Raw genomic sequence first — 72,089 nt, forward strand, 5'->3', positions numbered from 1 at the left:
GGTGGACACCAGATGATGGGAGGTGCCGGCATTTTTTACCTTACTTCAGTGAAGGCGCTGGCTCTGCGTGTCCGCTAAGGAATCTCTTCCGCGTGAAGACCACAATTTGATTCTTGGTCTCCGGCTCCCTTTGTGGGTTGCGGCGGAGCGAAGTGAGCTTAGAGATGGCATGTTCTTTATTGTTTGGGAGGCGTCTTTTTGGTGAATGCACTGGTAGCGGAGTCACCCAACTGCCCGGTCCGTCTTTGGAGAGCTCCTTGACTGTTAACCTCGGGAATCCTCTATCTTCCCTCGATGGTGTTTGCTTGTCATTGTCCCTTGTTGTCTGGCACGCTGTACGCCCTAGGTCATCGGAACGTTTCTCTTGCACGAGAACGTCTCCACGTACTTTGACGATACTCCTTTGTGTCTCTTTGTTAACTGCCGTCAGGAGGTTGTTTCCTCCCTGGACATGATGAAGAACAGTCTCTTTTGTCCATGTAAATCCCTTTGTGAAATGTCTCTGCGACTGTCTCTTTTTTGACGTGTGAGAGGACAGTCTTTTTACCACTGTGGCTTCACTTGCAGGGCGCAATCTTTTGCGGCTATGCCAGCCGTGGCAGTTGGCCGCTTTGCCACTTGATATTCTGTGGAGAGGAATGGCTGTACGTCTCAACCGTCTCATTGCTCTCAGGAGGACTGTCTGATTGTTTATTGTCTTTTGGACGATCCCTTTGTCGGTCACCTTTGGGGGGTTACTTTCTTCCTTCGGTGGAATCGACTCATCATCCTTAGCTGTCTGGACTGCTGAGCATCCTAGGCCATTGTCACATCCCCCTGATGTGATGATGTTTTTGTTGATCTCAGGGGTATGACCTTTTCTCTTCTCTTCACTTGGCCCTCCTGTCACTTGGAGATGGCCAAGACATGGTTCAGAGAGGGATGTGTGTCCACATTCTGTTATCACCGTTCTGCGGGCGTCAACATAGTCTTGTCCGTGCCCTTTGTCAGAGCACACGTTGCCCACTATCACCCATCCTAAGTCAAGTCTTTGGGCGTATGGTGCGTTGTGGGGTCTGTTACGCTGTTTACAGACTTTGTGCACCCTCAAGATGTCCCTACCGAGCAGCAGCAAGATCTTGGTGCCTTGTTCTACCGGCGGGATGTAGTTGTCTATTCCCCTGAGGTGCGGGTGATGACGTTCCACGTCTAGTGTGGGAATCTCATCCCTGTTTGCAGCCATGTAGTTGCACTCGGTGAGGGTGGGGAGAGCAATCTTCACTCTGTTATCCATTGAACGTATGACATAGCCGCTTGCTCTTCTCCCTGTTGTCTCAGTTGACCCTGCACAGGTTCTGAGGGTGTAGGGTGAGGCATTGTCTTGTGAGTTGAATAAGTTGAAGAATTCCATCTTCGCCAATGATCTGTTACTTTGATCGTCGAGGATTGCATACATCCGAATAGCCCTCTCAGGTTGTCCCGGGGGGTGCACTGTGACAAGGCATATTTTGGAGCAGGATATTTTGTCACTTCCTTTTCCGCAAACCTCGGTGCACTGAGACGTGACAGATGTTGGCTCTCCTTCCTCCCCACCATACTCCGCTATGGAGGATGGGTTGTTGAGTTGGTGGAGTGTCAGCGCCTCTGGATGTAGCGATGTTACGTGCTTGTCACTTTTGCACACTACACATTTGATGTCTTCTTTACAGTCTCGGGCTAGGTGAGTCCTGGAACCACAGTACCTGAAGAAAACTCCGAATTCTCCGAGCAACTTCTTGCATTCCTCTAGGGACTTCATCCTGAACCCAAAGCATCTGTTAAGTGGGTGTGGCTTCTTGTGCATGGGAAATTCCCTGTTTGGGTCCCTTGGTTCCTCGTCTCTGGCGACCGACTGGTCGGGAGTAGTTTGGGTCATGGAAGACACGTCCGTCCTGTGGACCGAGATGGGTGTTTGAGTGTTACCGTATGTAAGGTTAAAACTGTCTCCTGTCAGCTCTGTTCCACTCAGGGATTGATAAGGTTAAACAACAGTAGATGCTGGCCTTGCTATTTCTCAGAGGCTATTGTAAATAGCTTTGAAAGCAGCTGTTTTGAGCTTGTCATATGCTGTTAAAGCAAGACTACCAGAAGACAGGACTTGTATATCTCTTGCTCAGCAGTTAAATGTTTTAAAATTTACAGAAAAGGCATTATGTAAAGGTTACATGTAAATTTAGATGTGTGATCCATATTTGTAACAGATGACAACGGTTTTTTTGTCCCTGCCTTATGTATAAAAAACTGCTTTGTGAACCATTAAAGACAGTTGTAAGAAGTCAACCATAGTCTCCTCAGAATTCCTACAGCTCCGGGCCCGTCTGCTATACTATTTGAGACAAACACATATCCGTGCCGTATGAAGCTCCCGGGAGAAATTGTGTGTGTGTGTATTTAGCTTGCCGTAACGGATGGCCTGATCTGTAGAGATCTAACCGTTTTGGTGACAGAAGTGGAATTTTGCACAGGAAAAGGGGCGAGTAAAGATTATTTTTATTTGTTTCTCACCTTTTCCTCTGCGAAACTAAGTAACCTAAATGTATAAGGGCAAAAGAACAAAGGGTGAGAGTCCCTATTGTTTAATCGAGGGTAAGTCCCTGATTTATGTAACAAAGGGTGAGAGTCCCTATTGTTTTATCGAGGGTAAGTCCCTGATTTATGTAACAAAGGGTGAGAGTCCCTATTCTTTAATCGAGGGTGAGTCCCTGATTTATGTAACAAAGTGTGAGAGTCCCTATTGTTTAATAGAGGGGTTGAGTCCCTGATTTATATAACAAAGTGTTGAAGTCCCTATTGTTATATAACAAAGAGTTGTTTAAGAAAAACGAACGGTATATGGTCTCAAATATGATGGTAATTTAGGATAAGCTAATAATTATTTAGGTTAAGATGATATTAAGAATGATGAGACTAACCTTATTGCATGTTGTTAAGATAAAATTCCTTTATAAGTTGTTTATGGGATTATAAGTATATGAAGAAATGTACTGTAGTATGAGTTAAAATGACCCTTATGGATGGAAAATGTTGCTATCTGAATTTTTTACCATTTAAAAAAAATGTAGTTCTATCTCCTGCCCATATGATATCAGGACAATTACCTCCATATGTTGCCCCATTTACCCCAGTGTCTTCATTCCCAAACCCCCTGAGCCCCTTAACCCTTTCTGGGTCACAGGCACTGAGGCAATCTTCAACTAAGAAGTTTTTACGACTTCACTAAGAACCTGACTGAACAGCCTCTAGACCTCTGTCAGGGACTGTTCATGGGATGAATGCAGTGTGGCACGGGGATGAACAGGTCCTTCAATTAACACTCGGGCACAGCAACAAAACTGGGATTTTTCTTTTGACAATCTGTCCCCATCAAGTTAGGTAAGAAGTTGTGTTGAACAAATGGGGAATGTTGGGGAAATAAGATAACTCCAAATTATATTAATAAGGAAAATAAAGGGTTTGTATCCAAATATGTCAAAATCAGCTGTCTTTCTCTCTCACTTGCCTCCATGTATAAGCAGCTGCAAGTAGCCCCCACCCTTTTTCCTCCAGCTATTTTTACACAGGCATAGGAATGTACCAAAATCGTGAATGGCAGCAGGGCTCTTAGGAAACATGCAAACCCAAATTATTTGTGCAACATTTACTGAGTATGAGTATATATTAAGTTGAAATTAATAATATTTTCCCGTCTGAATTGAAAAGTGGAAAACAAGAGTATAACAGGTATAAGGTTTCTTTTTCCCTCAGAATGTTTTATTTTTAAGTATGGATATGGTAAAAAAAAAAAAAAAAAAAGTTGATTGATTGAGTAATCCCTATGTGTGTGCTTGTAAGAATCTGAGTGAATTCTATCCATATGAAAGTGTTATTTGCATTGAATAATAAGAATACCGGTTTATTGTATGTATACAAAATTACTATTCAGGGACTTGCAAATGCTTCTAGAATAAGAATATAAGTAATTGCTCATGTTGAAATCTAATTTTTAAATGTGTACACCCCCACTATAATATAAACTAATTTACACTGGACAGGAGAAAGTTTTGGGTATCTGTGGAGAAAAAGAATAAAGAAAGGATGAATTATTTTTGTAAAAAAAGTCTGGTCACTGGAATAATAAGGATGTTTATCGTACTGGCCAGGCGATTTATTTCCTTAACCAGAATTACAATTCTTTTCCTCTTAATCTCCACAGATAAAATCAGGTGAATATGTTATATAAAATAACAGGCGAAATATATTCTAGACACAAAGCTAACTAGAAGCTCAGTATTTTAAAAGTAGTTAAAAAAAGTTAATTATGATATGAAGAAGAAAAAAAGGATATCTTTATTAATTTAGTCTGCAGGATCAAACTGTTTAGTTTTCCTATTTATTAGAATAGGTGAGAAAATATGTGTCTGTTATTTTTGTAAAAACTGGTTGAATGTGTGAAAGAAGCGTAAAATTCTGTTTGTTTAGTGTCTGCGCTCTGTGCTCTTTTTATGTATAACCAGTATCTAAACTGTCTAAAAGTATATGTTAAGCCTATAATTTTCTGTTTAACAAAGATCCAGTTTTAATTTTAGAATACCAGTAACATTGTCGGGCTGTGTGAAGAGCTGCATATTTCAAGCTGTCCCAAATTGTATTGCAGTAACCAGTAATTAACCATTTTTTCTGTTACAAGGTTTTGGCAGGAAGCCCAGAGAGTTATTTGAGCTTGTTATATGGCTTGAAATGGAAACAGTTGTAAATTGATTAATATAGAGTTCAAATGAACAGAGGACAGTAACCCAGAATGAGCACTCTAAACACCTGGTGGGTAATGAAGTGGTTAAAACTTAAATCTTTAATATCCGTGTAAAATAATGGGTATTAAAACATATATTAAAAGCTCAGATCCTATAGTATGAACACTATGTAATGTTCTGGATCACTGATGAACTGCATAAAATCACTAAACTAGTGTCTTGCAGTGGGAACAGGTGGATAATGTAACCACTAGTCCAATGTAATTAGCACAAAAACTCTAGTGCTGAGCCATGTACTGCTGCGACACACTTTATTCGAGCAAATACCCAGTATGTACCTGGCAGATACCTGGAATGCGCCGCTCCTCACCTCAGACAAGCCCCGTTGCGTTTGCCTTCCCAGCCATGGTTCATGCCTGGCTGACGGGCGGCTGATCTGTTAAATGATAATGATTAGGATTTAATAGGCTGCAATGCTTCGCGTGTCTACCAGATGGCATAAATTCATGAATTGTAATGCAGTATATATATATATACTGTGCAGTATTGCAGCCAGCGGGAATAAAATGCTTCAATCCCTGCCTGGAAAATAACGCAATGCACTCGGGGAGAAAACAGTCACAAACCTCAATACACCCGAGTATACCCGAATTCGTGGGACTAGCCGAGCTCGAATAAAGTGTGTCGCCAGTGTATAAGTGTACCGACCCTGAAATAGCAGTAAAGCAACGGACAAGGAAAACGGACCCAAGCCAGGTCTGCCAGTATACTAGAGGGTTCTATATGGAATTATTTTTCTGCAAAGTTGATCAAATATTTTATAATTTTTAACCATCTTTTTCTCTCAAATGTGTCCCACCTTTAAATCTGTGTCTATAAGTTTTTATGCTACAGGTTATTCTTTCAGCAAATCAGATGCTATTTTGTGTTCTAAAAGTTTCTGTCAGAAGACTATAGCAGATTATATTTATATTCAGTAGGGTTCTTTTGAGATTTTTAATGTAAATTTTATACCCAAAGGTTTCAGGTTAGTTTTCCTATACATCAAGCAATTCCATTAAGGTTATGCTTTAAATGCTGTTATCCTTTATGTGATATTGTTCACATGTAATAAAAGTGAACAAAAGGAGGTTGTAATTGCTGTTATTATTGCTGGCTGCCCCTGAAACCGTATGGCAAGGGCTGAGAGTGTCAGCTCTTGGGTATAATATTGTACCTTACTATGTTGCCTGTAAATTTTCCCTTTTATACGCCCATATGGGTATAAGCTAGGATCTGTGAATGTAGGGTTAACTATGTAAGCCCAGTGGGCTAGTTAATGCATTCTCTGTTTATTCCCTTTGCCTCATGGGCCTGCAGCTGCCTGTACAAGCTTATAAGTGGATTGCCTTGTATGGGTGGCCCATTATGAGAAATAGCTGCAGAGCAGAGTCTCCTGGCACATGAGGGAAAAAGGGGAGGGCTGGATATTTTGGCATGTCTTGTCTGCCAGCAAGGTATTCTTAGCTGGTGTCTTAGAGAAGAGAAGGTTTTAGAACCCCACATGATAGGTGCAAATGGTGGAGGGCAAGCTCTTGTGTCTACATGTTGGTTTTATGTGTTCTAAACCTGCAATACATTGTGTTTGTCCTGTGATTTAAACCCAGGTTGGTGAATTACATGTGAAGGAGCATTACAATGCCCCAGCTCAGATAAGGATGGCCTAAAAGTGAACTGACCCTGTTATTTCCTATGTCATATTCCCTTAGCGGAACTGTGAAATTTCTTGTGTGTCAGTTTTAGGGGGATATTTGGGTGGAAATATAATTATTGTGGTTGCAGGAGTTGGGGGCCAAAGTGCTGGTAGTCACTTAATTTTCCCCAGCAAGCAGGCATGATTAGACGGTGCGCAGGGTGAATTACACCAGGGCTTCCCTGTGTCCCCCAGACTCCTGGATTTCGAGACCAAATCTCCCCAAGTTATTTTCCTAATAAGTATAAGGTCCCCCAAAGTATATTCTCTGTTTCTTGTGTTTGTGTGTTTTTGAGGTCTTATCCGAATAAACCGCAGTTTGTTTTTCAGCCTGTTTTGCCTTGTGACTGATCCCTTAAATATAAAGGTGTATTTGGCCTGGCCTTATGTGACAATCAGAAATAATTTTCTCTCATGGGAAGACAATGGTCACCCCAGGTACCTTGTAGATTTAATGTTGCATGATTATGCTCTAAACAGACGATTTTAATCAGCGTCTATTGTGTGAAACTAATGCAATTGTCTGAGTGTCTCATGTCCAGGTGCAGTCCTTCCAATAAGATGAAGATATAGGTGACACAAAAGCGCTTTTCATCTAAAATGGAGAGCCCTATTCCAGATTCTACCCAGTCAGAATATTTTTCCTGAATCCATGTTACATAAGTGCACCCACAGTCGCTTCAAATTAAACCTCAACACAGGAGGGAAGGCCTAAAGACACAGCCGTTCTCAGTTGGTGTTTTGGTTCATAAGAAAACCCGGCACTAACCAAAAAAAAGGAGAAAAGTTCATAGGAAGAAAATTCGGACATCAACATATGAACTTTTAACTTTTTAATAACCTTTCTTTTTACAGGTTTTATTATTTTAATTACAATGTTTATTCTATTAGATTTATATAAGTGGTGTCCACATGAAGACAATAGGGTAGTAACAAGAATATTTTGTTATATAATGGAATCCTGGGAAACGAAGCCCACATCTTATGTGCAATATATCCCAATGTACTATCCATACCCAATACGTTGCACCCCAGGAACATGAGAGTTATATTTAACCCCTTGGAAAAAGACAAGATGCTATAAGATATTTGTAGAACTATATATATAAGAAATTGGTTATGAAGGGAGTAGAAATACAAGTTTACCCTAGGGATATTATTGACTCTGTGATAGAAGGATAGAAGGATAGATAAAGTATTATCCTGCAGCTAGACCAGGTTATGTTATTTGGGAAAGTGGTTCCAGTGTTTGAAGGTAGAGATGAGGGTTGAGATTTGTTGGGACTTGGTGGTTAGATTATTTCGCTGGGAGCGAAGCTAGTGGATATTTTTGTATGTGTGTCTGTCCTACTCATTGCTCTCTGTGTTATGAACAGCAAAACTTTGGTCCAGAAGTGCGTTGCAACCCCCCCACCGATGCTATGTCTCTTTTTGGTGATGAAGATGTCAGCAGTCCCCCAGAAGAAGAGACTGAAAAAAAAATCAACTGAGCCAATACAATGGCCAGAAAGGAATCAAGTTATGCACTATGGGACTATTTTTTTGGTCCGGCAGGACTATGATATGGTTAACTGTTCTTTAAAAAGACTGTCTCTAAAGGATAAGAGGGGGCTGAGAAGATTGGATATGAGGAAGGTGGGGAGGTCACCCAAGGGTGTGTGTCAACCACAAGGAAAGGATCACAAGACAGCCATTTTGACTATGGCAGCCATTTTGTCTGTTCCAATATTCTGAGTAAATGTCGTATGTAAGATGTATGTGTTGGGCAGTCGCTCCTAGGAAATATTAACCCACACCAACCCCCACTTATGCTCAGAAATAGAATTTAAATAATGTTCATCCTACATATGCAAATAATATGAAATTGAAAGGCATTAATTATTAAAAATAGCTCAGTTAAGAGAGTAGCGGGAGGTCTAATACCCTTTTAGGAATGTATGATTTATATGCAAAATTAGATTTTTTAGTAGTTAATATAGATGCCGTTTTTCACGATACTAAAAGACACTATTTTCAAGGCTCAGCAAAAGATAGAAAACAGTAGTTTTGCAAAATTGTATGGCATTGGGTTATCTGATGGCAGCACAAGGAGGGGTTTGTAAATTAGTGGGTAAAGAATGCTGTGCTTATATTGACACCCAATCAAAACACCATGATATAGATACTCTAGCAGAAATTCAATCTAGAATGCGAGAGGAACCAAAAGAGTTCGATTAGATCTTTTGCCTTGGAAATTGGCTAGGTGTATTGGGAATTAAATTCTTTACGGAATTAGGATAATCGCAGGTTTATTACTCTGTGTGTATGAATTAATCTAGATGGCTAAAAGTGTAACCAGCTCTATTTTTGCCAAATAAAGCTGTTTCTACTAGCTCTACAGTTACGTATATGTCTCCCACAAAGAGAGCAAGACATACCAATAGTCTTGGTACTCGTCAACCACCCATATGTTCATCTCTGATTATCAAACGAGATACCTAAAAGAGATAGGTTTCTGCATTCCCATGGTTTCTTGGAGGTTTCTCCCTTGGAGATTTTCCTCTCCTGAGTGGTGTGCAGAAGAATAAATGGGATTGGTCAATTGGTTTGTTCTTTCAGAACAAAAGGAGGGTATTTAAGGTTACAAATGTCTCCTGTCAGCTCTGTTCCCCTCAGGGATTGATAAGGTTAAAGAACAGTAGATGCTGGCCTTGCTATTTCTCAGAGACTATTGTAAATAGCTTTGAAAGCAGCTGTTTTGAACTTGTCATATGCTGTTAAAGCAAGATTACCAGAAGACAGGACTGCCTTATAAGACAACATTGTATATCTCTTGCTCAGCAGTTAAATGTTTTAAGATTTACAGAAAAGGCATTTTGTAAAGGTTACATGTTAATTTAGATGTGTGATCCATATTTGTAACAGATGACAACGGTTTTTTTGTCCCTGCCTTATGTATAAAAAAACTGCTTTGTGAACCAGGAAAAAATATTGAGGTGAGGTCCCCCAATAAACTAGTGCTAAAGAGCATTTATACCCACTCATGAAAATGAATCACTGCAAGCCAGATCACATATTGTCCTTGATACATGCTTGGAGCTATAGGCATTAACCCCAATTCTTGGGTGAAACGCGTTAGAGGCGCAGGGGTATGTCTCCCCTCCTCTTGTTTTTATCCATGCCTGAATAAAGAATTATTTTTTAGCACAGTCCAGCCTCCGCAGCCTTTCCTGCATCGTAGTGCCCGCTGATTCACCTCTCCCCATTGGTATAAGGTGATTTCGTTTTGCTTTGTGAACCATTAAAGCCAGTTGTAAGAAGTCAGCCATAGTCTCCTCTGACTTCTTACAGCTCCGGGCCTGTCTGCTATACTATTTGAGACAAACACATATCCGTGCCGTATGAAGCTCCCGGGAGAAATTGTGCGTGTGTATTTAGCTTGCCCTAACGGATGACCTGATCTGTAGAGATCTAACACCGTATCTCGCCACTGGTCTCTCATTCCTCAGGCTGTTTGCACTGTTTGTGGTTTGCGCACCCAAGATGAAACTGGGATCGTTCCTTGTCCTTGCCGCTTCGCGGATGAAGCTCAAGAAGAATGAGAATGGGGGGAAGGCGACTTGCTTCTCCCTATTGTATTTGGAGCCTTTTGAAATCCATCTTTCTTGGAGGTTGTAGGTTGCTTCTCCAAGATGGGTCTCACTCCACGAGCTGAGTCTAGGCCGTTGAGACCTGTTAAGGAATGGTCTTTTCTTGCAAACTCCAGCTCTTGCAGCAGGTACCCGAGCTCTCGTAACTTCGAGTAGTCTTTAGCTGTGATCCTGGGAAAGCTGTCGACTCATTTGAAGAGCGAATCTTCGACTGCTTCGGGGCTACCGTAGCACTTTTCCAGCCTTTCCCATACTAGGTCAAGACCTACTTGAGGGTGGGTCGCATTTGCTGTCCGAAGTCTCTTCGCGTGCTCTCTGGATTCGTTTCCCAGCCATTTGAATAGCAGGTTGAGCTCTTCCCTGTCAGGAATCGGCGTTCTCCGCACTCCCCACACAGAGCACTCTCTCCCATCAGGGAGTCCCTGGTCACACAAAACAATCCTGCCTTACCAGCCTCCGTGGCTCCCCGCCCCTGCCACCGTCGCGGGATCACTCCCCTCAGCGATTCCTCTACTCAGCGCCGGGCGCGCCCACATTCTTCACTCTATCTCTACAACCGGTACCGGCAAGTATTGTCTACCTTACTACACCTGGCCTGGCAACACTTTATACCACATTCCGGACACGCTCCCTTTGCTGCGGGTGCGTGTATTACCACTTCCCCCTTCAGCTCAGGGGACGGGTCTGGTCTGCGGGCAGCACTGGCGTAACATTATGTCGAGCCCACAAGACGCAGACCAGACCGAACTTCAACAGTTTCTCTCTAATCTGCTTCAGCAAAACCAGGCCATGGCGGATCAAATTGTGGCACTTACACGCCAGGTCACAGTACTCTCAGACCGAGTACCGACCGCGACCTCGCCAGATGTAAGCCCCCACTCCGCAAGTGCAGTTAGCAGCTCCGATGTAAGGATTCCTCCCCCCAAGCCTTATGTAGGTGAACCGCAAGAATGTAGGGGTTTCTTAAACCAGTGTGAGGTGCAGTTTGAAATGGCACCCCATCTCTACAATACCGGTCACAAGAACATAGCCTACATTTATAACCTCCTCACTGGCAGCGCCCTGGCTTGGGCTTCCCCGGTTTGGGAGCGACGTTCTGACCTTACCCAAGATTACCCGGCATTTAAAGCCGAGTTCCAACAAGTATTCGATTCCCCCCCTCGTCGGGAGATGGCATCTGTTTCTCTTCTCCAGATCACTCAGGGACGGCGAATGGTGACACAGTATGCTGTGGAATTCCGGACTCTAGCAGCCGAGACTAACTGGGGACAAGAGGCTCTCGTCTCCGTACTCTGGCAAGGCCTGGCAGATCCCATCAAGGATGAACTCTCTCGCCAATCCAGACCGGATCAATTGGAGGTCCTCATTGATTTGGCCGTCCGAGTGGATCAACGTATCCAGGTACGCCGCTCAGAGCGTCAGCGCACTCACTTCCATAACTTTCAAGTTCCGTTCTCCAGTACTCCCAGCAGCACTCCTGCTCCCCCAAGTGCTACCACACCTCTTCGTCCTGCACTGGAGTCGCCAGAGCCAATGCAATTTGGGGTACAACGCATCCGCACACTGATACGGCAGTTCCGCCACGCCGGGGGATTGTGTTTCTACTGCGGATCCATGGAGCATCTGGTTCGGGAGTGTCCACTGCGTCCGGGAAACGGGAATACCAAGTGAGTACAGAGGGGCTCTCTCTAGGTGTAATGTCTCCACTTCCCCTTCATAAAGGTGAACTCCCTAAGAAACTTACATTTCCAGTCTCCCTTTCAGGCGATAAGTTCCAGACTTCTACCGCCGCTTTCATTGACTCAGGAGCTGGAGGAAACTTCGTGGACCTTGAATTCGCCAGGGTTAAACCGCATACCGCTCATGAGGAAGAAGGTTCCCATCGCACTCGTCGGTATCGATGGACATCCTATTACCCCGGCCCACATCTCCTTAGAGACGGTCCCCTTGCTTCTGTCCTCACATCTGCACAAGGAGATCTTAGTTCTCGATGCCATTCACGCTCCTGGGATACCCATCACCCTTGGTCTTCCTTGGTTACAGCTTAACAATCCTCTCATTGACTGGACTTTTTCTGCTCCCATCTCCTGGAGGCCGAGGTCAGGCGAGACTCATCAACTGCTGGCCAATACCTCTGTTCCCGAAGTTATTCTACCTTCTGTTTACCACCTATTCTGGGACGTTTTCAATAAGGTACAGTTAGACCTTTTGCCGCCACACAGGATTTACGATTGTCCGATCGATCTGGTTCCAGGTTACTCCCTACCCAAGACCAAGACCTACCCCTTGTCGTTACCAGAATCTCAGGCTATGGATGAATATATCCAGGAGAATCTCAAGAAAGGCTTTATTCGTTACTCCAATTCCCCAGCAAGGGCTGGGTTTTTCTTCGTCAAGAAAAAGGACGGGTCGTTGAGGCCTTGCATCGATTACAGGGGTTTGAATCACATAACTATTAAAAATCATTTTCCCCTTCCCCTTATTACCGAACTGTTCGATAAATTACAGGGGGCCAAGATTTTTTCCAAGTTGGATCTACGTGGTGCCTATAACCTGGTGCGCATCAGGAAGGGGGATGAATGGAAAACGGCCTTCAACACGCGTAGTGGACACTACGAGTACCTTGTAATGCCTTGCGGCTAATGTAATGCTCCCGCTGTCTTCCAGGATTTCCTCAACGACGTCTTTCGTAAGGTACTCAATATTTTTGTTATAGTATACTTGGTATGATATCCTGATATTTTCCAAAGATCTCCAGGACCATATACGCCACACCTGCAACGTCCTTTCCCGTCTCCGTGAACACCATTTGTATGCCAAACTGGAGAAGTGCACCTTTCATCAGACCTCTACTCCGTTCCTGGAGTACATCATTTCTGATGAGGGGTTTATGATGGACTCCGGTAAACTTCAAGCAGTCACTGAATGGCCAAGACCCAATTCTCTCAAGGCCATACAATGTTTTTTAGGGTTCGCTAATTACTATCGTAAGTTTATACGGAGTTTCTCTACCATTGTGGCACCCCTCACTGCGCTCACCAAAAAAGGAGCTGTTCCTTCTGCTTGGTCATCCGTGGCCATCTCCGCCTTTGAGACACTCAAGGAAGCTTTTATATCCTCGCCTATTCTCCATCATCCCAACATTGAACTTCCCTTCGTCTTGGAGGTCGACGCTTCTGATTGCGGCGCTGGTGCCGTTCTTTCTCAGAGACCCACGCCTCAAGATAAGTTACATCCCTGTGCATATTTTTCCAAGAAATTCTCATCTGCCGAGAGGAACTATGACGTGGGTAACAGGGAACTTCTGGCCGTGAAGATTTCTCTTCAAGAGTGGAGACACCTGCTGGAGGGGTCGAAGAGCCTTTTACTATTCTCACGGACCACAAGAACCTTCTTTACATAGAAAACGCTCAACGCCTTTAACTTTCCGGCACTAACCAACTCTAGACTCACAGGAGCAGCCACTAAATAGAGACAGCCCTGCCCATCCTGATGTCTGCAGGCCCTCCCCTGTGTCTCAGCTTGCCACACAGAGTCAGGTGCCTACCTCCACCAATCCCGGCAGGGCTTGAAGCTGTGGAAACCCATGATAACTACTGGCGGCCTGCCCTTAGCAGGACTTACACCAACAGGAGAAAGATATATAGCCCCCATTTCTTACCGGGGCTACACTCTCCCTCAGGTGGAATCCAATGGTCCCCACTTGGAACTAACTTTAGCAGCTCCATCCTGCAGGTGAACAATCTGGTAAACAAAACACAGTACATATGATTAGTGTACATAACTCAGACCATCCACGCAGATGGTGTAATTAATGACAATGGTACCTCCCAACGTGGAGAACCTAACTAATAATAGTGCCGCGGGTCGGGCTTTCTAACTTCCCGCCCATTATGGTCTGTTACAGTGACATAGTACGGCTCTGGCTGGTAAACCACATTGTGCATGTATATGCACCTCCCCACACTCCAGGCCCGGACTACCTCACTGATTTTATCCTCGTTCTGGTAGCCTGCTTTACCGAACTTTGTTCGTAAATACTCTTGCACAGCCTCTCTGAGCCAGCTATCCCGGTGCTCTTCTATCTCTCTCATGATGGGTTCAGGCACATATGGGAGCTCATACCCGTGTGACTGTCTATACCTGGCCACTATGGCCCTGTCTGCCCGACTCAACTTGGAAAGCTTCCTATGACCCGCCATGCTTGGCAGTATCCAAAACTCTGGTTCTACTGGCGCAATGTCATCGTACAAAATACTTGGCCCCTTAGGATGGATGATCTTTTGTTCTATCTCTTGAAATCTGTGTTCTAGCTCATCCGCCACCTCCTGGGGTGTATAGGCACCTACCGCTCACCAATGGTCGACTATGTTGCTCCTAATTAACAGGAACCTGGTACGGTCCATACCCTTGTGGTACCCAGTGAACAGGAGTGCCCACCACTTGTCACGGTGCTCGTACTCGGACACTGCACTAGAAGTACCTGTCTCTGACTCAGCTTGGGATGATACACCGGACGTGACCGCCTCTGTAGAGTGTGAGCAACTGCGTCTACCTTTTGCATTAACATAGATGGTAGGATTAATTTTGGGGACCACTTTGCTTACAGGCCCTGCCTCCGCAATAGTGTGGGACCCTCGGGCCCTCCCTCTAAACACAGGACAAAATGACATTGAATTAGGCACACGTATCACATTGGCATATGGTACTTCCAGATCAGACCCCTCGTCACTTAATTCCCAATCCTTCAAATCTTTGGAATACTTGGGGGCCTTACTTAACTTATCCCTGCTAGGTCCCGATGTCATGACTCGTTATGGGGCAGGGGCAGTGGCCAGGGCAATGGCGCTAGGGGTTGGGGCTGGGGCAACAGCAATGTCCGAATCAATGTCCAGCAAGCGGGTAATGCCGCGACCACTGGGCACTTTCTTGCTTGTCCTCTCCGTTGGGCTTCGTGTTCCTCGGGAAGGGCCTTGGTTTCTCAGGATGGCCATTGCAGCTGCCATGGCTGCTCTCCGCGTGGAGAACAATGCTCCCGGGCCTCTTTTCCAGTCGGACCCGGAAGTGACGTCATCATGGCCGCCTGCGGAATCTCCATCCGCTCCGTGGTCATGCACCGGAAGTGCGTCGAAGACGGGAAGGGGCGGTGGTGGATCATCTGGTCCGCGGACGGATAAGTAGGCTGCAAGCCCCTCTTTCTCGCCCTCTGCAGGATCCTTCTTCGCCTGATGGGAGTAAGGGGGTGGGGGAGTCTCCTTACCCTCCGCTGCCGGCTGATGACCTCTGGTTCCTCCGGAGCCGTCTCAGATCCTGTCTCCGCCGCACTGGGAGTCACCACGGCCGTGGGACTTCTACAGGCCGCAGGCCGCACCAGCGCTCGCCAACGGGAGGTGTCCGGACTCGTCTGCTCCATCTCTCCGGTAAGTGGACTGCCATCTTTCTTACAGCTGGGGTGGTTCGCCGGTAGGCGCATCGCCACCGATGAAACGACATCTTCTTCCTCCGAAGACGACTTGGTCGGATCCTCCGCTAGGGAGTCACCTGGGTCTTTTGCGGCCCCGCCAGTGGGTAGTGGTACGAAACGGGCCTGCTCCGGTACCTCCACTGCGGTCGCACTCTTTTCCGCCGGAGTTTCTCTCGGCTCGGTTGTCGGCTGGGCCTTGGTCCCCACCACAGCAGTGGTGCAGGGAACTAGGGCAGCCTCATCTGTTGTCTCCGCCACCTCCGTTAGTGTTCCCGGAGAGGCACCCCGAGGGGTCTTTAGCATGGGCCATGGTTCGTTAGGCCATAGGTAGTACGTGCCACATTGAGGGCATCGTGCTTTGGTGCTTGCGGCCGTTCCGGGTGTCCTGCACAGGCACCCGAGGTACTCTCGGCCATCGATCTCCACCACCAGGAAGCCTCCTTGGAGATGGAAGATTGTTGTGCTTAGTTCTGACATATTGCACGCAGGGGTTGAACAGTTCAATGGTTCAGCTCCTTGCTCTTCGAATGCAAGACAGAAGTGAAGTTCCTCGCTCTGACTTCCTGTCCCTCCCTTTGCTGGGGAGGACGCCTCTGATTGGCTCTCCTTGTGCCCCCTCCCTTTGGTGGAAACAAGAGGGGGGGGCACTCCTTCGCTCAGTGTGACATGGCCTAGTCTGTCGGCCAGCCACAGCACAGGTGGGTGGGCTTTCGGCTTTCGCGCCGCTCCGCTCCTCTTGCAGGGGATCTGGGTTTGGCGCCAAACCCCTGCACATCTCCCGCCACATTTCTCTCACAGTCTCTTTGCACGCTTCACGTGTGCGATCCAGGATTGGCGGGAGTCGCCATTTTAGTTCGGCTGCTAACTGCTGGGCCGTGGATGGCGCTGCTGTCACCATTTTTAACTCTTTCTTGCTCCGCGGAGCACATGTAGTGACGGCCGCCATCTTTGATGAGCCCTCCAAATGTATATGTGCACTATTCTCAGTGTCTAGTGCATAGCTCGTTCCTAGACACTGACTGCTCTCACACTGCTCACTGAACTCTCTCTTCATGCTCTTTCTGACTGATATGATGTGGCATACCCCAGGCTAGGCAGACTCTTTCTCTGTGCACCGCACTCGCTGACGGTTCCTGCAAGTACTCTGTGGTGTGTTTTATGTGGGTGGTGGCTAGTGTACCAAGCATCTCCCTAAATATGGGCGTCTCCTACTTTTGGCCACTCATAGTGCAGGCCCTGGGCCATGGTCCCTGGACAAGTTAACAGGCTAAACCCCCCCGTTGCCTCACACTATCTGCCTCAAGGGACTAGGACAGCTATAGCCTCACACCCATCTTACAACACCCTCTTAGGGCACCCAGGGCATACTGTGCGGGAATCCACGCTCCCCTGACTACCCCTGGTATGCATACATGCCCTACTCTCTCCAGCACTTGCATGGAAGGTGCACTTTACTCTTCCAGCTCTGATTCGCTGAAAGCCTGTCCTGTTCTGGATCTCAGCAGCTCGCCTCCAAATGTAACCCATGTTCCCTCCCCCGGTCGCTGACTGGACCTCTAGGGTGTAGTGAGGGCTGCTACGTGTATGTGGGTGGTGCGTACCTGTGAGGAACAGGAGGGCCTGAGTCTGCTGCGATGGTATAGGAGATAACAGGGACAGGCTTCTGGGGTATATGCCTCCATCTTCTTAGAAACGGTGGTGCCTCCATCTCTGGCGAGCCTTAATGAATAAGGTGAAACCCTCCCAGAGAAGCCCTGTTCCCAGGGCGAGAGATTTCAATCTCACACAGTCTTTGTATAAAATCAGCACTGGTCTTTATTGTCCAACAGCAGATCAGCAGCACACAGCAACAGCACACAGCAACAGCACACAGCACCAGCAGCAGGGTACAGGCTTTTCCTCCTTCTCCTTCCCTCCAGAAGTACACCCTCAGGATGGGCTGTCTGGAGCTCCAATACTCCACACCTTCCACCCCAAGGTATAGGCCTTCAGGGTGAGGCTAACTCTCTCCTCACCCTCTGCAGGGTGAAGGGCATTGGTCCACTGCACTATTGTGCTATCAGCTCTACTCAAGGTGGCTGAGTCTCTTCTCTCCTCTCCGTTGCATGCTCCAAGCTCAGACTCTGCTTCGCTGCACTCACTCCCTTCTCTCCAGCACTAACTAACTAACTTTCCAGCACTAACCAACTCCAGACTCACAGGAGCAGCCCACTAAATAGAGACAGCCCTGCCCATCCTGATGTCAGCAGGCCCTCCCCTGTGTTTCAGCCTGCCACACAGAGTCAGGTGCCTACCTCCACCAATCCCGGCAGGGCTTGAAGCTGGGGAAACCCATGATAACTACTGGCGGCCTGCCCTTTGCAGGACTTACACCAATAGGAGAAAGATATATAGCCCCCATTTCTTACCGGGGCTACATATGTAAACAGTGTTGCACTATATTCTGCTGTTTTCTAAGCACATATTCCCTGGGATATTTTGGCTCTGGATCCTGTTTCTCTGTAACTGACAAGATGATTGGAAATCAGTGACAGCCTTCCCCTGTCCCCAGTAATCCAGTGCAGCCCAGTATTACCCTGCAGTGTTATGGAGCAGAGTATTAGAGGAGGGGTAGGAAGTGTTCCTGTATCTCAGAGGTTTGGGTGGGGAGGGGGCAGCTCATATGTCACTATTCCCCCCTGCTGCTGTGATGGGATGTGCCAGGCACCCGAGGAAGGTTTTGCACAGGAATGTATCACTGTGGCTCCCATCACAATGATACAGGGAGTCACAAAACCCTGTCCCCCTACACAAGGGATGTGGGAGATCCAGACACAGTGAGGGATCTACAAGCTTTACACATGGGGGAGGGGGGTTATTTCCGCTCTTCCTAAATCACCTCTTATTTGAGTCATTCATTCTCACCAGTCTCAGGTAGTTAAGATTAGATTGCAAGCTGTTTGTGCCAGGATTCCTGCAGCTGCAGTATGATTACAGATGTGGTGACGTCCTGTTCTAATGAGGGACGGTTACAATGAGGAATATTTCTGTGTTTCTTGGTCCCGGAGAAATCCATCCCCCACATTACAGAGCATTCTCTCAGGTTTGTGTCTGATGGAAACAATGTTTATTACATTCCCGTTTAATAACAGTGATAGAGAAACTAGAAGCCTTGTGTGTACTGAACCTGCACTTCTTATTTAGGCTTTTCATGTGTTGCTGCTGCCCCCTGCTGCCAAAGTGAGGAGGGACAGGACAGTATTTGTCACAGTCCTGTGAGGACTCTTGTCACTGTGTCTCTCGCACAGTAATACAGGGCGGTGTCTTCAGTCCTCAGGTTATTCATTTGTAGATATAACGTGTTCTTATTATTGTCTCTGGAGATTGTGAATCGCCCTTTAACTGAATCCTCATAGTATGCGGCGCCCCCGCTGCTGCTAATCCTAGACACCCACTGTAACCCTCCCCCGGGACTCTGTCTAACCCAGTGCATGTAATAGCTGCTGAATGTGAATCCGGAGGCTGCACAGGACAGTGTGTGAGAGGCTCCGGGCTTTATCACCACTGGGTCCGACTGGGCAAGTTGAACATCAGACTGAACCCCTGGAAGAGACAAACCCCATGACACATAAGGACACTTCTACACACGTGTGACCTCAGGGACATTAATCATTTAAATGACATGTTATCCTGATCTTGTGTGACATGTCTCCTGGGAAATGTTACCTGTTAAACATGACACTAATAATCCCAGCCTGAGAAAAGTCTCCATAACTGCAGAGTTTGGGGGCAGTGTGGAAGTGTCAGGGGGTGACCGGCTCCTGCAGGGGACAGAGTCACTTCCTCTGCTTTATCTGGGACTCGGGGAAAGAGACATTTTATACATGAGGAAATTTGGTTACGTTATTTGCATATTCCTAATTATACATATATATATATATATATATATATATATATATATATATATATATATATATATATATATATATATATATATATATATATATATATATATATAACCAATGTGCACATCTGTCTTTAATCATAAAAAGCTAATTACAGGGAAATACATTTAACCACATCATTCATGCAGTTACCTAATTCTTTGTAAAGTGACAAACAATTTGATATAATTTTGCTAGTCAGAGTATTGTTCCGTACCTTTCTACAACATTACGTGGAAAAAAGGACATTTATATATTAAAATATGGATCAATTGAGAATTGATTAAAAGCATAATTACAAGTTTGGAAAAATTACAGTGATCCAATAACATCTTCCTGTGATAAATACTGGGACATAAAACAGCACCAGATTTATTCATGGGATAAATGCATATGCGTATTCCCTCACTAGCAGGGAAGTGACCTAATGACAGTGACCTGTTTAATAGATTAAATGGAACGGACTAAAACTTTTTCTAAAATAAATTGGGCAAATTGAAGTGTTTGTTAAATATTTTTTTTACTCTTTTAACATTTCCATTGTATAAACATTTTTTGGAGGATTTGCACATCTTTAGCTAATTGGTGATCAGACTGTTTGTCAGACCTCAGGCACAGGTAACATGTTAGTTTTGTTCTGTGTTCTGTTTGCATAGTAATTATGAAGCTGTCATTAGTTAGAGAAACAGAAGTAACTAATCTGCTGATTCCCGTGTTCCCGACATTAAATCTCACATATTCATGTTCACAGGATACAGAAAACTAAGAGCGTTACTTTATGTGGGATTTGATTTGGGTCAGTTGTAGTCACCCCATAAAACTTAAATAAATGCAAGGAGATCAGACGAGACCCGCGCACCCATGCAGGTAACAAATCGCCCTCCATCTGTATATATTCAAATATAGATTCATTGAGAATTTCATTAAAAGCATAATTACAAGATTGGAAAAATTACAACGATCCAATAACATCTTCCGGTGATAAATACCGGGGCATAAAACAGCACCAAATTTATTCATGGGATAAACGCATATGCTTATTCCCTCACTAGCAGGAAAGTGACCTTATGACCGTGACTAGATTAGACAATAAATCTCACATATTCATGTTCACAGGATACAGATAACTGTAGAGGATCTGAGTTGCTGCTCGGCACATAACCACTTCCCCAGAGATCTCTGCTGGGGGATTTCAGGCTCACAGCTTCTTCCTGTTCTGTTTCCTGTGTGTCCCTGAAAGACGGGACTTCCATGTGTTTTATCTGTGTGTCCTTCACCCGCAGCCCTAAGGGACTTGTATGTGTTAGTCTGTAATAAGCTGACATGTCACTGACACATCTGGAGACATACAGCTAATGTGTCATTTTTTTATGAACCTTTATGAAATTATAATTTTTGCTGCTTTTTTAAATATTGTTCTTTCCCAATATTGGGAAAACAAGCACTAGGATAGATTTTATCAATAATTTTTTTTTATAATTTCTGATTGGTTTTATAACTTCTGTGTTTGGCCAGTACAAGAAGGGGGTCCTGTTCTTCCCATCTTTATTCAATTTTAATTTGTCTGTTTTAAAGAACACCCAAATGACAGTGATTGTGTGAAAGAATAATCTTTCCTTATTGTGGTGCGCAATATCATGTCACTCTATAGCAGAAGTGCGCAAACTGGGGGGGCGCAAGATTTTCTAGGGGGGGGCGGTGGTTGCAGAGGCCCCGCGCTCTGCCCAAAGGCATTTAAATTAAATGCCGGGGGATCACGTGAGGCCTCTGCAACTTCACTTCCCTGGTCTTCGGCGACACCTCGCCACGCAGCGCGCGTCAAATGACACTGTGGGGTCACATCACGTGACGTCATTTGACGCCGGTTTCTAAGAAAGAAGGGGGGCGCGAGCGCTGGGGCTGGCAGGCAGGGGGCGCAGCGCTGAAACTTTGCGCACCCCTCCGCTATAGCATTGAATCATTTCAAATGTAATAAGATTTAAGAAAGAATCATTTTTGTTTTTTTTAAATTCATAGTGGAGGACTCAAATAGTGATACAGTACCTCCTTCAGGACGGTAATAAACCACAGTCAGATGTGCTCAGTGACAGTGGTACACTTGTTCTTCCTCTACGTATAGTGTGTACTATGCTAGGCTCTTTCAGTATGCTCGTATAAGTTTATTCCCTTGTGAGCAGACGTCTCAGTTTATGTTCCCTGAGATGGGAATAGGTGTGTCTTCTTTGAATAGGTAACTGTCTATCCTAGTATAGAAGGACAACACCATGCGTATCAGAATAGGCAATACCTATTTAATAGTGTGAAAGTAGCCTAGAGTTGGAGTGCCAATATATTGTACTCTAGTGGTGGTAGTGTGGGTACTTTGTACATATGGAGGCTATATCTTATCTCCTTGGTTCAAGTGAAGCAGAACGAGATCGGATGACATCTGTGTACTGCATTTAGTAAAATCAGTACAGGCAGTGATGCCGGATGTTTCTAATAGGTTGCCTACAACTCAGTGTGATCAAAACAATGATATGTCGGTTCAGAGGTTCCCTGTAAAGTCAGTCTCAGTGCCCCAGCGTACTGATGTATACCTAGGCTCTGCATTCATTGGCAGAGAGGTAGATGTATACGTTATGCTGTGGCCTCTGCGCATGCTCGTTTAAGCAGCATAGCCTACAATCTGTATGTACACCCTGAACCTCATTGATTAGATACAGACTTATTAGTAGGTTCAGGACATACCGGGCATCTATAAATATACATAGTGTCATAGCAACCATATACATCATTGTCCATTACTTCCGAGTCTGGACACATACATCTTTTTAATTATTCTAGTATTTTTGTTAGTAAAATGTATTTTAACTGTTTGCATGCAGTCGCGTTAGACCTTTATTATACTGTAAGCTTGGGTCTGCAGTGCGCCTTTCAAAGGGATTCTGTGTGTGTGCTGTACCTCTCTGATACAACACATCAACCCTCTATCTGCTCTGCCCACTCCCTGGCAGCACCATTCATACATTTTGGGTTTGAGCGAGGTTTTCGCCACAATTTAGGTATAAATTCATAGTTTTATTTTTCTCGGTGTAGAGAGATTAATAGCAGAATTACACAGAAAGTTAAAGATATACTTTCAAGGGCAATTTACAATACACCCAGACAGTTGGCTATACTCCCAGATTTATGCATGTCATGTTATTAATTGAAAATTAAGGATACTGCGTTAGTGAATACTGAATCACTGTAGAAGTGTAAAAGTACCATATAGTTTATAGTTTATGTTGAAATAATTATTTGTTTTAAGGATGATTTGACATCTTTTATATTCTGTATGACACCATATAAAGTTCTGTTAGGACACAGAATATACGTATATAACAAAAACCACAACTAAGCTGTGTGTTAATACGGTTATAAAACACACAAGAGATATGCCTTGATGTAGAAGGGTGCATGTTAAAAGAAGCTAAATATCAGGTAGAGAAATGCTTAATGCACACAGCCCTTCTGTGGTAAACCTCAAATGATTGTGGTCAGAGGTGATACAATGGTTGCAGTGTGCCTGCAATAGCCCTTAATAAGTAACCAAGTGTTCAATCAGGTGGAAAAATGTCAGTTCTGCACTCAGGGGTATAGCAGCCACATTAACCATTCTGATGCTGTAATTGCGCACTAAGGGGTCCTCCGAGTGTCTGATAGGGTAAGTGACAAGTCAGTGACTGCAGATCACCCACATACCTCCGCGGACCCTTGATGTAGGTGATGTATTGATCGTTTAGAAGGGTTAGCACTTGGTTAGGCTCAGTACTATACCCGTATGGCGCTGTTTTGGTTAATATTGATACACTGCACGGTTGGAAGAAGTCTCTGTGAGGGGCACTGATTGATGCCACTTGTAAGCCCACACGTGTCAGGAGAAATATATTAACTGATCGCGTGAATATTGCGTAATAAATACCAGGGGTGCGCACCCCTGATATATACCAATAGTACAAGGGCAATATTCGTCTCAAGATTACTGAGAACAAACCGACCACAAATCCAGAGGTGTAAGTAGTTAGTTCATCTTATAAGTACAGTGAAGCGCTATGTACATTAATAGCGCTTTATAAATAAACACATACAATACAAAGTACAGCGAAGGTTATACCTGTAGTGCAGCGGCCGTCTCTAAATTGCTGAGAACAGATGCCGCCATAAATGGTGCTAGTAGGAGAACTTTGTGATACAGATAGAAAACTCCGGCGCTCCCTTAAAAACTCTTAGTAGATAATAAATAAATAATAATGAAAAAAAAATATATATATATATAATAATAATAATAATAATAAATAAATAGTACAATAATAAAATACTATCCCTTAATCCGTGACCTCTGGACTGCAGCTCAAAATAAAGGAGGAATCCTTCCTTGGGTGTGTGTTTTATGGATGTAGAGGGGGCAGCAGTCTGTTTTTGCTGGTGTGTATGTCTCCAGTGTGTTTTGTGGGTGTAGAGGAGGGCTGCAGCGTGTGTGTGTGTGTGTGTGTGTGTGTGTGTGTGTGTGTGTGTGTGTGTGTGTGTGTGTGTGTGTGTGTGTGTGTGTGTGTGTGTGTGTGTGTGTGTGTGTGTGTGTATGGGGCTGTTTGTACAGTGGCGATCAGATTTATCAGAAATTGGCTGGATCCGCGACTCTCTGATAATCTTGGTCAGATGCGTTTTTGTTTTTGGTCCGGAGTAAATTGCGTTATTTTAGCGCTCGTGATATTGGCATTTAATTATCGCAGTCTGAAATACTGCAATATCGTCTAAAAACTCAGGGGGGCGATCGCGAGCTGTGGCCTTGGATGTCTAATACTTTAGCAGTTCAATCTACAGTACATCAGTACACAGTCTGCGTGTGCGCGCGCATTAATTGTACATTTGCATATTTATGTATACATTCATTTGCAGTGCTGTACTTTATGTCTCATTTGAAAGTTGTTCAAACGCTTAGGCGTGTACAGTACTGTAACAGTGTCACATTTCGGCATACAGTATACAGTACAGCGCTCTCCCTTCGCTCAGGATAATTTACTGCACTGCAGGGTTTTTCAGCTTCTTATCTTCTCTACATTGCAGTGCATCTCTCCCACACCATTCATTTGAACGTTTGTCTTTCTGGTGTCAATCACATTCCTGCTCATTTTTTATTTTCTCCACAAGCCTGCAAAAACCATCTTTATATTTATTACGATATTCAATCTGTGCTGTACTCTAGCTTTGGACTGTGACACTGTGTGTTTGACTGACATGGTTGACATGTACTGTACTGTATTTGGGAGTGTACTGTAGGGATAAAATTATCACGATGACCTGCCTTCTGAAATTATGTCATTTCTTTCATGAATGTAAAGAAATATTTTTATTTTATCACTTACTGTCAATAAAGGAGATATTGTGTGTTGTTACTTTTATTAATACTGTAAATGTATGTTTTTATTTACTGTACCCGCAGGACATGCACAACTCCAGTCCTCGAGGGCAGCAAACAGACCCGGTTTTCAAAGGTTATCCTGAAAACCGGGCCAGTTTGAAGCCCTCGAGAACTGGAGTTGTGCAGGCCTGTCTGCCTGTCTGATGCAAATGTTTTGAAGCATTAAATTGTTTGTGCACTTAAATTGTTTTTACATTGATCACTATTTGTAAATACTATAAATGTTTTTGTACTTACTCCACCAATAAAAGAAAATGTTGCTTTGTTTTAAATAGTTCCATTGTCTCCTTTGATACTGTAACAACAGTGTTTCTAGAATGTACTGTCCAGGCAGTATAAAACAATACATGCTGTACTGGAATACATGTGGAATAAATGCATACTTTTTATTTTTTCGTGTTTATTATACAGAATATATAAAAAAAGTATTGTATACGGTCTGACAACATCAGCATACTGTTTCAGGTTTTCTATCCTAATCAATAGCAACGGCCACTAAACTGTAGACTCCGGGACGTGGTTTTTTAAATCCGATTCAGCAATGTGCAGGCATTGTTACACAAAGCGATATTATGCCTCCATTTGCCGTTTTCCACAAAGTTGTCCTTTCTGTGGAAAAAAAAGTAAAAGTTTTACTGTAATGGTCCGTCCCACAGTCAGTCCCACCAATAATTTTCTCGGGGGGCGCCTCCTGCTCACATGCGCATGCGCCTACCGTCGATGTGATGACACGCATATGCATTTCAAGAAGGTTCCAATGCGTATGCGCCTAGCGTTCCAACAATGGTAGAAGCCGCTCAGCCAATGATATTGCTTACAGGAGAATCGCTTGACGTTTGAATCGCACTGATATTGATATTTCCAAAATAAAAAAGAATAAAATAAGGCAACATTACTCACCATAGAATTTCCCATTCAGCTGGCGCCGGCGCTGGGCCACTGCCAGTCCAGTATTGTTGATCATACGCGTCTTTGACAGGTGACAGCGGGACTACTACACCTGTAGTCAGCTGATTCGGCTGGAAATCGCTTAGGTACATGCAAGCTTGCTCGAAACTGTATGCGAAATCCAGCTCAGGCTGCAGGTATCCGTGCGTGGACACCGTGGTCGGACCGTTATTGGAAGCCGGTGCTGGTGCTGGCGCATTGCTGCCAGCGACTGTCGTTTCTTACTTGGTTTTAACACGACCTTTCGCCTTTTGCCGTCTGCATCATAGATACGGGAAAAACCCGGTGATACACACCAATACCCTCCAATAAATTGGAGATCAATACGACAAAAACATGGATCGCTACATAACTTTTTCCTTATTGCACGCTTCCACACATGAGGAGCTGGCGAAAATTTAAAAAAGTCAAAGTTTTTGATAAAATACTGATAAATTTGAACAACTGTTGCCATCTTATCATCTGTTGCTTTTATCGCGGCCCATATCAAATAAGCGTATGTTCTGTCAGGGTTTGGGAACACTGGCTGCACTGGAACACTCATGGCGGCGTGTCTGACTCTGGAGAATAACTTAAACTGGTGTTTGTCTTTCTTTAATATGAAAAGCCTAAATTGATACATTATTGTAACCTCTTCCTTCAGTCCCAAGGCCATTTTACAATAGCCCAATGTGGTATCTTTTTCAAACTAAACACCTGCAAGTCGACACATTACTGAAGCCAGAAAAGAAAATAATGTGCGCAACCAGAAATATCTCAATTGTGATAATAGACAGTGTCTTAACAATATACAGTGATATAATTAATAAATTAAATTAAACCCTCATTAGTTTTATGTGCAAGACAATAAAATCCGACACAACCCTACTGTGGAAGTGATAAATGAAACTATACAAATCTGTATGTTTATGGCGTTTGCTGCTGGATGAATGGAGTGGCTCAAACACTCCCAAGAACTGAAAATATAAGAAAACACAAGCGCAAAACGCAATAGTGAAGTAAATCAAACTGTGTTGAATAATTTATAGAAGGGTAATATATCTGCGTACATCAATTGATTAGAACTTAAGCATTTCGTGTACAATACACAAATTACCACACAGCCGTCGGCGGGATAGGCGATGGTGTAGGTGCCCTTGGATGGATGTCTATCACCCTCTCTGTGCATCAGTTGGCTCCGTCGCAGCAGTCAGTGGCATGCAATTCGTCTCACAGCTGCAACTGGGAAAACAGCGGATAGCAGAGATTCCTTAGAGGGGAGCAGTCACACCGTGTGTGTCCCCACACAGTCTCTCAGTCCACAGACGATTCCTCCCTGCACAGATCGAAGTCACCGGTCCCTCGTCTCCACGCCTAGCAGCCCGTCGAACAGCCGTAACGTTGCGTCCCGTGCTCGCGTGTGACGTCACACCCGGTGTAAATCTCCAACGGGCGGGGCGCGAACAGTAAAAGTCTCTTGAATTTGTGCAAACAAATCGGCTCAAAGAGATAGTAATCCTACGCGTTTCGTATCTAGATGATACTTCTTCAGGGATACTTTCTTCGTCTTAACTCTAGCATTAAATACCCGCTATTCTTCCCACATTGGTTGACCAATCAATGCTGGGAGCCAATCAGATGCGCGCATACAATTAACTGAGTACAACAAAGATCTAAACAATTTAAGCTAAAACAACATCTTTAATACATATTAAAATTACAAGCTGCAAAAGAAAAAACATATATTAGTACCAATATAACATATGATATTACATATAAAATAACTATCCTTATAATAGCAAATCACTACGTTTGTTCAATGGATCCACTTATCAACCCTATTCCGACGACTAAAAATATATAAGTAAAAGTTTTGTCATAAAAACGATTTTCTTAAAAAGGATTTAATAAAAAGCCCACACATTCAGCTCTTCATTTAACCCCTTAGGGACCATACAGTTTAATTTATGAATCCAGTAAGACTCCTGCACTGATAGTGCTTTAAATCTGTCTCCTCCCCTTCTATTACAGGGCACATGTTTAATGCCCTTGAACCTAAGACAGGAGGGATCTTTTTGGTGATATTTTGAATAGTGTCTAGATACGCTATGTTTATCATAGCCGTTTTTAATGTTACGGATATGTTCCTGTATACGTACTTTCAACATCCGTTTCGTCCTTCCAATATATTGTAGTCCACAACTACATTCAAGGAGATAAACTATATATATAGAGTTGCAAGTAACAAAGTCATCAATTTTAAATACTTCATTCGAAAACCTTGGAGACAAATGTCTTACGTTCTCCATGCATATGTTTGCAAACTGAACATTTGCTACAGTGAAAGTTGCCAATTGGTCTCGTGTCTAGCCATCCAATACTTGATTTAATACCTTGTTTTAGTCCAACATCACTTGGAGCCAATACGCTCTTTAGGTTACTGGCTTTTCTATATATAAATCTGGGTCTATCGACCAGACTGCCGCCCAGAACCGGGTCACTACATAGGTTGGACCAGTTCCTGGCCACAATCCACTCGATGTCCCCATACACCGAATTATAGTCGGTAATAAATGCCACATCTTTTTTGTTTGATGTATTTTTATTTTTATTTTTATTTGTGTTGGGCTTGACTTTTTGTTTCAACAAATCTTCCCTATCCATCCTTTGTACTCTTTCAAATTCCTTCTCCAGAGAACCTAAGTTGTATCCTCTCTGTACAAAACGGTCCAGAAGCTTTCTTGCCTGTTTTAAAAAGGTTTCATTGCTGCTACAATTTCTCTTTAATCTCATGAGTTGTCCTCCTGGGATATTTCTTATCCATGTATTTTTATGGTTACTTGAGGCCATCAATAAATTGTTCGTGTCGACTGACTTGAAAAATGTTTCAGTCTCAACCTTACCCTCAGTATTAGAGATCAGCTTGAGATTCAAATAATCGATTTCTCTACTGTCTGTATGGTATGTGAACACCAAATTGTGCTCATTCATGTTTATATATGACACAAAGTTTTTGACTGATTCAAGATCCCCATCCCACACGCATACGACGTCGTCTATAAAGCGACGCCATATGACGATGTTAGTGTGGAATGGGTTATTGGCCCAAATATAGTTGTCCTCTCAGTCTCCCACATACAGATTTGCGAAGCTAGGGGCAAATCGTGTACCCATAGCTGTTCCGCAAATCTGCAAGTGGAAGTCATTAAGGAACATGAAATAATTGTGCTTGAGTGTAAACTCAATGCAATCTAAAACAAAATCCCTGTTTAAGGAATGTAAATTTGAGTTGCCCTTCATACAAGCTTCGACTGCCTCCAAACCCTTAGTGTGTGGAATGTGGGTGTATAGTGCCTGTATATCAAAGGTCACCCACCTGTAACTGTCTTTCCATTCAAAGAATCTAAATAGGTTTAGTACTGCCGTTGTATCTTTTATATATGAGGGCAATTGGACTACTGTACATAGGACTGGAGGAAAGAATCTACATATTGCGATACATTGGCTGTCAGAGATTGAATCCCTGACACAATGGGTCTTCCTGGGGGGTCAACAATGGACTTATGGATTTTTGGTAAGTGATAAAATAAAGGTATCCTTGGAAAGGCCGGATAGAGAAATGAAAACTCAGAATTAGTCATGACTGATAAGGCCACATTTTTATCTAAAAGTGTTTTGAGGCGAGCTTGGAACTCCAAGGTGGGGTCTTTAGTTAGTTTTTATAAAATAGGGGGTCCTGCAATAATCTCAGCGCTTCCCTCTCGTAATCACTGCGATTTTGCAGTACAACCCCTCCTCCCTTATCGGCCTGCCTTATAATCAAGTTTTTGTTTTCTCTGAGCATTTTGAGGGCCAAATTTTCTTTACTATTAAGATTCTTTTTGATCTTACCTATATCGAATTCCTGTGTCAATTTAACAAACTCACTATTGACCATTGTAAAGAATGTTTCTATATACGGGCCCTTGGACTGGGCTGGGTAAAACCTCGATTGAGCCTTGAATGAAGTATGTCTAATGATTGGTTCAGTATCCTCACTAAATGGTTGGACTTGCATATTACTATCGGCCTGTATAGTAGGTACAGACTCCATTTCACACTTCAAAAAATGTCTTTTGAGTGTTAGATTATGTGTGAATTTATGCAAGTCCTTGAATAACTGGAAGGAATTAGGACCGCTGGACCGTGAAAAAGTCAGACCTCGACCCAGAACATTTATTTGATCATTTGTTAAAATCATAGTTGAAAGATTAAAAATGCCTTTTTCTATTGGTGTAAATCTTTTTGCTAATTCTCTTTCCTTTTTGACATGGGTCCCCCCTCTGCTTCCCCGTCTGACAGTGACCTTTTTCTCTGTCTCGCGGGGAGGGGATCTTGGGTCTTGACTTCTAAACTCATCTCTACCTCTAATGGTGGAGCCAGCCTTGTCTTGACTAGCTCTAAAAAAGAGGGAGAGGAACGGCCTGGTGATCGTGAATAGACACTACGTTTTTCACCTATAGACGTCACTTGTGGTGAATTAACATAGGAATCTTTCCGTACGGTTGTGTGGTGTTTCTGACTGTTGGGCATTAGATCTAAAATTAGGTTTAAAATTAGGGTTATAATTTTTGCCTCTATAGTTTGGATTACGTACATGACCATCATGCTGATGGTGGGAACATCCACCCCCCACCATTCATGTTCCCACCATCAGCATACGACCGGTCATGGGATCTATGTTTATGTTCCTGGTGATTTCTTGATCTAGATTGGGATGAACCAGATTTGTCTCTTTTATTGGGGATGTAGGCATCACCCACTACTCTCCCCCTATCTTCTTTCCTGGCCCAATCCCTTTGTCTATTATTAACATAATCGCCTTTATCACGCATAAATTTGTCGTGTTTGGATTTGAGTAGTTCTTCCTCCTCATTCTCAAGTTTATTCTTGAGATCACATTCAAGCTCCGAACAGTCGGTGTCTATCACCAAAGGTTCAAGAGCCGTTATGGTCTCAAGAATATCCTTCTCCATATTTTTTATTGTGCGATTCCTCTCAAAGATAATCAACCTCATTAGATCCATTGAACAAGCGTCAAGAATATTGTTCTACTCTTGCATAAAATGCATATTGTCCCTACCAAACGTAGGTTTTTTCAGGACTCGCAGTCCTCCAGGGATTCTTTTACAATCCATATAGCTTTCTATTGTTCTTTTCTCAAGCCATATTTTATTCTCACTGAGCAATAATTTCTCTAGATTTTTAAAGAGATCTTTAACACTCACACTAACATTAGTTTCTGGTGCAACAAACTCTTTTTCATCAGAGAATAAAAGACTAAACTGTTCTTCTCGCTTAGCTCTACAATTGACTATGCTCCACACCATATTGAGTGAATAACAGATAAATACACAGTGCTAAATACAATTAAGTGATTAATGTGCAGCACAAGGGAGCAATGTGAATACAGAAAAGAAAATAATGTGCGCAACCAGAAATATCCCAATTGTGATAATAGACAGTGTCTTAACAATATACAGTGATATCATTAATAAATTAAATTAAATATAATTTCAGATGAGATCCAAGGGGGATCAAAAAAGAATCCCCAAAACAAGCACTCAATGCCAGAAAGTGAATAGTTAGATAACAGTGATCCGACAAGGTCAAATTACCTGTATGAAGCTATGTATACTGATTAAGTAACCCTTTATGTCCCACCAAGTCCAAAAGAAAAATAATAAATTTTTATTAGTAATTACTTATTTAAAAACACAAACATTTCAATCACACTATTAAAAATGCCTCTAACCAGAGGTGGTTACTGCGGTCAATATTTCAGGAGTATTTGTCCCTTAAGCACCTGCCATTGCTATCTACTCTATACTATAGGATGAGCGGTCTCATTCCCTTTAGATCTAAATTAAATTAAACCCTCATTAGTTTTATGTGCAAGACAATAAAATCCGACACAACCCTACTGTGGAAGTGATAAATGAAACTATACAAATCTGTATGTTTATGGCGTTTGCTGCTGGATGAATGGAGTGGCTCAAACACTCCCAAGAACTGAAAATATAAGAAAACACAAGCGCAAAACGCAATAGTGAAGTAAATCAAACTGTGTTGAATAATTTATAGAAGGGTAATATATCTGCGTACATCAATTGATTAGAACTTAAGCATTTCGTGTACAATACACAAATTACCACACAGCCGTCGGCGGGATAGGCGATGGTGTAGGTGCCCTTGGATGGATGTCTATCACCCTCTCTGTGCATCAGTTGGCTCCGTCGCAGCAGTCAGTGGCATGCAATTCGTCTCACAGCTGCAACTGGGAAAACCGCGGATAGCAGAGATTCCTTAGAGGGGAGCAGTCACACCGTGTGTGTCCCTACACAGTCTCTCAGTCCACAGACGATTCCTCCCTGCACAGATCGAAGTCACCGGTCCCTCGTCTCCACGCCTAGCAGCCCGTCGAACAGCCGTGACGTTGCGCCCCGCGCTCGCATGTGACGTCACACCCGGTGTAAATCTCCAACGGGAGGGGCGCGAACAGCAAAAGTCTCTTGAATTTGTGCAAACAAATCGGCTCAAAGAGATAGTAATCCTACGCGTTTCGTATCTAGATGATCCTTCTTCAGGGATACTTTCTTCGTCTTAAATCTAGCATTAAATACCCGCTATTCTTCCCACATTGGTTGACCAATCAATGCTGGGAGCCAATCAGATGCGCGCATACAATTAACTGAGTACAACAAAGATCTAAACAATTTAAGCTAAAACAACATCTTTAATACATATTAAAATTACAAGCTGCAAAAGAAAAAACATATATTAGTACCAATATAACATATGATATTACATATAAAATAACTATCCTTATAAAAGCAAATCACTACGTTTGTTCAATGGATCCACTTATCAACCCTATTCCGACGACTAAAAATATATAAGTAAAAGTTTTGTCATAAAAACGATGAAAAAGCTTGTCCTATGACATAAATTGTTAGTCCAATAAAAAAGGTATCACCGAATACTGAAGAACTAATTTATTCTGCACTATCGCAACTGGACTAACACGGCTATTTTCTGCTTTATAAATATATATATATATATTTTTATTTTTTTTCATCTCTACAATCTGAGACTCACAGACTCTGGCACTCACAGACTCTGACACTCGCTCACAGACTGACACTCACACACTGACACACTGACACACACACACTGACACAAACAGTCTGACACAGTCTGAAACTCGCCCACTGACACTCGCACACTGACACTCGCACACTCTGACACACTGACACTCACACACTTTCATACTCACACACTATGACACTCGCACACTCTGACACTCACACACTCTGACACTGACACACTCTGACACGGACACACGGGGGGGCCAACGGAGCAGGGGGGGAGGAAAAGGAGCAAGGGGGGGCAAACGGAGCAGGGGGGAAATAGAGCAAGGGGGGGCAAACAGGGCAGGGGGCAAAAGGAGCAGGGGAGCATGGTAGGTAAGTGGGAGGCATGGAGCAGTACTTACCTTACCATGCAGGATCCATGCAGGAAAACGCGGCCTCACTTTGCCGGCTCCTATAGAGCTTAGTACGGGCCAAATAAAATCCTGGCAGCGCGCCAGCACGGGCAGCCAATCATGGGGGGGATTTTTTTCCCCTGTGCAGAGAAGCAAGCGCTGCCTGGCGGATCCCAGTCCGCAAAATCGTGTCAAGGGTTCCAGCCGCGCAGGGGTCCCGGGCGGACGGGACCCCTGACTCACTGGGCCTGGGACGCCAATTCCGGCTGTCCCCCCTGTTGGCGGGCCTGTCCATGATATTAAAATTGCAAAAAGGATAAGCACACCTCCACTGTATAATAATCTTACAGAAGTTTGGGCCTGTTCCCTGGCAGTATAATGGAGCTTTGTCCTCATTGGTTCTCCTCCGCTCACGTGACCCGACCATCGCGGTACAAAATCTATTTTTTTTGTCTCCCCTAGAAACGCTAGCACCGTCACTCACCCGCACGCGTGCTCTATGGCCATTTTCATTGACTGCATGTGTTTTGTTTACGGAGCACGCAACTGTGTGCACCTTCGCACGTTGTATATACGCGGCCTAAGTACATTGTATCCAAAAATTGGTATCTATTACAGAAGGATCCCTCTATAAGTTATCTGTTCCGGGAGTTTCTGATTTTTGGATATTAAAAGACAGAAGAATATCAGAAATACGATGATTAATTATGGAAACAGTGTTGCACTATATTCTGCTGTTTTCTAAGCCACATATTCCCTGGGATATTTTGGCTCTGGATCCTGTTTCTCTGTAACTGACAAGATGATTGGAAATCAGTGACAGCCTTCCCCTGTCCCCAGTAATCCAGTGCAGCCCAGTATTACCCTGTAGTGTTAGCCTGCGTCCATGGATAGTGCTTGCTGGCGGAGGCGCGCTGAGACTGAGGGAAAGCGGGTGCTTTCCCTGGCCTTAGACAGCACGCCGTCCGGGGGCGTGTCGGCGGGCGGGCCAGTGACATCACGGAGCTGGTTCGCCCTCACTGGGCGAACCGCTCACGTGACCGGCCATGCGCTCCGGCGAACGCGAAAATGTAAAATTTTGCTAAGACTTACGCTTCCGCACGCTTGCGGAAGCGGAAGCGAGCCCCTGCTAAAGCCTCTCTCATTGCGGCTGCAGGGGCTCAGTGCCGAGCGTAAGCGCGCCTCAGCGCGCCTCCGCCCGCCAGCACTATCCATGGATGCAGCCTTATGGAGCAGAGTATTAGAGGAGGAGTAGGCAGTGTTCCTGAATCTCAGAGGTTTGAGTGGGGAGGGGACAGCTCATACGTCACTATTCCCCCCTGCTGCTGTGATGGGATGTGCCAGGCACCCGAGGAAGGTTTTGCACAGGAATGTAGCACTGTGGCTCCCATCACAATAATAAAGGGAGCCACAAAAACCTGTCCCCATACACAAAGGATGTGTGAGATCCAGACACAGTGAGGGATCTACAAGGTTTACACATGGGGGGGGGGGGGTATATCTGCACTTCCTAAATCTCCTCTTATCTGAGTCATTCATTCTCACCAGTCTCAGGTGGTTAAGATTAGATTGCAAGCTGTTTGTGCCAGGATTCCTGCAGCTGCAGTATGATTACAGATGTGGTGACGTCCTGTTCTAATGAGGGACGGTTACAATGAGGAGCAGATCGGTGTTTCTTGGTCCAGGAGAAATCCATCTCACACATTACAGAGCATTTTCTCAGGTTTGTGTCTGAAGGAAACAATGTTTATTACATTCCCGTTTAATAACAGTGATAGAGAAACTAGAAGCCTTGTGTGTACTGAACCTGCACTTCTTATTTAGGCTTTTCATGTGTTGCTGCTGCACCCTGCTGCCAAAGTGAGGAGGGACAGGACAGTATTTGTCACAGTCCTGTGAGGACTCTTGTCACTGTGTCTCTCGCACAGTAATACAGGGCGGTGTCTTCAGTCCTCAGGTTATTCATTTGTAGATATAACGTGTTCTTATTATTGTCTCTGGAGACTGTGAATCGCCCTTTAACTGAATCCTCATAGTATATGTTGCTCCCACTGCTGCTAATATAGGACACCCACTGTAACCCTCCCCCGGGACTCTGTCTAACCCAGGACATGTAATAGCTGCTGAATGTGAATCCGGAGGCTGCACAGGACAGTGTGTGAGAGGCTCCGGGCTTTATCACCACTGGGTCCGACTGGGCAAGTTGGACATCAGACAGAACCCCTGGAAGAGACAAACACCATGACACATAAAGAGACTTCTACACACGTGTGACCTCAGGGACATTAATCATTTAAATGACATGTTATCCTGATCTTGTGGGAAATGTCTCCTGGGAAATGTTACCTGTTAAACATGACACTAATAATCCCAGCCTGAGAAAAGTCTCCATAACTGCAGAGTTTGGGGGCAGTGTGGGAGTGTCAGGGGGTGAGCGGCTCCTGCAGGGGACAGAGTCACTTCCTCTGCTTTATCTGGGACTCGGGGACAGAGACTTTTATACACAGGACATGTGGTTACTGTATTTGCATAGTGTCCTAATTATATATAAATAACCAGCGTGCACATCTGTCCCTTTTCATATATACTTATATACAGCTCATTACAGGGAAATGCATGTAACCCCTGATATTCATGCAGTTCCCTATGTCTTTATAAAGTGACATACAATTTCCTATCATTTTGCTAGTCAGAATATTATTAAGAATATAATAATTATTATTTTGTTAATACTTTTAACATTTCCATGGCAAACAAAAGCTTTTGAGGATTTTACAATCTTTATGTGGGTTTTTGGGTGATCAGACTGTTTGTCAGAATATAAAGACACAGGTAACATGTTCGCTTTTCTGTCTTTTCTTTGTATAGTAATTATGAAGCTGTCATTGGTCAGAGAAACAGTAACTGATCTGCTAAATCATGTGTTCCCGACAATAAATCTCACATTCATGTTTACAGGATAAAAATAAGTAAGACAGTTACTTTATGGGGAATTTGATATTTCTTAGGGGTCAATTACACAGAAATCAGTCAAATCTACAATTTAAATGGAACTTTCCCTTCATCCCCCTGTTTTTTTTTCTCTCCGAATATTTCCTTTTGAATAAAAACAGCCCCAAGAGCAATGCGGTGCTGCCTGTCTGGCAGCCAAAGGGTTACATTAGGGCTGTATTGTATCTATGTTAATGCTGGGCTTTTATCTGTCACATATTAAGGAGCCTCGACCCATAGGGGAACGGGACAGCAGGAACACTGGGCTGAGACCCTGGAACCGCCTCCTTTTCTCCTCTTTCCCATTACTTGTGGGGGTTGTGGGTAAGGTTGAGTGGGAGGGGTTGGGCTGGGTGGGAGAGGTAGGGTTGGGTGGGAGAGGTTGCGTTGGGCTGTCTGGGAGAGGTTGGGATGGGTGGGAGAGGTTGGCTTGGGTTTGAGAGAGGTTGGGATGGGTGGGAGAGGTAGTGTTGGGTGGGAGATGTTGGCTTGGGTTAGAGATAGGATGGGCTGGGAGAGGTAGTGTTGGGTGGGAGAGGTTGGGCTGGGTGGGAGAGGTAGTGTTGGGTGGGAGAGGTTGGGCTGGGTGGGAGAGGTAGTGTTGGGTGGGAGAGGTTGGCTTGGGTTAGAGATAGGATGGGCTGGGTGAGGTAGTGTTGGGTGGGAGAGGTACTGTTGTGTGGGAGAAGTTGGCTTGGGTTAGAGAGAGGTTGGGCTGGGTAGGAGAGGTAGTGTTGGGTGGGAGAGGTAGTGTTGGGTGGGAGATGTTGGGATGGGTGGGAGAGGTAGTGTTGGGTGGGAGAAGTAGTGTTGGGTGGGAGAGGTAGTGTTGGGTGGGAGAGGTTGGGCTGGGTGGGAGAGGTAGTGTGGGGTGGGAGAGGTTGGGCTGGGTGGGAGAGGTAGTGTTGGGTGGGGGAGGTTGGCTTGGGTTAGAGATAGGATGGGCTGGGTGAGGTAGTGTTGGGTGGGAGAGGTTGGGCTGGGTGGGAGAGGTAGTGTTGGGTGGGAGAGGTTGTCTTGGGTTAGAGATAGGATGGGCTGGGTGAGGTAGTGTTGGGTGGGAGAGGTACTGTTGTGTGGGAGAAGTTGGCTTGGGTTAGAGAGAGGTTGGGCTGGGTAGGAGAGGTAGTGTTGGGTGGGAGAGGTAGTGTTGGGTGGGAGATGTTGGGATGGGTGGGAGAGGTAGTGTTGGGTGGGAGAGGTAGTGTTGGGTGGGAGAGGTAGTGTTGGGTGGGAGAGGTAGTGTTGGGTGGGAGAGGTTGGGCTGGGTGGGGTCTCCAAGTTCCTCGTCTGCCCATAACCACTTCGGAGACAGAAGTGGACGTAACCACACACGTCATAGAGCGTGACCAGTTGTCTGGTCCCAGGGCAGCAGCTTGTGGAATGAGAACATGATTGTTGTATTTAAAAGATGTGGAGCCTTACTTAGGTAACCACTAGCAAGGACAGTGTGTGCATGATCGTTTGTGGCAGCCAAGGAACGTATGCGAGTCTGGCATATGTGTTTACTTTTGCGCATGGAGTATTATCTCCAGATCACGGGTTACATGTGTCCTGGTCCCACAGCACAGTGTGAATACTAACTTTCTATAGTTTTACACTCTTTGTAATAGCACTGGGGTATGAGCCCTGTCTTTCGTTTGTGCGAAGTCCTTTTGAACACTTATATACCCACTATACAGTGTTAACCTCCTGGCTGCTGAAAGGAGGCAGTGGAGGTACATGGTTACTTGCGCAACTTAAAGGGCTACACCCCGACATGCAAATTTGCACACTATTATACATTAAGTTTTATCCATCTAAGGTGTTTGGTGTAAGTTTTCTCCATTGAGTTTACACATTCTACCACCATGTATCTAGCAAGATCACTGTGGTGATTATCAACAGTATATGACCTGATTCGTGTGTGGCTATGGGGAGTACTCACCACCCTGTTCAATCACACAGCTGCTATAGTGAGAGACTGTTTGAGATATATTGCACCATTCTTCCTGTGGGATTAGAACCCTCAGAGCTTGATCAACAAGACACCCAGATGGGGTTATATAGGAGGGTTCTATTTGGAGTATTTAATATCAGGTACATCGTGTTTTGTCATGGTCAAGGGTGATTTCATTTCTCCCCTGACCTGTAATGAGAAGATTTGGATATTCAGCCAGTTACACTGAATACAGGGCTGTTGTCTCCTTATACCTACCTTTCAACATAAGGAATTAGGTACTCTGTATGTACTGATCACTCCTACTTCGTTCTCCACAGAATTCACTAGATAGTTACATATACAGCAAGAACTACAGTGATATCAGGTGCATGGGTACAATCCATTCAGTCTCTCATACTCTTCTTACTATATGTAGGACCACACAGAGATGACAAGTTGATATATATCACCTTGTGGGTTCAAATTCCTTGCTTCTTAGCGCCCCATTGGGACATCGATTTACATTGGTGATACACTAGCGCTCTATTCTGGTTTTTAATAATTATATTTTTTGTGTAAAGTTCAGATTTCAATAAAATGTTATTATTTTGATTAGTAGGGTAGTGTGCATCCTTTAGGGTTCTTTCTTCTTTTGTGATATATGTATTGGTGTGTCCTAGCCTCCCTCTGTGCCTCCGTTTCGGGGGGTGATCACGGGCACTGTCAGGGTCGCGAGGCAGACCGGCGGCACATTTGGAAGGTGGGGACTGAGCAGGGAGCGTTCCGCGGCGGCCCGATAGTAGAGGGCGCCGCCATGTTGTGTTTCGCGCATGTGCAGTACCAATGCGCGACGGGAGGCCCTGAGGAAGTTCTCGCATGCGCAGGGAATAGCGCGCGTACAGCTGGCCAATCATCAGGAGGCTCTGCAGTTAATTACAAGTCCCATGAGCCTCAGCAGATCCACCTGACCCCAGGGAACCAATAGGAGTGCAGGATTGCTGGCAGGCAGGAAAGGGAAGCGTTGGGGAGAGACCACGCTAGCCAGAGGGCACCGGAGGAGCAAGGGGAGAGGTAGTGTGTGTGCAGGGGGTCAGTGACCCACCTGCATAGGCCAGATTTCCCCTCAGGCCCTTGTGGTGCTGCAGGGACGCCCTATATAGATAGCGACACCTAGTCACTTACTGTAATAACAGATAGGGACACAGAGTCGCGGAGCTGTGGTGGTGACAGTGGTTTGGATTCAAGCTGCTGGACATCATCAACTCGAGAGAGAGAGACTACGCTGGATCGGCGGATCCTTTGTGAAGTTTGTTGCCTGCTGCTGGAGTAGCCGGAAGGTATTTAATAAGTGCACCAACACCGGTACCAACAGGCGCTGATCCCGCCTTGGGGGGAGGACTCTTTGGGGACACTGGGCTGAGTGACCAAAGAACTGAGCATATATATATACATAACACTGGACACGGTGTGGGGCGCACGCGGTGACGGGAACGTGACATTTCTCTATAGGAGAGTGGCCGAGCCACCGGTAGACGTTATTGCATGCCAGTCATTCAAATGCCATATCATATGTGTGTTATTCCTTATAGCTACAAGAGAAGGTCCTATAAAGGCTTATTAGTAAACGGTTACCAAGTTGAATTGTGTTAGTATTATTCTTACCTAGGGGAATCTCACATATTGGGGATCCTGGGTAAGTGAAGGCGCTGCCAATACTTTAATATTACCCCAGGATCCCAGTTAGCGGAGGCCCAGACCTCGCTGAGCCAGCAGGTACATACAGCACTAGTAGTCACTCTAGATCAGCAGGAAAGAGGGCTACATCCCCACAGATGTTTCCTGTTCACATGGATACAATGCAGCAGAAGTTCTTTACAAAGTGGTATCACCGGAAAACTATAAAAGATGCGGCTATTAAAGTAGACAACTACACACGTGAGAACTTGCTATCTGCTGGACCAAAAAAAGAAGGAATACCACTTATACATACATTTAGTCTGGCATCCAGATATATTAAGGCCGTGAATATGCTAAATGCGCACGACGGGGGGCGATCTGCGTTCTTTGCTAATCTGCTAATGCGTGCGACGGGGGTGTGTCACAGTGATGCGATGGCCGTGACATCACATCCGCATCGCTCTACATCTGCAAATACAAATATGGAGCTCTCCTAGAAGCTGTATGTGATGTTGCTGATGGATAATACTTATCTAAAAACTATGTTACTTGATGGGAGAGAAACAAACGTCCATGACATCAATCGCAAGCGTGAAACACTAAGGGAATTTGCAACTTTGTACCATAATTTTCGGAAGAATGCCAGGAAATTTTTGGAGTACATGAGAAGGACAAACGCTGCATTTGATTATATTTTGGGACAAATACAGGACAAGATAACCCTAAGACTAATTTATGTCACATAATTCGTGCAGTTGTACTAATTGTACTATTGATTTGATTGTGTGTACCTGTTATTAAATGCACATTCTTTGGAGTTTGTATTTTTATATGTGTGAGTAAACAAGCTGATAGATTTGTACAACATAAAAAAATGAAACTTGAAATCCTTATTTCTGTATAATATCACTTTTACAATTCCTTAATATACTTCTTTTATTCCCGTTACAGATTTCTAGCCACTGGAACACCATTTCGTGGCTTGGCATTTTCAGGTAAGATGGGCAAAGTACAGTTGTCCATGAGACAAGCGATGCTATTTACAATGCATTCCAGGCTGATCATATGCCATTTCCTAGTGTGCAAATGTTGCGTAATGTGGCTAATGATTTCTATAGCAAATGGAATTTTGAAAAATTGTACTGTACAATATAGACTGTATAGAGGACAAACATATTCGCATAAAACCCCCCAAAAATTCTGGCACCATGTACTTCAATTACAAGCACTGCCATTCTATTGTCTTGCAAGCTGTTGCAGACGCAAAATGTAAATGTATTGCAATTGACGTTGGAGCCTACGGAAAGCAAAGCGATGTGGGGGTGTTTAGAGCCTCATCGCTTTATCAGCTTATAGAAGGAAATACATTACAGTTGCATATGAAGAACAGCTTGCCATCGGGTACAACAAGACAAAAGTTACTCCATGTACTGTTAGCGAATGAGGCCTATCCGTGGCTCACATACCCCATGAAGCTGTACAGTCGATAAGGATTAACCAAAGAAGAAGAAATATTTAATTACAGACTTTCCCGACAAGACGCTGTGTGGAATGTGCATTGGGGATTATGACAGCAAAATGGCGGAAACTATTACAATCTGTAGAAACTTCTGTGCCAAATGCAAAGAGAATTGTAAAATGTGTGGCTTTACTGCATAATACTGTTACTGATTTGGATGCACAGCGATGGGTCAGCGTGGGGCCGTGTGCCTATAGTTGCTACCCAGCTTGAAAGATGTAGGGGAAATATGCACCTGGAAACATGGCCAAATGCATCTGTGATTCTTTCAAAGATTATTTTAACGCTGAAAGGCCAAAATACTGATTAATAATTGTTAATAACCAACAAACATATTAAATCTGAACTATTGGTCCTGTATTTTATACAGAGGCGACCAATTTTATTCTAACTCGGCTAGTTCCGCAAATTTGGGTATATCCCGGTGATGTTCGGTTTTGTATCGTTTTCGCCCGGAGTGTATTGCGTTATTTTCCCGGCTGTGATTTAAGCATTTTTTTCCTGCTGGCTGCAATACTGCAATGCCGTGTAAAAACACATGGGGGCGTTTGTGAGCTGTTGTCTTTGAAGCCATCCCCTATAACCCCTAACATACATTACTGTACATTTTTATTCATAGTGTACATGTGCAGGGGGTCTCCGGAGCTGAACCGCATTGGTTTCAGATCGGGGGACCCCCTGCTCCCCGAGATACAGCCCCCTTTATGAGGTGCCGGTATCCCTCTGCGTTTAAAGGTCCCGATCACGTGACCGCGACCTGTAAACAAAGCAGAGGGATACCGGCACCCCCTAAAGGGGGCTGTATCTCGGGGAGCAGGGGGTCCCCGGACCTAAAACCACAGAGGTTCTGCTCTGGAGACCCTCTGCACATCTACAGTATGAATAAAAAACATATATAAATAAACACTCGTTCCTTACCTTAGCGGCGATGTGCTACGGTAACGAAGCAGCATTTCCGTATTTTAATAATATTGTACAGTGAGCAGGGGGTTCCCTGAGCCAGAAATTAATGCTCAGGGGACCCCCTGCTCCTGCACAATATTATTAAAAATACAGAAATGCTGCTTCATTACCATAACGTATAGCCGCTAAGGCAATGAAGGGGTTAACCCACCGTGCCCGCTTTATTGTGGGTAGCGGGGGTGGGTGAAGGGGGTATTTGGCCCTTGGTGTGAGTTTAGGACTTGCGGGGGGTTGCGGGTGCACTTAACCCCTTCACGACCGTAGCAGTTAATACCGCTACGGTCATGAAGGGGTTAAACCCTCCCGCTACCCCCTGCAAGCCCTAAACAACCACCGTTGGGGCTAATACCCCCTTCACCCACCCCCACTACCCACAATAAAAAAAACTCACACACAGCAGCCGCCCAAAAAATAAATAAATAAATCTAAATAAATAAATAAATAAATCAATATAAATAAATACATTTGAAATACATTTTTATTTATAGTGTAGATGTGCAGGGAGTCTCCGGAGCTGAACCGCGTTGGTTTCAGGTCGGGGGACCCCCTGCTTCCCGAGATACAGACCCCTTTATGAGGTGCTGGTATCCCTCTGCGTTCAAATGGCCCGATCACGTGACCGCGGCCTGTAAAGCAAGCAGAGGGATACCGGCACCCCCTAAAGGGGCCTGTATCTCGGGGAGCAGGGGATCCCCGGACCTAAAACCACAGCGGTTCTGCTCCGGAGACCCTCTGCACATCTACAGTATGAATAAAAAACATATATAAATAAACACTCGTTCCTTACCATAGCGGCTATGTGCTACGGTAACAAAGCAGCATTTCTGTATTTTAATAATATTGTACAGTGAGCAGGGTAGTTCCCTGAGCCAGAAATTAATGCTCAGGGGACCCCCTGCTCCTGCACAATATTATTAAAAATACAGAAATGCTGCTTCATTACCATAGCGTATAGCCGCTAAGGCAATGAAGGGGTTAACCCACCGTGCCCGCTTTATTGTGGGTAGCAGGGGTGGGTGAAGGGGGTATTTGGCCCTTGGTGTGAGTTTAGGACTTGCGGGGGGGTTACGGGTGCACTTAACCCCTTCACGACCTTAGCAGTTAATACCGCTATGGTCATGAAGGGGTTAAGCCCTCCCGCTACCCCCCGCAAGCCCTAAACAACCACCGTTGGGGCTAATACCCCCTTCACCCACCCCCACTACCCACAATAAAAAAAACTCACACACAGCAGCCGCCCAAAAAATAAATAAATAAATCTAAATAAATAAATCAATATAAATAAATACATTTGAAATACATTTTTATTTATAGTGTAGATGTGCAGGGGGTCTTCGGAGCTGAACTGCATTGGTTTCAGGTCGGGGGACCCCCTGCTTCCCGAGATACAGACCCCTTTATGGGTCCCTAACTGACTCTGTATACTGTAGTAAGGGGCAGGGTCCCTAACCTGGGGCCTGTCCCTGACACAACTCACACTACTGGGTGACTCAGGGCTAGCTGGGGCCTTGGGGGCTGCTGTCCAAATGCAGGGAGTCACTGACTCCTGCCCCCTACCACCTTCCCCTAGCTTCTCCTCGCGCCAACTGCTCAACGAGCTCCAAGCCCGCGAAATGTATCTATTCCTGTCTGCAGGGCAATCCTTCAGCCCTATTGGCTCCCTGGCGTCACATGGGGCGCTGCTGAGGCTCATGGGACTTGTAGTCCCTTCCAAGAGCCTTCCCTGGTAGGCTAGCGTTTGCGTGCTTATCACTGCGCATGCGCAACCCCCCCAATGGCCGCCGCAACTCCCTGGCCTCTTCCGTGCATGCGCAACCCCGGCGCATGCGCGCGCAACTGCAATGGCGGCCCCCGCTAGCCGGGTGCACCGCCGAGTCTCCTAAGGCTCCAACCGCTCCCTGCTCCGGCCCCCACCTTTGTAAGCAGCCGACGGGTCCGTCGCTGGCTCCGGCGGCACCCGTGACCGCGCTGCCACAAAGGAGGGGGGTTTCTAGGAACCGCCGGGGACCAGGCTACACTCTCCCCCTGGTGAAATCCCAACGACCTTGCTTGGGTAGCAGACATAACCATGTACAAACGTTATATAATAAAAAATGCAGTACATAGAATATACAACGAATCACATGTGCTTTGTATGACTGGGTACACCACATAACAACCATCGTAATACCCGAGGCCAGCTGAGTGATTGCTGTTTGCAGAGACCAAGCGTGGGGTGCCCCTAACTGATCATGTGGGGGTACCTCACTTTGACATTTGTGAGCCTCCCCTGGGATAATCTCTTGACTATCATGCTCTGGGGTAACAGTCACTGGGTCCTTACTACTTTCTCTCCCTGGTGGAAGGAATAGTACAATGTCTCTTGACCAGACCTTTACCCGGCCATCCGCAGCATGGATGCGGTAGGCCAGGAGGCCTTGACCCTTTCCGCGGTCCACCACATGGTGAATGGAGCGCTCCTTTTTGGGCCTAAAGGAGGCACTAGTTACCAGAGTGGTCACAGCACAGTCTTTGTTGGCTCCATTAGTCACTTCTGAAGAGATGCCTTCGGGATACATCACAAGCTCTGTGTTTTGAGACAGACGAACTTGGTGATCCGTTGCGTGGAAGTAAGCACCGGGCAGGGCCTCTTCACCGGATATCTCCATCACATCCTGCAGGGAGTAAAGGGTTGGGGCCTCACTGCTGCATTGACTCTCGGTGGCCAACAGGTCCTCGGGGACGCTGTCAGTTTCCACCCTGGCTGTCTTGGGACCTGTCCCCGGCACTTCTGGGGCAGTCCATTCACTTTCTGCAAACTCAGGAGCGTGGGATCCCAGTCCTGGGACCATTTGTGTTGGAGCGTACAGGCTCACACTCAGGTCATGGGCCTTTTCTACGGCCACCTCCATCAGAGCCTGTGGGGAGTAAGGAGGTTCCTCACCACTCCGCTGGCTTGCGATGGGTTCCTCTTCCTCCGGTCCCGTCTTCGGATGTCCCTCCAACACACTGGGAGTCGCCACGGCCGTGTGACTCTTCCACGGAGCCGGCCGCACTAGCACTTTCTGCCGAGGGATGTCGCTGTGCAGCGGGCCCACAGATGCTTCCGCTTCACTTGGGTGGTCTGCCGGCTGGCATATCACCGCGAATGGTTGTTGATCGCTGAAATCACTAAGAGAGGATGGGGGTAGAGACACCTTACCCTGTGACTTCGGAATCTGTGGTTCAGGAATCTGCAGTTCTGAGGGTGGAACCGAATCTAGAACCAGGGTGCACGGACCCCCTGGAACATCTGCTACAGCCCACTGACTCGGTGCGACCACCGCGTTGAAGCTGTCCATTTTGAGCAATGTAGCCTGAAACTTTTGTGGTTCTAGAGCCGAGTATAGAACCATGGTTATAGCACGTGGAGCCTCCGAAACTTCTGTGGTTGAGGTAGATGGGTTAACAGCATCTTTCTCTGCTGGTTCCGGCTCTGGAACCGACTCTGGAACCGGATCTGGAACCGCGGTTAGAGTGCTTGAGCCCTCCGAAACCTCTGTGAGGGGGGTATGTTGATTACCTGGATTGACCTGTCCAGTATGGAAGTCGATCGCTTCTTCCTTGGCGGGTTCCGTAGGCTGCAGCAGCACAGGCTTCAGGAACTGTGCTTTGCAGAAGGCACACTGGGGTCCCCAGGTCAATTTGCCACCTGGGAAGTCACATTGGTTACAGACACATCGTATGCATCCCTCATCATCCACTTCTGCCGCCTGATATTCTGCTGGTAGCTTAAAGGGCTCAAAGTCCATAATACCATATGGGGTATTCTGTCTCTGTGCTAAGCCACTCAAATCGCAGAGGCGGGGCTCGGGTTTTCTTGCCAGACCCAGACAAGTTTCTGCAAAACATTTTTGTGCAGGCTGGTGGCATGCAACATGTGCGCTCTCCTGACTTGGCGGGAGACGCCATTTTAGGTGTGACTCACTGTTAGCATTTCCTGATAATGGAGCCTCCATTTTGATTACAGTCCTTTTAACTACTCTATGGCTCTTGGCATATACAAGGGGGTAGCCCTCTGGTGGGGCCTCTGGGGTTTGTAAAGTCTGAGGGGAATTTTCCCAGCATATGGGCCGATCCGTCATCAGCAGTATGGTACTCCAATGACCAGTGGTGTCATACTTCCGTTCGTTCACCCATAATCTGTCTAGCCCCAGGCGTTCCCTTAGGTACAACTTGTCAGGAATCGGCGTTCTCCACGCTCCCCACACAGAGCACTCCCTAACCGCAGGGAACCCCGGGACACACAAAACAATCCTGCCTTACCGGCCTCCACGGCTCCTCGCTCCTGCCGCCGTCGCGGGATCACTCCCCTCGGCGATTCCTCTGCTCAGCGCCGGGCGCGCCCACGCCCTCCTACACGCACACCTGCACCATCCACTGGCTCGGTTCACGCGCGTACACGAGTTACGTAGCACGCTCAGTCTGCACACTCTTCTTCCCGTCCCCCGGACCTCAGGCTCCGCCCCTGCACACTGCACGGGCACACTCAGGTTATCAACAAGACTCACCTGGCCTGTTATGCCTGCACCAATCTGCAGTGTCTCCCTGTAGCTCTTCCTGTACCGCCTACATTCCTAATTGGACCTTCCTGCTTTATCTAGCTCCTCTCTGCTCTCAGTCTTTGCTCGACATAGTCTCTGTATGGAAGTACTTCTGGATTCTCTCAGTGTTTTCACAGGTTCTGATGCAGCTCGTACGACTACCCCCTCTGGCTCTCGATCTCGGCACTCCTTGGACAACGCTCACTCTGGTAACCCCTTGAACACGGCTTGGACTACGACCTATCTCCACTCTCCACTCCCTGACTTCGGCAAGGCATCATCCACTCTATCTCTACAATCGGTACCGGCAAGTATTATCTACCTTACTACACCTGGCCTGGCAACGCTTCATACCACACTCCGGACATGCTCCCTTTGCTGCGGGTGCGTGTATTACCACTTCCCCCTTCAGCTCAGGAGACGGGTCTGGCATGCGAGCAGCACCGGCGTAACATTATGTCGAGCCCACAAGACGCAGACCAGACCGAACTACAGCAGTTTCTCTCTAATCTGCTTCAGCAAAACCAGGCCATGGCGGATTAAATTGTGGCACTTACACGCCAGGTCGCAGTACTCTCAGACAGGGTACCGACCAGGACCCCGCCAGATGTAAGCCCCCACTCCGCAAGCGCAGTTAGCAGCTCAGATGTAAGGATTCCACCCCCAAGCCTTATGCAGGTGAACCGCAAGATTGTAGGAGTTTCCTAAACCAATGTGAGGTGCAGTTTGAAATGGCCCCCCATCTCTACAATACTGATCGCAAGAAGGTAGCCTACATTTATAACCTCCTCACTGGCAGCGCCCTGGTTTGGGCTTCCCCGGTTTGGGAGCGACGTTCTGACCTTACCCAAGATTACCCGGCATTTAAAGCCGAGTTTCAATGGGTATTCGATTCTCCCGCTTGTCGGGAGATGGCATCTGTTTCTCTCCTCCAGATCACTCAGGGACGGCGAATGGTGACGCAGTATGCTGTGGAATTCTGGACTCTAGCAGCCGAGACTAACTGGGGACAAGAGGCTCTTGTCTCCGTATTCTGGCAAGGCCTGGCAGATCCCATCAAGGATGAACTCTCTCGCCAATCCAGGCCGGATCAATTGGAGGTCCTCATTGATTTGGCTGTCCGAGTGGATCAACGTATCCAGGTACGCCGCTCAGAGCGTTCTCCAGTACTCCCAGCAACACTCCTGCTCCCCCAAGTTCTACCATACCTCTTCGTCCTGCACTGGAGTTGCCAGAGCCAATGCAATTGGGGGTACAACACATCCGCACACCGATACGGCAGTTCCGCCACGCCGGGGGATTGTGTTTCTACTGCGGATCCATGGAACATCTGGTTTGGGAGTGTCCACTGCGTCCGGGAAACGGGAACACCCAGTGAGTACAGAGGGGCTCTCTCTGGGTGTAATGTCTCCATGTCCCCTTTCTAAAAGTGAACTCCCTAAGAAACTTACATTTCCAGTCTTCCTTTCAGGCGATAAGTTCAAGACTTCTACCGCCGCTTTCATTGACTCAGGAGCTGGAGGAAACTTCGTGGATCTTGAATTCGCCAGGTTAAACCGCATACCTCTCGTGAGAAAGAAGGTTCCCATCGCACTGGTCGGTATCGATGGACGTCCTCTTACCCCGGCCCACATCTCCTTAGAGACGGCTCCCTTGCTTCTGTCCTCACATCTGCACAAGGAGATCTTAGTTCTCGATGCCATTCACGCTCCTGGGATACCCATCACCCTTGGTCTTACTTGGCTACAGAATTGTAAGGGGTAAGTGGCCCCAATTAACCAGTGCTACAGAGCATATGTGACCCACAGTAATTGTAAAGTAAATGTTTTTAACTGCGTTTTAAACCGGATCACTTGGTGTGGTATTGCATGCTTGAGGCTATATGCATTAAACCCCTAGATGGCACAAGGTATAACAGAGGTGTGCAGAGTTGTAAGTAGGGAGTGTTTGGACCCCCCCTTGACCTCTGCAATTTCCCTGAATTGAATAATCTTGTATGCCTGGGGTGGCTCTCATTTAAGCAGCAGGTTTACTCACATGCGGTGTGAACGCCGGTTCTGTGTGCCCCATGGCTGACAAGGGATGCAGAAAAAGTGTACCTGTTCCGGTTTGGAAGGGGTGTTTCAGCGGGCACCACGAGGCAGGAAAAAACGTAGCAACTGCTGGACTGTGCTGTGAAATGTCCTTTATTATAGCATAGTTAAAAAGAGGGGGGGAAAAGGATGCCCCTGCACCTCTAACGCGTTTCACCCAAGCATGGGCTTTTTCAAAGAGTGACATTACCCGTGTGCAGGCCTCTGATATACCGGATGTGAACCGGAAGTGACGTCACACAGCAAATGGGCTCTGAGTATGCTGCATGCTGTATGATAGACTGCCAGGCTCATGGTTTGAAGATGCTCACACATAGCGCAAGTGCGCCACCTATGGTGCCTGTCTGCCAGTGAGCCTACACCACACACACAGCAGGCTGCATGATGGAATACTGAGTCATAGCTGAATGACATTCACCCGGAACCCATGGGCTTCAGTGACATGCGCAGTAGGGACTAAAAGGTTAAAAACAAAAGAAATGAAAACGAACATTTTAAGCAATCTACATTTAAACATCAAAAACAATATAATTCATATTATTAATCAAATATAAACCTTAATGAAATCTAAATAAATACAAAGATAAATTTCATAATGTATATGTCATAATAGAAAGCAACAAATGAAAAAAATAGATGAAAAAAATATATAATGATAATAATTAAAATAAAAACAAGTAATGGCAGGGGTAATGGAGATTTCCAATATCTAATTGATGTAAAACATACATTTAGTACATTTATATTGTTATTATTACAATTCATAATTAGAACAATTTGCTTGATCAGAGCATACTTTGTTGCACTTTAAAATTATCAAGTATATATAAATGCAATTGTATGGGATAGAATAACAAGACCAGCAAAACATTGCATAATTGGACATGCTATCAATATAATTTACTGAACATACAAGTGTGAACTTTTCAGATCTCATGATTAATGATATATGTGTTAAAGGAATGGGAAAGGGAAGGGTAGGACAAGAATGGAGAAGGGAGGTGAAGAAGGAAAGGGAAGGGGTGTGGGGGGGGGAGGGGGGGGAGGGGAGGGGGGGGGAAGGGGGGGGAAGGGGGGGGGGAAGGAGGAAAAGAAGGGAAAAGGACCAGAAGATGAATTAAATATTGTCTTATTTGTAACAATATATTGTAGACATATGGAATGGATTTAGTGAGCAAAAAATATAAATATATGTGGTATTTTGCATTCCTCATTAAACATGATATAAAAGGACCAAATGGAAGATATATCAACATTTTAAATAAATGCTAGGTACCCAACATTACAAATAGACAAATTTATTCATTTTGTCGTTTATCATATTGATTGTGATCACTTACTCAAAGGAGTATATTGATGGGCCATGTGGGCGAACTACACGAACAGGAGCACATATTTTACAGGGCTCCCTGTGGCAAGAAATAGATGGTTCTACAAAAAATGTTTTATCTCCCAGTCCACGTTGATACCTCTAGGTGTCATGGTATCTAACGTGAAGATCCAGAACATCTCTTTTCTATTTAGAGTGTTCTGACGATCTCCACGTCGGACTGAGAGTGGAATGTGTTCTAGACCACTGAATGTAAGGTGGTCCAAATTTCCTTTGGGACATTCCATAAAGTGTCGTGCCACAGGGAACTTCTGATCTTTGTTCTTAATACTTCTAATGTGCTCCATTATTCGAAGTTTCAATGGTCGTATCGTTCGCCCTACATAGCCCATACCACAGCCACATGACAAGAGATATATTACATGGTTAGTGTTGCACGTAATAAAACTCCTCAATTTGGTTTTGTTTTTATTTATCTTTGATTGGATTGTTTTAATTGGTTTTGCATAGGAACAGACTTTGCAAAAGCCACATTTGTAAAAACCCATAGGAGGGACAAAGCATTTAGTTTTTGTATGTGGTTTTGTATACATACTTGGTGATATATAATTGGAGATGGTCTTAGCTTTTTTAAATACAAATTTGGGTAACTTTTCAGTATGTGGCTTAAGTTTATTGTCCAATGACAAGATGTTCCAGTGTTTTAATATAATGGAGCGGATGTTATTTGCTTGGCGACTGTGTTGTGTAATAAAATAGAGTGGTGTTGATTCTTTTTTGCAATCTATTTTAATCTTTTTCTTCAACAATTTAATACGTGGGGTATGGAATGCATAATCCAAAGCTTCCTGTAGGTCCATTTTACAGTATCCCCTTTCGAAAAATCTCAAAGCTAATTCTTTAGATTGCTCTACAAATGAGTCATCTGTTGAGCAAATACGTTACAACCTTAGGAATTGTGCCTTCGGTATGCCTTTTATTAAAGGACGTGGGTGACCACTGTTGGCTTTAAGAAACGTATTTCTTGAATTTGGTTTTCTGTAGATGTCAGATTGAATAGATTGACATGAATCTACAGATAAAAGTAAATCAAGATACTCGATCTTTTGTTCATGATGTAAAAAAGTAAAATGTAAGTTGTAATCATTCCTATTTAACTGGTCCACAAATTCCGTCAGGGACCTAGTGTCACCTTCCCAAATCAAAAACAAATCGTCGATGAATCTCCGATAGAAAGTGATGTTTTTACGGAAAGAATTAGTGTGACTAAAAATGTGTTTGTGCTCCCAATATCCCATGAACAAGTTTGCATAGGACGGTGCAAATGACGTGCCCATTGCGGTGCCTCGTGTCTGTAAGTAATAAGTGTTGTCAAAAAGGAAATAGTTGTGTGTGAGTAAAAATAAGATAGATTCTAAAATAAATGTGACTTGTGCTGGTGATAACAGTGATTGATTAAGAAAATATTGTGCTGCTGTAATGCCTTGTGAGTGATCAATAATTGTGTAAAGTGATGTTACATCTAAAGTGACCCATAAATAGTTGGGGGACCAAGTGAATTTAGACAGTGAATTTAATAAATCAGTAGAATCCTGTAGGTATGACGGAAGTTTGTGGACCAGTGGTTGCAAAAAAATATCGATGTATCTGGATAATCCATCTCCCAAAGATCCAATACTAGATATAATTGGTCGCCCAGGAGGGTCGACCAACGATTTATGGATCTTTGGGAGATGGTGAAAAATGGGGATAACTGGGTTTTGAACGGACAGGAAGCTTCTTTCTTTTTCGCTTAACACTTGTAAGATAACACCAAAGTCAAGGATACTGTTTAGCTGTTTTGCAAAAACATCAGTTGGGTCAGATTTGAGGGTTTTATATGATTTTATGTCATGTAATTGTTTTAGTGCTTCTGATCGATATTTAACACTACTTTGTACAACAATAGCACCCCCCTTGTCGGCATTTTTTATGACCAAATTTTTGTTGGTCATCAAGCTTCGAATACTCAGCTTGTCATTTTTGGACATATTATTGCCGACATGGGGGGTGAATTTGTAACCTTTTTCTAATAGTAGTAAGTCTCTCTCGACTAGTTTCTCAAACGTGGCTATGTGTGGGCCTTTGATGTGAGAGGGATAGAAGGTTGAGCGTGTCTTTAAGCCTGAGTCTCTAGAACCTACCAGGAAGGAGGACACTGATGTCTCCTCCTCCTCTGTAGTCTGTTCATCTAGAAGACTGTTCATGTCTTGAAGGGTACATAGCTCGGTGAATGATGTTAAACCGTCATTTGTTGACTCAGAATCCTGAAACATAACAAGGGTAGAATTAGTTACATCATCAGTTATAATCGCATCATCTTTATGAAAAAACTTTTTCAATACTAGTTTTCTAATGAAGCATTGTAAATCTATTATAGTATTGAACAATCTAAAGTTTTCCATGGGAGCGAAATTCAGTCCTTTGTTTAGTAAAGACAGTTCATTCACAGAAAGAGGTATCCCAGAGATGTTAATGACATTATTTTCAGAGCTCATGTGTATTTTTTTCTTTTTGAGACTGCGCCCTCGTCCCTTAGAGCGCCTAGTCCTTGGTCGTTTTTTGGTTGGGAAAACAATGATGGTGTAGATCTTTGCTCACTTTTAGATCCATGTCCATATTCTGAATCATGATCACTGCTATATTCACCTTGGTTAGATGTATGTCTGGTGGAAAAAGACACTCCATGTGACCGGTAATCACTATCAGAGGCGTCTGAAAAATTTGATTGGTCTCCTGTTCTCTTTTTAAGTATAGAGGGTTTTGAAGTAGATTTCTCTTTGGAACCTTGTGTATGATGTCGATTTTTTTGATTTGTTTTTTTAGCTTTATTGGGAGCGTTGGGATTTCGTATTGAACGAGGGTTTTTTTGCCAGATGTATATTTGGCCACGCTCATAGTCCAAGCGATCCCTATCAAACTTAATTTGTTTCTTCTCCATAATTTCTTTATCAAGTTTGGAGATATTTTGATATAACAAATTATCATTTGTGGCAAAGTTTGGCAAATCTTCAAACTTGTCCAGTTGGTTTTGGAGTTTTTTAATATTTTCCACCAAAAAATTCTTTTCAGTTGTTTTAGTATGTATGATAAGCTCCATTAGTTGAAGTGAGCATGAGTCTAATATTTTGGTCCACTTTTCTTCAAAATCTCTACTAATGAAACCAAATGATGGTGTTTTCTTTATTCTTAATCCTCTAGGGATACGTTTGGTTAATACATAGTTTTCCAGAGATGTTATCTCCCACCATAGCTTAATTTTCTGACTTAATAGCTTTTCTAATGTCACAAAATATAATGACAAGTTCATTTTGTCATCAAATTTAATGTCCTTAGAGTCATTGAAAATGAACGCAGCTTGTCTGGAGCATCTTGCGTTATCAGAGCAAAGTGCAACATATGGTGTTGGTTTTGCATTCATATCACAAATATCCTCATTCTCTGAAGAAGCCATAGTATCCAGTGTGGTATTAAGTTGATGTTAGGTAATAATTGATTACACTTTGATCAAATTGTATTTTATACAAGAATTGTATACATAATAATCCTTTCTTTGGTATAGTATTAGTGTTCTATAGTCCATAAATGGAAAAAATCCCCATAACTTTATAATCTAGGCTAAAAAAAGGTATAATTAACAATTATATAAACTTAGTTTATTTAATGAAAAAATCCAAAAAATCACAAAAATGAAAAAATGTATATATATAAAATGTAGCAGTCACAGTCCAGCAAAAAATGTGTAATATAATCACAATATAAAAGTTCATTCATGATATGTGGGTGCTCGAGTCACTGATTGAGTATTCCATAGGACAAAATTGTAAGGGGTAAGTGGCCCCAATTAACCAGTGCTACAGAGCATATGTGACCCACAGTAATTGTAAAGTAAATGTTTTTAACTGCGTTTTAAACCGGATCACTTGGTGTGGTATTGCATGCTTGAGGCTATATGCATTAAACCCCTAGATGGCACAAGGTATAACAGAGGTGTGCAGAGTTGTAAGTAGGGAGTGTTTGGGACCCCCCCCCCCCCTTGACCTCTGCAATTTCCCTGAATTGAATAATCTTGTATGCCTGGGGTGGCTCTCATTTAAACCTGCTGCTTAAATGAGAGCCACCCCAGGCATACAAGATTATTCAATTCAGGGAAATTGCAGAGGTCAAGGGGGGGTCCAAACACTCCCTACTTACAACTCTGCACACCTCTGTTATACCTTGTGCCATCTAGGGGTTTAATGCATATAGCCTCAAGCATGCAATACCACACCAAGTGATCCGGTTTAAAACGCAGTTAAAAACATTTACTTTACAATTACTGTGGGTCACATATGCTCTGTAGCACTGGTTAATTGGGGCCACTTACCCCTTACAATTTTGTCCTATGGAATACTCAATCAGTGACTCGAGCACCCACATATCATGAATTAACTTTTATATTGTGATTATATTACACATTTTTTGCTGGACTGTGACTGCTACATTTTATATATATACATTTTTTCATTTTTGTGATTTTTTGGATTTTTTCATTAAATAAACTAAGTTTATATAATTGTTAATTATACCTTTTTTTAGCCTAGATTATAAAGTTATGGGGATTTTTTCCATTTATGGACTATAGAACACTAATACTATACCAAAGAAAGGATTATTATGTATACAATTCTTGTATAAAATACAATTTGATCAAAGTGTAATCAATTATTACCTAACATCAACTTAATACCACACTGGATACTATGGCTTCTTCAGAGAATGAGGATATTTGTGATATGAATGCAAAACCAACACCATATGTTGCACTTTGCTCTGATAACGCAAGACGCTCCAGACAAGCTGCGTTCATTTTCAATGACTCTAAGGACATTAAATGTGATGACAAAATGAACTTGTCATTATATTTTGTGACATTAGAAAAGCTATTAAGTCAGAAAATTAAGCTATGGTGGGAGATAACATCTCTGGAAAACTATGTATTAACCAAACGTATCCCTAGAGGATTAAGAATAAAGAAAACACCATCATTTGGTTTCATTAGTAGAGATTTTGAAGAAAAGTGGACCAAAATATTAGACTCATGCTCACTTCAACTAATGGAGCTTATCATACATACTAAAACAACTGAAAAGAATTTGTTGGTGGAAAATATTAAAAAACTCCAAAACCAACTGGACAAGTTTGAAGATTTGCCAAACTTTGCCACTAATGATAATTTGTTATATCAAAATATCTCCAAACTTGATAAAGAAATTATGGAGAAGAAACAAATTAAGTTTGATAGGGATCGCTTGGACTATGAGCGTGGCCAAATATACATCTGGCAAAAAACCCTCGTCCAATACGAAATCCCAACGCTCCCAATAAAGCTAAAAAAACAAATTAAAAAAATCGACATCATACACAAGGTTCCAAAGAGAAATCTACTTCAAAACCCTCTATACTTAAAAAGAGAACAGGAGACCAATCAAGTTTTTCAGACGCCTCGGATAGTGATTACCGGTCACATGGAGTGTCTTTTTCCACCAGACATACATCTAACCAAGGTGAATATAGCAGTGATCATGATTCAGAATATGGACATGGATCTAAAAGTGAGCAAAGATCTACACCATCATTGTTTTCCCAACCAAAAAACGACCAAGGACTAGGCGCTCTAAGGGACGAGGGCGCAGTCTCAAAAAGAAAAAAATACACATGAGCTCTGAAAATAATGTCATTAACATCTCTGGGATACCTCTTTCTGTGAATGAACTGTCTTTACTAAACAAAGGACTGAATTTCGCTCCCATGGAAAACTTTAGATTGTTCAATACTATAATAGATTTACAATGCTTCATTAGAAAACTAGTATTGAAAAGGTTTTTTCATAAAGATGATGCGATTATAACTGATGATGTAACTAATTCTACCCTTGTTATGTTTCAGGATTCTGAGTCAACAAATGACGGTTTAACATCATTCACCGAGCTATGTACCCTTCAAGACATGAACAGTCTTCTAGATGAACAGACTACAGAGGAGGAGGAGACATCAGTGTCCTCCTTCCTTGTAGGTTCTAGAGACTCAGGCTTAAAGACACGCTCAACCTTCTATCCCTCTCACATCAAAGGCCCACACATAGCCACGTTTGAGAAACTAGTCGAGAGAGACTTACTACTATTAGAAAAAGGTTACAAATTCACCCCCCATGTCGGCAATAATATGTCCAAAAATGACAAGCTGAGTATTCGAAGCTTGATGACCAACAAAAATTTGGTCATAAAAAATGCCGACAAGGGGGGTGCTATTGTTGTACAAAGTAGTGTTAAATATCGATCAGAAGCACTAAAACAATTACATGACATAAAATCATATAAAACCCTCAAATCTGACCCAACTGATGTTTTTGCAAAACAGCTAAACAGTATCCTTGACTTTGGTGTTATCTTACAAGTGTTAAGCGAAAAAGAAAGAAGCTTCCTGTCCGTTCAAAACCCGGTTATCCCCATTTTTCACCATCTCCCAAAGATCCATAAATCGTTGGTCGACCCTCCTGGGCGACCAATTATATCTAGTATTGGATCTTTGGGAGATGGATTATCCAGATACATCGATATTTTTTTGCAACCACTGGTCCACAAACTTCCGTCATACCTACAGGATTCTACTGATTTATTAAATTCACTGTCTAAATTCACTTGGTTCCCCAACTATTTATGGGTCACTTTAGATGTAACATCACTTTACACAATTATTGATCACTCACAAGGCATTACAGCAGCACAATATTTTCTTAATCAATCACTGTTATCACCAGCACAAGTCACATTTATTTTAGAATCTATCTTATTTTTACTCACACACAACTATTTCCTTTTTGACAACACTTATTACTTACAGACACGAGGCACCGCAATGGGCACGTCATTTGCACCGTCCTATGCAAACTTGTTCATGGGATATTGGGAGCACAAACACATTTTTAGTCACACTAATTCTTTCCGTAAAAACATCACTTTCTATCGGAGATTCATCGACGATTTGTTTTTGATTTGGGAAGGTGACACTAGGTCCCTGACGGAATTTGTGGACCAGTTAAATAGGAATGATTACAACTTACATTTTACTTTTTTACATCATGAACAAAAGATCGAGTATCTTGATTTACTTTTATCTGTAGATTCATGTCAATCTATTCAATCTGACATCTACAGAAAACCAAATTCAAGAAATACGTTTCTTAAAGCCAACAGTGGTCACCCACGTCCTTTAATAAAAGGCATACCGAAGGCACAATTCCTAAGGTTGAAACGTATTTGCTCAACAGATGACTCATTTGTAGAGCAATCTAAAGAATTAGCTTTGAGATTTTTCGAAAGGGGATACTGTAAAATGGACCTACAGGAAGCTTTTGATTATGCATTCCATACCCCACGTATTAAATTGTTGAAGAAAAAGATTAAAATAGATTGCAAAAAAGAATCAACGCCACTCTATTTTATTACACAACACAGTCGCCAAGCAAATAACATCCGCTCCATTATATTAAAACACTGGAATATCTTGTCATTGGACAATAAACTTAAGCCACATACTGAAAAGTTACCCAAATTTGTATTTAAAAAAGCTAAGACCATCTCCAATTATATATCACCAAGTATGTATACAAAACCACATACAAAAACTAAATGCTTTGTCCCTCCTATGGGTTTTTACAAATGTGGCTTTTGCAAAGTCTGTTCCTATGCAAAACCAATTAAAACAATCCAATCAAAGATAAATAAAAACAAAACCAAATTGAGGAGTTTTATTACGTGCAACACTAACCATGTAATATATCTCTTGTCATGTGGCTGTGGTATGGGCTATGTAGGGCGAACGATACGACCATTAAAACTTCGAATAATGGAGCACATTAGAAGTATTAAGAACAAAGATCAGAAGTTCCCTGTGGCACGACACTTCATGGAATGTCCCAAAGGAAATTTGGACCACCTTACATTCAGTGGTCTAGAACACATTCCACTCTCAGTCCGACGTGGAGATCGTCAGAACACTCTAAATAGAAAAGAGATGTTCTGGATCTTCACGTTAGATACCATGACACCTAGAGGTATCAACGTGGACTGGGAGATAAAACATTTTTTGTAGAACCATCTATTTCTTGCCACAGGGAGCCCTGTAAAATATGTGCTCCTGTTCGTGTAGTTCGCCCACATGGCCCATCAATATACTCCTTTGAGTAAGTGATCACAATCGATATGATAAACGACAAAATGAATAAATGTGTCTATTTGTAATGTTGGGTACCTAGCATTTATTTAAAATGTTGATATATCTTCCATTTGGTCCTTTTATATCATGTTTAATGAGGAATGCAAAATACCACATATATTTATATTTTTTGCTCACTAAATCCATTCCATATGTCTACAATATATTGTTACAAATATGACAATATTTAATTCATCTTCTGGTCCTTTTCCCTTCTTTTCCTCCTTCCCCCCCCCCCTTTCCCCTCCCCCCTCCTCTCCCCCCCCCCCGCTGCCCCCCTCTTCTCCCCTTCCCCCCCCCACACTCCTTCCCTTTCCTTCTCCACCTCCCTTTTTCTTCGTCAAGAAAAAGGGCGGTCGTTGAGGCCTTGCATCGACTACAGGGGTTTAAACCACATAACTATTAAAAATTGTTACCCCCTTCCCCTTATTACCGAACTGTTCGATAAATTACAGGGGGCCAAGATTTTTTCCAAGTTGGATCTACGTGGTGCCTATAACCTGGTGCGCATCAGGAAGGGGGATGAATGGAAGACGGCCTTCAACACGCGTAGTGGACACTACGAATATCTGGTAGTGCCTTTCGGCTTATGTAATGCTCCCGCTGTCTTCCAGGATTTCATCAACGACGTCTTTCGTAAGGTACTCAATATTTTTGTTATAGTGTACTTGGATGATATCCTGATTTTTTCCAAAGATCTCCAGGACCATATATGCCACACCTCCTATGTCCTTTCCCTTCTCCGTGAACACCATTTGTACGCCAAACTGGAGAAGTGCACCTTTCATCAGACCTCTACTCCGTTCCTGGGGTACATCATTTCCGATGAGGGGTTTATGATGGACTCTGATAAACTTCAAGCAGTCACTGAATGGCCAAGACCCAACTCTCTCAAGGCCATACAACGTTTTTTAAGGGTTCGCTAATTATTATAGTAAGTTTATACAGTGTTTTTCCACCATTATGGCACCCCTTTCTGCGCTCACCAAAAAAGGAGCTGATCCTTCTGCTTGGTCATAAGAGGCCATCTCCGCCTTCGAGACACTCAAGGAAGCCTTTATATCCGCGCCTATTCTCCGTCATCCCAACATTGAACTTCCCTTCGTCCTGGAGGTCGACGCTTCTGATTGACGTTCTTTCCCAGAGACCCACACCCCAAGATAAGCTACATCCCTGTACATATTTTTCCAAGAAATTCTCGTCTGCCGAGAGGAACTATGACGTGGGTAACAGGGAACTTCTGGCCGTGACGATGGCCCTTCAAGAGTGGAGACACCTGCTGGAGGGGTCGAAGGAGCCGTTTACTATTCTCACGGACCACAAGAACCTTCTTTACATAGAGAACGCTCGACGCCTTGGTCCACGACAGGCTCGTTGGGCTCTTTTTTTTCTCGATTCGATTTTCATCTTTCCTATATCCCCGGGACCAAGAACGTAAAGGCAGACGCACTCTCCCGAATACATTCTTCTGAAGAGAGGCCAGAGGAGTCTTTGGAGACTATCCTTCCACAAGAGAGGATTCTCGCCACGCCTACTTTCAAGAATCTCGACAAGATTTTGCACTCCTAGAGTCGCATTCCCAAGGACTTGGTCGTTCCCGACAACAAACTCTTTGTACTTTCCAAATTTGTTCCAGAGGTCCTGTCTTGGGGTCACTCCTCTACATCTGCAGGTCATCCAGGTTTTAAGAAGACTACTGATCTCATTCGTCGGAATTTCTGGTGGCCAAGGATGTCTCAAGATATTCTGTGCGCTCAAAGCAAGACTCTCCGTCAAAAGCCTCAGGGTTTTCTGTTACCCCTTCCAGTTCCCGACCGCCCCTGGTCCCACATTTCGATGGACTTCATCGTGGAGTTGCCCAAGTCCAGAGGAATGAACACTATCTTGGTGGTCGTGGGCAGGTTCTCAAAGATGTCCCATTTCATTCCACTTAAAGGATTACCCACCTCCCCCGCCCTTGCTGATATCTTTACGGAGCAGATTTTCCGGATTCATGGGATTCCTTCGTCCATTGTTTCTGACAGAGGTTCTCAGTTCGTATCAAAATTTTGGAGAGCTTTCACGAAGAGATTGGGCATCTCTTCTTTCTCTTCCACCTATCATCCTCAGTCCAATGGACAAACGGAGAGAATCAATCAATCCCTGGAGAAGTACCTGAGATGTTTCATATCCGATTTCCAGGGTGATTGGGCTCAACTCCTCTCTTGGGCAGAGTATGCCGTCAATTCTGCCAAAAACGAGTCCACCCGGGAGTCGCCCTTCTTTATAAATTATGGGTTCCACCCTCCCTGTCTTCCCATCCCCAACATTCCTTCTGGAGTACCAGCCATAGATGAACGCATTTCTTCCCTCCAAACCGCATGGTCCAGGATTCAGTCTACCCTTCTCAACTCCTCCCGCAGATCGAAACTACAGGCCGATCATCGTCGTCGTTCGGCGCCCAGTTACAAACCAGGAGATTTGGTATGGCTCTCCTCTAAGAATATCCACCTCAAGGTACCATCTCCTAAACTGGCACCTAAGTTCCTGGGTCCCTTCCCTATTTGTGAACAAATAAATCCCGTAGCATTCCGGCTCCAACTACCACCCAGTATGAAGATTCCCAATGTCTTTCATGTGTCCCTCTTAAAACCATTTATCTCCAGTCACTTCTTTCCGGATCAAACTCGTAAACCGGATCCCATTACTGTACAAAAATAACGAGGAAGACGAAGTTCACTCTCTTTTAGATTCTCGCCTATCCAGGGGTCAGCTCCAGTTCTTGGTGCAGTGGAAGGGCTTTGGCCCTGAAGAGAGATCCTGGGTACCCTCAAAGGACATTCATGCCCCGGCCCTTCTTAAGTCCTTTAGGAAAAAGTTTCCAGAGAAACCGTTCTTGGACCGTCCTGAGGCCGTTCCTGAAGAGGGGGGTACTGTCAGGAATCGGCGTTCTCCACGCTCACCACACAGAGCACTCCCTCCCCGCAGGGAGCCCCGGGACACACAAAACAATCCTGCCTTACCAGCCTCCATGGCTCTCCGCCCCTGCTGCCGTCGTGGGATCACTCCCCTCGGCGATTCCTCTGCTCAGCGCCGGGCGCGCCCACGCCCTCCTACACGCACACCTGCACCATCCACTGGCTCGGTTCACGCGCGTACACGAGTTACGGAGCACGCTCAGTCTGCACACTCTTCTTCCCGTCCCCCGGACCTCAGGCTCCGCCCCTGCACACTGCACGAGCATACTCAGGTTACCAACAAGACTCACCTGGCCTGTTATGCCTGCACCAATCTGCAGTGTCTCCCTGTAGCTCTTCCTGTCCCGCCTCCATTCCTAATTGGACCTTCCTGCTTTATCTAGCTCCTCTCTGCTCTCAGTCTTTGCTTGACATAGTCTCTGTATGGAAGTACTTCTGGATTCTCTCAGTGTTTTCACAGGTTCTGATGCAGCTCGTACGACTACCCCCTCTGGCTCTCGATCTCGGCACTGTCACGGTAGCTTATGACAAGATATAATGAACACCAAATATCTGGGTTGAACTGAACGAGGCTTAGATATAATAAAATATAATTTATTCCTTAAATAAGGTGAACACAGCAATATAGTACAATTAACAGACAAGAAGATAACACTTACTTAGGGTTGGGGGATGGAGAAGTATCCAATAGCAATTCTCCAACAGTCCAGTGACATTCAAGATGGTCTCAGAAGCATAACTCCAGCAATCCAGTGACATTCAAGATGGTATCAGAAGCATAACTGAAAACTGTAGGGTTGACACAGTTTATATACCTGTGCAATCCTATTCTTAACGTTGAAAACAGCCTATTGGTGAACAGTTATCTAACGTGGAGACTAACAGACTAACCATGCCCTCAGGGAACAATTAGACTGCCAGAGTTTGTTGATTGACTAATACTTAATCCCTAGACAATGGGTAACAATCAAGGCAGTTACTTTCTGATCACCGTGCTTAGGCCACCCAGCCATCTGCCCTTCAGGACCTATTAGCCTAGCAAATGGCGTCTGCATTTTCAGAACAGAAAAATAAAATACATATACACTTTAATATCTACACATATTAATAAGTGCTATTCTGTTGGACTCAGTGTGTCAACCTTTGCCAGTTTTTAATGCCTACAGTGACTCCACATAGTGGCCAAATATGAACTCTCTGCGACCTCCAGAACTGGGGATACAGAAATGCACTTTAAAACATTAAAATACATGTTTATAATGGGAACATGGGAACAGGGGAACATACATTTTCAAGGTATAACAAGGTGCAAACCTCATCCCTGGACCGCAGTCCAGTTAACCCCTTGTCTCTCTGGTGAGGTCAGGGGATGGCCATATGGGGTGCAACCCCTTTAATACCGGGCCACCCCCTTTCTCCCTCTACACCTCCCCTTCTTAATGGGTGACCTGTGGCCCACTGGCCCTAACGGGGAGTGGGGCACTGCTGGCACCATTAATGAACTCAGTCTCAGAGGGATAGTCCTGACGTGAAAGTCCATCAGCATTGCTGTTTTCACTACCCTTTTTGTGCTGAATAGTAAACTCAAACTCTTGCAAGGCCAAGCTCCACCTTAGCAACTTGGCATTCTCCCCTGATGCCCTCTGCAGCCAACTTAGGGGGTTGTGGTCTGTGAGAACCGTGAAAGCCCTTCCATAAACATAGGGCTGGAGTTTTTTGAGTGCCCACACAATGGCCAAGCACTCTTTCTCAACAGTGGCATAGGCCACCTCTCTGGGGAGTTGTTTTCGGCTGATGTACACCACAGGGTGCTCCCTACCGTCGTCCCCCACTTGGCTCAACACAGCCCCAATGCCATAGTCCGAGGCATCAGTCTGTATGAGGAAATGTTTGGTATAGTCTGGGGCAGCCAGTATGGGGGCCCCAGTAAGTGCAGTTTTCAGTGCCTGGAAAGCAGTTTCACAGGCAGGAGTCCAGGTGATAAGCACAGGCAGTTGCTTCTTAGTCAAATAAGTCAGGGGTTTGGCCACGGCGCTGTACTGTGGGACAAACTTCCTATAGTACCCTGCGGTGCCCAAAAATGCCATGACCTGTTTCTTGGTTTTTGGAACAGGCCACTGAACTATGCCTTCTACCTTGGCTGGCTCTGGTCTGAGGTGCCCTCCACCCACTTGGTGCCCTAAGTACAGGACCTCTGCCATCCCTACCATACACTTAGTGGGTTTCAAGGTAAGCCCAGCCTCCCTGATCCTATCTAGCACCGCAGCTACATGTCCTAAATGGGAGTCCCAGGAATTACTAAAGACAGCAATGTCATCTAAGTAAGCCCTGGCATACCTCTGCATCCCTTCCAGTAACCTATTGACCAGGCGTTGGAAGGTAGCCGGGGCATTCTTCATCCCAAATGGCATCACTAAAAACTCATAGAGGCCACTTGGAGTGATGAATGCTGACTTCTCCCTAGCCATACTGGTCTTGACCTCTGCTGACACTCTATAAGCGTGCTTATGCAGAGGCTGCAGGTCCCCTGTGTGCACTGGGTGTTTTGTGAGATGTGTGGTCCCTGGCATGTCAGTGAAGAGGGCCCCATACTTAGCTAGCATGTCCCTGGCTTCTCCCTTCTGCCTAGCACTCAACTGTGCCCCTATCTCCACCTGCTCCACAGTGTTTCCCTGCCTGCTAGAAATCGTAAGGGGTCCTACAAGATCCATTGCTACTTTCTGGAAGGGTTCCCCTATTATCGGTAAGGGTTTCAGGGGTGCCTTCACACGGTCACCCGCCTTACCCACTCGCTGGCAGGCATCACAAGAGCGGCAGAAAGTGCCCACACCTCGAGATGCCCCCGGCCAGTAGTAACGCTGTAATAACCGGGCTCGCGTTCTGTTGACCCCCTGATGTCCCGCTAACGGAATAGAGTGAGCTACCCGTAACAGTTGCTGTCGGTACCCCTGGGGCACTACTAGCTGTCACTTACCGGTCAATTCCTCCTCTATCCCTGGGTTCCCTTCTTCTCTATACAGGAGTCCCTTATACCATAGGCAGTGCTCAGTGCCTTCCCCTGACTGAGATTCGGACGCCCGAAGTCTCACGCCGCCAGGGTAGGGTCTGTCTTCACTGCCTCCCTAAACTGGGCTCCTAATTCTGGCCACCCCCAGTCATGTCATTGTCAGGGGAATGGGGAAGGGTGAGAGGGAACAGTAAGTCAGTCTGTGGTTGCAACTGATCCTGGCTTACCTCCCTGGGCTCTTCTGCGCCCTCCGCTAACGTTGGTCCCAAAGGCTGGGGGACTGGCGCCGCCGCCATTGCCACTGTCTGGCTCTAGGCAACCGCCACCACTGCAGCGGGTTTGGGTACCCGGTCATAGGTGCAGGTCATCGGTCCCAGATCATTGCCAAGAAGAACATCGGCATCCAAACCGGGTAAAAAAAACCACCTCCCGCACACCCTGGCCCTCCCCCAAATCCAAAAAGATTCTGGCCACTTGCAGGAAACGTGGCTCTCCGTCAGCCACAGTGATCTGTATCCCAGGGTCTGGGATAAATTCCTCTGGCCGGACCATATCAGGTCGGACCAGGGTCACTGCAGCTCCTGAATCCATCAAGCCGACTGCTTGCCGGTCACCGACTGTGACCGGGGTAAGATGTCTGCTCCGGCCATCTGTCTGCTGCAGGTCCGCGCTGAGATGTCCTCCGCTCCTGGCTGTAGGCACCAATAAAACCGGGACAGGCGTTGCATGGGATGTCTCGCTGAGAGTTGGTTCCATGACCGGTCCGGAGTCTTTGGTGAAAGCCACCGGCACGCGGGCTACCGGCTTCGCAGTTGGGGTGCGTTGCCCCCGATGGGGTCCGCCGGAACGCAGGGGTTCCGGGCAATCTGGTCTGATGTGACCAGGGCGGTTGCAGTTGTAGCACCGGCGCTCGTGCCGGAGCTCCCCCGCCTTCGGTGGACTGCTGCCCGCAGGCGGACTCTGAGTCCATTGGGGGGTATTGGCAGACTTTCTGGCCAGTGCCGCCACCACCGCCGCCTTGGCTACTGTTTTGGCGGTCATCAGGGCTCGGCTGGCCACATAGTCATCTGCAAGCCTCGCCGCCTCCTGGTAAGTCTTGGGCTTCTTGTCGTACACCCAAGCCCTCACCGCCGGCGGGCACTGCTCCATGAGCTGCTCCTGAAAGATGAGGTCCAGCAGGCGTTGGTAAGTCCGTGCCTCATAGCCCTCCACCCAGCGTATCCCGTACAAAGCCATGCGGGTCACGTAGGTGACATAGGACTCCTGGGGCTGCCTCGTTCCTGCCGGAATTTACCCCGGTAGGCTTCAGGGGTAAAACCATACTGAAACAATAACAGTTCTTTCAGGTGTTCGTAGTCATCAGCATACTCATCTGGAAGCGCCATCATTGTCTGCTTAGCCAAGCCGGACAGTAGGGGTCCAAACGTGCAACCCTATGCTGGGGAAGCACTTTGTACCGCCGGCACTGCGTTTCAAAGTTCTTTAAGAAACTGTCAATCTGGTCAGTGCCTTCCACGAACTTGGTGAGACTGTGCTGGTCCAGCTTGAGTTCATCTGTGTTGGGTTGGACAGGGGGGCAATAAGCGGGTCTGTTCACTGCCATAGTGATAAACTGCAACCGCTCCTCCGGTGTCCCTCTGTCTCCCCATGCAGTAATCAGTGTCAACATTTCAGGGGTGAATGGACTGGTAGCCGCAGCAACCAGTACCCCTCCTGTTGCACTGCTCCCGGGAGGTGCACTCGTTCCCTCCCCGAGATTCCGCCGCCCCGGCACTGGGTTCCTTCCCTGATCTCCGGGTGGCTGTAAAAGGGCAAGCTGAGCCGTATCCTGAGGCTCTGCAAGCCGGGCTTCATAGTCACCGATTGCGTCAACCATGTCTGCGACCTCCTGGTTCTCATAGGGCAGTCCATATTCACAGCACTTGTCCTTCAGCTGAGCTCGGGTCCACATGTTGGATGAGCCTTCAGCCTCGCTCATGGTTCAGTCGCAGCAGTGAGGTGGTGTTACAACTTGTGTTAACTGTTGCACTACTGTGTGTTCAATATATTTAGTCCCAGGAACTTGCAGTTACCATCAAGTTCCTACTATGTTACAGTATCCCGCAGTATACTGTAACACAGGTCCAGTTCAATCCCGCCGCTTGCCACAAGTTAATTATAGAGCTTGTCACGGTAGCTTATGACAAGATATAATGAACACCAAATATCTGGGTTGAATTGAACGAGGCTTAGATATAATAAAATATAATTTATTCCTTAAATAAGGTGAACACAGCAATATAGTACAATTAACAGACAAGAAGATAACACTTACTTAGGGTTGGGGGATGGAGAAGTATCCAATAGCAATTCTCCAACAGTCCAGTGACATTCAAGATGGTCTCAGAAGCATAACTCCAGCAATCCAGTGACATTCAAGATGGTATCAGAAGCATAACTGAAAACTGTAGGGTTGACACAGTTTATATACCTGTGCAACCCTATTCTTAACATTGAACACAGCCTATTGGTGAACAATTATCTAACGTGGAGACTAACAGACTAACCATGCCCTCAGGGAACAATTAGACTGCCAGAGTTTGTTGATTGACTAATACTTAATCCCTAGACAATGGGTAACAATCAAGGCAGTTACTTTCTGATCACCGTGCTTAGGCCACCCAGCCATCTGCCCTTCAGGACCTATTAGCCTAGCAAATGGCGTCTGCATTTTCAGAACAGAAAAATAAAATACAGTACATATACACTTTAATTTCTACACATATTAATAAGTGCTATTCTGATGGACTCAGTGGGTCAACCTTTGCCAGTTTTTAATGCCTACAGTGACTCCACATAGTGGCCAAATATGAACTCTCTGCGACCTCCAGAACTGGGGATACAGAAATGCACTTTAAAACATTAAAATACATGTTTATAATGGGAACATGGGAACAGGGGAACATACATTTTCAAGGTATAACAAGGTGCAAACCTCATCCCTGGACCGCTGTCCAGTTAACCCCTTGTCTCTCTGGTAAGGTCAGGGGATGGCCATATGGGGTGCAACCCCTTTAATACCAGGCCACCCCCTTTCTCCCTCTACAGGCACTCCTTGGACAACGCTCACTCTGGTAACCCCTTGAACACGGCTTGGACTACGACCTATCTCCACTCTCCACTCCCTGACTTCGGCAAGGCATCATCCACTCTATCTCTACAACCGGTACCGGCAAGTATTGTCTACCTTACTACACCTAGCCTTGCAACGCTTCATACCACACTCCGGACACGCTCCCTTTGCTGCAGGTGCGTGTATTACCACTTCCCCCTTCAGCTCAGGGGACGGGTCTGGTCTGCGGGCAGCACCGGCGTAACACAACTGGATTATCACCCCCAGTTCTCCAATGGGGACATTCCCTACTGCTACCACATGGCTGGGTACTTCGTTAACCCGGCAGGCCCAGTCATGAACCCCCTGGCTTGTGGGTAGTAACATATTGCTGCTGCCCCCACAGAGTTGGGGCTCTGGCGTTTGCTCCAGACCAGGACAGATTTTTATGGCACATTTCGGTTCAGGCTGAAGACAAGCAACACTTGCACTCTCCTGCTTTGACATGAGACACCATTTTACTGGGTCAGCGTAGACTAAGAGGTAACCCTCAGACGGGCACTCTGGCATAATCAGTGCGGACGGTGCCTCTGACAGGCATATATCCTCAGTGTGGGTTGCCACAAAAAGTATCATTTTCCATGTGGACGTGGGATCGTGTTCTTCATTTAAGACACAGGCGTGCGGCCACCCAGGAATTTTACACATATAATGCCTGACCTTGGCAGCGGGTATAGTTGCGGGAAGGTCTCCTACCACCACCACCTGGCCAGGTTCAAGGTATTGCCTCAAGGCCCAGGCAAGGACCTCGTGTCCAGACTTTACAACCATGATGGACAATTTTGACAAAAAAAAATAGAATAGGGCACCCCAGGTCTGATCTCAGCAGCGCCTCCAAATGTAACCCATATTCCCCCCTCCCCCCCCCCCAATAGCAGATAGGGTGTAGGTGAGGGGATCCATATGCGTTACCCAGTGTGGTGCGTTACCTGTTAGGCTCACAGGAGGCCTAAGCCTCTGCCGCTGAGAGCCTGGGGCATGTATGACACAATATGAATAACCTTGGTGCAGCGCCTCCACCTGCGATGGCTCCCACCAGAGGGGGAGTGGTTCCTCGCAGGAAAATATATATATCACTCTACACAACGTATGTAAAATAACCAATGACTTTACTGTATAGCATATGCACATATATCAACAGGTGTCCCTCCCTAGAGAAGACACTAACTACTGCGTCTCGCAGGACGCTACCTCCACCTCCACCGGATGATCCCACCCAGTGTCCAGTAACCCCACACAGTATCCTCCCACCCTCAAGTGAGATAGATATGTGTGACTGCGCAGCCACTATGTCCCGTGTGAATATAATATGACTCTTTGGTGCACTTGTTGATTACCTGCCACGGAACTTCACAAAGGATCCTGATGTCGGCTGAATACAGGAACTACTACCCGGGGCGATCCCACCCAGATGGCTGCTGCAGCAACAGCGAAGGTCTGAGCCCAAACCTCTGGATGGACGTGCAGCGTCTGCTGGGTCCCTAACTGACTCTGTATAGTAAGGGGCCTGTCCCTGACACAACTCACACTACTGGGTGACTCAGGGCTAGCTGGGGCCTTGGGGGCTGCTGTCCTAATGCAGGGAGTCACTGACTCCTGCACCCTACCTCCTTCCCCTAGCTTCTCCTCGCGCCAACTGCTCAACGAGCTCCAAGCCCGCGAAATGTATCTATTCCTGTCTGCAGGGCAATCCTTCAGCCCTATTGGCTCCCTGGTGTCACATGGGGCGCTGCTGAGGCTCATGGGACTTGTAGTCCCTTCCAAGAGCCTTCCCTGGTAGGCTAGCGTTAGCGCGCTTATCACTGCGCATGCGCAACCCCCCAATGGCTGCCGCAACTCCTTGGCCTCTTCCGCGCATGTGCGCGCAACTGCAATGGCCCCCGCTCCCTGCTCCGGCCCCCACCTTTGTAAGCAGCCGGCGGGTCCATCTCTGGCTCCGGCGGCACCCGCGACCGCGCTGCCACAAAGGAGGGGGGTCTCTAGGAGTCGCCGGGGACCGGGGCTACACTGCCGACACAGTTTATCCGAGTGCGGCTCATTCCGCAAGCCGGGAAATGTCCCGGCTTGCGAGCCGCACTCCCTCAGCGTGCCGCGCATCACCGATGCGCGGTCACGCATCATCGGGTGCCAGCGCCCCCTGCACGCGCGTCCAGGGCTCCCCGAGGGAGCCCTGGTGTCCCGCGATCGCGGGACGGTGGCAGTGGGTTCCGGGGGACCCGGCGGACCCGGCAGCGGTAGGGAGAGCACCCCGATCGGAGGGCGCTCTTCCGCTGCTTCGGCGCGCGCCCGTCACCCTCCGGCACGCGCCAGGATACTGCTGCGGCCAAGAACGGGCAAATGCTCGAATAAACTTGGCCGCAGCAGTACATGTATTAACAAGCATATTGGTGGAACATTACAAACCAAACATAACTTACAGATTGTAACTGGTTGAACATGTTATCAAAGTCCATGTGCAATGTACCACGACGAGCTTTTCTGTTTATTTTCTTCCCAAAAAAATTTACCGCCCTCAAAACAACATCTTTGATCTCTTGTTGTACAGTTTCGAAACTTGATCCGATTGTTTAATATATGGCAGTAGACTTTTTTTTTTTAAATCCCACTATTCGTCTACTGGGTCGTGAAAGACACGACTCATGATTTCCAATTTATTTTCTTCAATGGTAACCAATAGTTTTTTAATTCACTGGCAGCCTTCGTTTTTTTGCCAGCGGTTCCCTGGATGTAACGTTCTCGGAAAGTGACTCATCATCATTGGTCACGTCTTCTGCTGCGTCTTCCGTACTACCTGGCGGTTCTACATGTGAAACTGCTTTTGCAGGCAACATTTGTTTGTTCTCTCAAAAACTGTATTTTATAAAATGGACAGGAGGACGTGAATTCAAACGTACTTGGTCCTGCGTCCCCTGAGTGTGGCTGTTTTTTATTTATTTTTTATTCTCTACGGACTGATACTTGGGTGGGTGGGTGACTGACACATGGGTGGGAGACTGATGGGTAGGTGACTATGACTGATTGTGGAAAAAATGCTGTATGGTGCTCTAAAACAGTGATCAAGACTATTACAAGTCCATAAATGCCTTCTTTAACTGTATAAATCCTTGGAGTATCACGGATAAAGAGTGATCCGCTCGAAACGCGTTAGTGGGGTCCCGTGGGCTCGCTGTATTTTTATGTTTTGATCCATTAAATATTTTTATGGGACACACACTCTCTCGCAGTTTTTTCTCCTTTTTCTGTGCCTAGTTGTGCTCCAACTTTCCTTTACTGCTATGACTGATTGTGGGTTTGGTGTCTGTATTCATTCACACACAGACACACCACAGATTCTGACACTCACAGACTCTGAAACTGGCACTCAGTCTCTGACACTCACAGACTCTGACACTCACAGACTCTGACACTCACAGACTCTGACACACACACTCTGACACTGACACACTCTGACACGAACACACGGGGGGCAACGGAGCAGGGGGGAGGAAAAGGAGCAAGGGGGGCAAACGGAGTAAGGGGGAAATGGAGCAAGGGGAGGCAAACAGGGCAGGGGGGCAAATGGAGCAGGGGGGCATGGATGGTAAGTGGGAGGCATGGAGCAGTACTTACCTTACCATGCAGGATCCATGCAGGAAAAGGCGGCCTCACTTTGCCGGCTCCTATAGAGCTTAGTACGGGCCAAATAAAATCCTGGCAGTGCGCCAGCACGGGCAGCCAATCATGGGGGGGATTTTTTCTGTGCAGAGAAGCAAGCGCTGCCTGGCGGATCCCAGTGCGCAAAATCACGTCAAGGGTTCCAGCCGCGCAGGGGACCCGGGCGGACGGGCCCCCTGACTCACTGGGCCTGGGACGCCAATTCCGGCTGTCCCCCTTGTTGGCGGGCCTGTCCATGATATTAAAATTGCAAAAAGGATAAGCACACCTGCACTTTATACTGTAATAATCTTACAGAAGTTTGGGCCTGTTCCCTGGCAGAATAATGGAGCTTTGTTCTCATTGGTTCTCCTCCGCTCACGTGACCCGGCCATCGCCGTAAAAAAATCACATTTTTTTGTCTCCTCTAGAAACGCTAGCACCGTCACTCACCCGCACGCGTGCTCTATGGCTATTTTAATTGACTTCATGTGTTTTGTTTACGGCGCACGCAACTGTGTGCACCGTCGCATGAAGTATATACGCGGCCGAAGAACATTGTATCCAAAAATTGGAGTTTCTGATTTTTGGATATTAAA

The sequence above is a fragment of the Ascaphus truei genome, chromosome 13, assembly GCF_040206685.1.
Source record: "Ascaphus truei isolate aAscTru1 chromosome 13, aAscTru1.hap1, whole genome shotgun sequence".
Taxonomy (NCBI): domain Eukaryota; kingdom Metazoa; phylum Chordata; class Amphibia; order Anura; family Ascaphidae; genus Ascaphus; species Ascaphus truei.